Source organism: Gracilinanus agilis, chromosome 2 (assembly GCF_016433145.1).
Source record: "Gracilinanus agilis isolate LMUSP501 chromosome 2, AgileGrace, whole genome shotgun sequence".
Taxonomy (NCBI): Eukaryota; Metazoa; Chordata; class Mammalia; order Didelphimorphia; family Didelphidae; genus Gracilinanus; species Gracilinanus agilis.
Genome location: NC_058131.1, coordinates 323373957 through 323446045, shown reverse-complemented (window position 1 = coordinate 323446045; position 72089 = coordinate 323373957). Strand labels below are relative to the sequence as shown.

General features: G+C 36.3%; 2 protein-coding genes across 2 annotated transcripts in view; one reads left to right on the top strand and one right to left on the bottom strand.

The window, feature by feature from the left end:
- CNTRL (centriolin) overlaps nt 1-35265 on the top strand; it is a 94209-nt gene extending 58944 nt beyond the window's left edge. The window contains exons 21-44 of the mRNA XM_044664264.1: nt 749-865; nt 1879-2023; nt 2782-2930; nt 4139-4319; nt 6525-6826; nt 11198-11397; nt 14687-14879; nt 18765-18895; nt 19147-19260; nt 19449-19572; nt 20771-20935; nt 23409-23568; nt 23891-24006; nt 24107-24324; nt 25406-25563; nt 26281-26354; nt 27451-27639; nt 28462-28687; nt 30371-30576; nt 31358-31498; nt 32104-32376; nt 32808-32870; nt 33745-33969; nt 34830-35265. Coding sequence (XP_044520199.1) covers nt 749-865; nt 1879-2023; nt 2782-2930; nt 4139-4319; nt 6525-6826; nt 11198-11397; nt 14687-14879; nt 18765-18895; nt 19147-19260; nt 19449-19572; nt 20771-20935; nt 23409-23568; nt 23891-24006; nt 24107-24324; nt 25406-25563; nt 26281-26354; nt 27451-27639; nt 28462-28687; nt 30371-30576; nt 31358-31498; nt 32104-32376; nt 32808-32870; nt 33745-33969; nt 34830-34850 — 3891 coding nt within the window. The 3' untranslated portion in view covers nt 34851-35265. The remainder of the gene's footprint in view (nt 1-748; nt 866-1878; nt 2024-2781; nt 2931-4138; nt 4320-6524; nt 6827-11197; nt 11398-14686; nt 14880-18764; nt 18896-19146; nt 19261-19448; nt 19573-20770; nt 20936-23408; nt 23569-23890; nt 24007-24106; nt 24325-25405; nt 25564-26280; nt 26355-27450; nt 27640-28461; nt 28688-30370; nt 30577-31357; nt 31499-32103; nt 32377-32807; nt 32871-33744; nt 33970-34829) is intronic.
- A 1758-nt stretch (nt 35266-37023) lies between these two features.
- RAB14 (RAB14, member RAS oncogene family) lies at nt 37024-63891 on the bottom strand. Its single transcript, XM_044664265.1, has 8 exons — nt 63623-63891; nt 51653-51711; nt 50363-50416; nt 47836-48013; nt 42833-42899; nt 41336-41423; nt 40959-40989; nt 37024-39778 (listed from the first exon to the last, which is right to left on the bottom strand). The coding sequence occupies exons 2-8, from the start codon at nt 51702-51704 to the stop codon at nt 39601-39603; spliced, it is 648 nt and encodes a 215-aa protein (XP_044520200.1). The 5' UTR covers nt 51705-51711; nt 63623-63891; the 3' UTR covers nt 37024-39600.
- Between the last annotated feature and the right edge of the window lie 8198 nt (nt 63892-72089).

Genomic DNA, 72089 nt, shown 5'->3' with positions numbered 1-72089 from the left:
AAAAGAGAAGACATGTTTCAAGTAAAAAAAAATTTTTTTAACCTCCTTCAATGTATAAGGCAAAGTCCAAGATACCAGAGTACAGAGGTGGAAAGTGGCAGAGCCCCTGCTCCTAAAAGAAGTATACAGTCCACTGAGAAATGGACTCATGTGGTGTAGATAGATAATTCAAGACGGAAGGTGAGGTGACAATGGAGAGGTCACTTTCTACTGGGGGAGCCAGGCAGCGTTACCTGAGCAAGACCTTAAAACAAGGCTGCTATATGCTAACAGCCAATGGTGGGACATGATACCTAAGGGGATGAGATTATTTCATTCTTTGAAGGTCTCCCTTGTTATGTGCTATATGATCTGGTATAGACCATACAGACGGTTAGCAGCTCAAAAGAGAAACACAAACCTATCCAGCTAAGACTTCATAAAAGAGTCAAGGCCTGAGAGAAGGCTTCAAAGCAAGTAATATTTGGAAACATCGAAAGGGCCTTTTGGTACTGGAAAGCACATGAATGCAGGTTCAGGGGAGGGTGAATGTGTGAAGACTAGGAGGACTGAAGAGGGAAAAGAAGAGTCTGGTTGTAGTCTGAACCTTCCTTCTCATTTTATTCAAAGATACTTTATTTTCCCAATCACATGTAATAACAATTTTCAACATACATTTCCTGAAATTATAAGGTCCAAATTGTCTTCCCCTCTCTCTCTTCCCTTCCTCCTCTCAGAGATGATAAGTAATTTGTCCTTCTCACTTTAGAGGCTCCAGGAAGCTGAGCACTTCAGCAGGCAGGCAGCCCAAGCAGCCCGGGACCTCACCCGAGCGGAGGCAGAGATCGAGCTACTGCAGAACCTCCTGAGGCAGAAAGAGAAGCAAGTAAGTGCATTTCGTTTGTTTGTTCCTTCATTTATTCAGTACTTGCTCTGTGCAGTATTTATTGTGTCTACAATATGCAAGGCACTATCCAGGCACTGGGAAATGGACAGAGATCAGTCAAACAGGATTCCTGCCCTCAAAGACTCAATCTAGAACAGTGGTTCCCAAACTTTTTTGGCCTACCACCCCCTTTCCAGAAAAAATATTACTTAGCCCCCTGGAAATTAATTTTTTTTTAAATTTTAATAGCAATTAATAGGAAAGATAAATGCACCTGTGGCTATCACCACCTCCCTGGATCACTGCAGCACCCACCGGGGGTGGTAGCACCCACTTTGGGAATCACTGGTCTAGAAGATTGAGGACATAAACATCAATATGTGCCAAATAAAACATAATAATATTATGAGAGGTACAAAGTTTTATTTTAATTTTAAGGAAGGAGAGATCCTCCTATTTGGGGTGGAACATTTAAGTGGGGCCTTGAAGAAAAGATAAGAGTTCATCAAATAGAGATGGAGAGAGAAACAGCTTCCAAAGTGAGGGAAAAAATACAAATAAAAGATACCAAGTCCAGAAAGTGTGTATCCTGCAGTCTTTTCTTATTAGAATTATATTAATATGGCCTCTGATATCCTGGAACCAAATTACTGTGATAGACACCTCAAGGGGTTTTGTTGTACAACTTAATATGAAGTAGTATGAGATATGGACTAAAATTTCTGGGTAAAAATGATAACATATTTCTATGGGGTTTTAAGGTTTACAGAGTGCTTTTTGGAGAACACAGGATTGTCCTTTACTTTGTAGTCAGAGAAGCAAGGCTTAGGAGGTGAAGTGACTTGCCACTAGTTATACAGGTAGGAGATGATGAACCTAAGAGTCATAGAAAGGTCCAGCATCCCCTTTATCATATTATGCTATATATATATAGTGAAATTTTCTGGAATATGGTAAGTAAAGTACTTTGAAGAGAAACTTAATTGAAATCCTTGATATTTTTGTCTCAACAGTTTCAAATTGAAATGGAGAAAGTAGATACAGGTGCCTTTGGATCAAAATCCCAAATGCTAGAAATTGAGCAATTGAATGAGATATTGAAAAGACAAAGGACAGAAATTGAAAGGCTGTGGAGTTTACTTGATCAGACTGGGTCTGGTAAGGTATTTTAGTATGATTTCTTCCCCCATTTATATATCAGTGACTTCTTTTTGTTATTCTGTTTCATGTAGATCTTCCTTTTCTAAAGTTAAATTGTTTTACCTTCTTCAGAAAGTTCTTTCATTAGCTATTATACATAAATTTAGTTGATATTTTCCTCAGATATGCAGCTTCTACAAAAGTCCTTTTCTGATTCTTCCTCCTACCATGAAGGTGACCCTGAGTTTCTTGAAGCTTTTACTACATATTAGAAGCTCTGACAGGTCCTATCAGGTTGGGAAGGTTTCTTATATGGACCTGGTGATTTATTGTATGTCTGTCATTCAATTGCTGCCCTGGTGAAGATAAGAGGCTTATCACCAAAGGGTAAGCCACCAAAGAAAAGATTAATTTATTCAGATATAGTAACATATAGTTAACTAAGGTATGGAGGGATATGGTCTGTTTTGGTGTATAGGGAATACTTATACCTAATGAAGCCATAGATCCTTCAAAGTATAGCCATAAAGATATTAAATAGTATTCAGTCCTGAGAAATTTCAGGATAATAATAATAATAAAATAATAACATATAGGTCTTGATATAAGTATGTCCCCAGCTGACTTCTATAAAACCTGAATGTCACCAGTTATAAAAATTTCAGTCTGAAAGCTTTAAAATATTGCTAAGCTTCATTGAGTAGTACTTTGCAGATATTTTGAAGAAATCTTTATGGTTTTACCCCTACTTATGAAAATGTCATTGTTTTTTTTAGACAGCAAAGGAGAAATAGAAAGTCTGGTGGATGAAATCACAGAGCTCCGACGTACCCTATCCCACCAGAATGATTACATTAGCAGCATAGCAGATCCTTTCAAGAGAAGAGGATATTGGTACTTTATGCCATCATCGTCATCATCAAAAGTATGAGATCTCTTAGGCAGCGGGGCATAGTGACAGGGCAAACCATTACTTTTCTCTGGGAAAGTATCACAGAGTATATGTCCTCTTTCTAAATAGTGGTAAATCAGAGAATACCCTCAGAAAGACTAGGGGTTTCTGTGCAAAAATGTAAAGATAAGATCTTGATATTTTAAATGTATATGGAAAAGAAATGGAAATTTCCCAAGAGAGTTTATTTTTATTACTGTTTGAAATTGTACAACCTAGTGCTTTTCTCACAAGCCTTTGGAGTATTACAGTTATTGTGTTCCTCCCCTTTCACAGATGTAGATTTCATACTTGTATGTCATTGGGGCCCAGAGAAATAAAATGACTTAGCCATATTAACAAAACTAGAGCTGTGTCATAAAGCTAGGATTTGGACCAGTTATTTGACTTCATAGCTAGTTTTTGTTTTAGTTTTTTGGGTTTGGATTTTGTTTTTGTTTGTTTTCTGTTGCACCATGCTGCTTCAAGAAATAGGTAATACTTTTTTTACGAAGTTTTTAAATATTATACCCATTTTATTTTCACAGAATAGCCCAACTAAAATTTGTCCATTGAATTTTTTAATGTATTGAAGCCATCTTAGTTCATGTTTTTGAGTGATGTTATAATTTTTTTAAGTACAGATTAGCTATGTGACCTTGGTTAAGTGATTTCCCTTCAATGAGCCTTGTTTTCCCCCCTTTATAAAACAGAAGACTGGATCTCTTCAGTTTAGAATATAAGCTTCTCTGAGGACAAGAACTACTTTTCATGTTGCCTTTTTTCCCCTTATAACTTGGTGTTAGCCTGCTTTTTGAATTGACTGGAATTCCATGATCTCTGAGATCTCTTCAAGTTGAAATATTCCATATTCTAATATTCTATGTTCTGATATCCTTCCCACCTCTCTAACATTTAATTTAAGGGCTTTTCAAGGTGTAACGATCTATCATTTAGGTCATTCAGATTAGGAGGTACTGAGATTAACTTCAGTATTCCTAAAGATCTTATATTTAATACTTAGATCCTGTTAGCCAAACTCCAGAATTGTATATTAATTTCTAATTTTTTCCCTATGGTGACCATTGGAATTATTTTAATGATTCAAAAGCAGCACTTTCTAGACAGCCTTCTAGAATTCATGAATTAGAAAAATGTGTGTGGGATTTACATAAATGTTATGCTATTCTTAATTGTTTTAGGTTTCCAGTCCCAGGTCTCAGAGTACAAAAGACTCTGGTATTGGCTTAAAATACACATCCTTCAACCCAGTCCGAAAAGAGTGTGGCCATGACAAGCAAATTGAGAAAAAAGATGTCACATCAGGATGTTGGATTTATTCTCCAGTCAGAAGTGGACTACATAAAATCTATTCAAACAAAGGTCAGTTGGATCACAGAAAGCAAATTCACTTTCTAATCTTTGGGGGAGAAATTTTTACATTCCTTTAGCAAAAATGAACAATCAAAGTAACAACTAGAGTGAATAAGGAAAGAAGGAAATAAGCATTTATTAAGTACCTTCTCTATGCCACACACTGAGCTAAGTGCTTTACAAATATTATCTCTTTTGATTTTCAGAACAACCCTGTGAAATAGGTAGTGTTTATTCCTATTTTTCAGTTGAGGAAACTAAATAAAATTAAATCATTAGAATATCTTATTTCAAAAACATAAACCAAAGTATCTAAGAGACAGTGGGATGCATTGTAAAGATCCTGGACAAGGAATTAATTAGGCTGCCTGACCACATCAAATTATTTTAGAAGGGTTTCTTTTGAAGATGGCTTCTATAGTACCTTCCGATTCTGAGATTCTGGGAATCTGGATTCAAGGCCTGGCTCTGACATTTCCTAGCTGTATGATGAAGCAAGTTAGTCATCCATTCTGAGCTTAAGTTTTCTTATTTGTGAAATTGGGATAATAATGTTCACTTTACTTCCCCTCCCAGGCTTTTTATAAGGAAGTACTTGGTAAGTATTAAAGTGCTGTAGAAATACGAATATTTCTACATTCATATTGAATTAAAACTGAGTACTCCATATGAAGGAAGGTATATAGCAACTTATATGTTACAGTGGAAGGATGCCAGGGAAAAGGAATATTCACCTGGCTGGTTGACATTCCCTTGTATTTGACCTTTTCCATCTCCAAGTACGTAGCTAGTAGAAAAATTGCTTCTGTGTGCACTATGAGTGTTGGATTTGGAGTCAGGAAGAAGTAAAAGTGCTTTATAAATATTCTCTTGCTTGAGTCTCACAACAACCCTATGAAATAAGCGCTACTATTTTTTATGAAGAAGAAAACTAAGGTTGAAAAAGATTGTGACCCATAGTCACATAGTTAGCAAGTGGCTGAGGCAGGGTTTTAACCCCTAGATCTTCCCAAACTCCAAGCTAACCACCGTATTCACTGGCTCTTACAGGATTGTTTTGAAGATTAGCTGAGTTAATTTATGAAAAATGCTTAACACATTAGCATGAAAGTACTCTATAAATGGAAGTTCTTTTTAATCTTGGTGCTGAAGGTATATACTTAATTGTATTAATAGATATATAACATGGAAAGGGCGCTAGGTGGCTCAGTGGATAGAGTTCCAGGCCAGTTGGTACTTTATGCCATCATCGTCATCATCAAAAGTATGAGATCTCTTGGGCAGCGGGGCATAGTGACAGGGCAAACCATTACTTTTCTCTGGGAAAGTATCACAGAGTATATGTCCTCTTTCTAAATAGTGGTAAATCAGAGGATACCCTCAGAACGACTAGGGGTTTCTGTGCAAAAATGTAAAGATAAGATCTTGATATTTTAAGTGTATATGGAAAAGAAATGGAAATTTCCCAAGAGAGAGTTTATTTTTATTACTGTTCCCTGAAGATGGGAAATCCTGGATTCAAATTTGACCTCAGACACTTCCTAGCTCTGTGACTGAGCAAATCACTTACCCCAGTTGTCTAACCCTTATTGCTCTTCTGCCTTGAAACTGATAAAGGTTAAAAAAAAAGAGCATTTAGAACAAGGAAGGTGATAGTTCTACTCTCCTGCTTGTCCATGGATGAAGTACAGCATTCATTCATGTGTTTAGCACTTTAGAAGCATCACTGACAAGTGAGAGCTTATCCAGAGAAGTATAACTATGATAGTGAGCAGAGTTGAAAACATCTCATGAGTGTTCCGGGAACTCTAGTTATTTACTTGAAGAACAGAAGACTTAAAAGAGATGTTATTGTAATTTTCAGTTATTGGAACGGAGAGCAATCATGAGAGAGAGGGATTAGATTTACTTTATTTTGCCCTAGAGCACAGGAACTAATAGTACCAATGGATGGAAGTTACAAGGAGTCAAATTTTAGTGCAATATGAGAACTCCCAAATGCTATACCAGTGATGATGACTACCTTGATAGGACTTCACGTAGAAGACTGTATCACTGGAACCTTTTGGAAATGTGGGAAAAGGATTTATATGTCAAATTGGGATTGTACTAAATTGACTTTTAAACCCTTCCAGCTCCAAGATTCTGTGACTTAACTTTTTAAACTGGAGAACACAACTTCATGGCTATTTCATTCCATTTCTTTTTGTAAAGGTGAAGGAAATAGGGAAGAAAATGAATTGGATGATGAAGTGAACATTCCATTTGTACCTCCTCCTGGATCCGTTATTTATACTGTGTGTCCGGATGGAACACCTGTCCCTCAGGGAACTGTGCTGTATGCTTCTCCTCCTCCTGTACCAATCAATGGCAGACCACTTGAACCTGGAACAGTTGTTTATGGGCCCCCCCCTCCTGGAACACACATTGTTTATGGCCCTCCTCCTCCTCACTTTTCTATCCCACTCATTCCAATAGGAGTCCTTCACTGCAATGTACCTGAACATCATAACTTGGTAAGTCAAAAGGATTGATAACAGTACCTACCAGCTTTTCTTAAACTATGTTCTATGAAACCTTGGAATTCTATGAAGCACGCCAAGGGCTTCCAAAAAGAAAAAAAGGCATTACTGAGGACTGGGGACTGGCACATACAGCAAATCCATCTGCTTTGCTGTACATATTGAAAATATATGTGTTCAGCTGATGTAGATTGAGAACTCTCAAAGACTGGCCTAGAAACAATTATTTGATGCTCCCCATAATATAGGATGCACAATTGGTTGTCATTCAGTTTTGGTAGAGAAAATGTAAAATAAATCCATTTCTGTTTATGTTTTTGGTTTCATATAAATATTTTATTAAATGATTTAACATACACTTAACTTACAGAACCAAATAGATAATTAACATACATTTGCAGCTATTAACACTTTTTAGTTCTTACAAGTAATATATCTATAACAACTGATTACTTTCCCATATCCTTTTTCCTTTTCATTGTTCATTCTTCTCTGTATTTGTCTACTTTTTTTTTAAATCCTTGCCTTCTGTCTTAGAAGCGATACAAGTATCAAATCCAAGGCAGGAAAGCAGTAAGGACTAGGAAATTGGGATTAAGTGACTTGCTCAGGGTCACACAGCTAGTGTCTAAGACCAGATTTAAACCCAGGGTCCTCCTGACTCTAGGTCTGGCACTATATCCACTGAGCACATAACTGCCTCTTCGATATACATTTTTTAAAAATGTAATCATAGAAGTGTGAATTCTTCTGACTTTGCTTTCTTCACTAAGTATTACTTCATTTAGTCTTCTCATATTTATATCCCTTATATTTATAATTTTAATAGCATTGTAGGATTCTATTATATTGATAATACAGTAGTTTATTCAGCTATTCACCTGTTGGTGGATGTTTGTTTTCAGTTCTTTGCAATTTCAAATAATTCTGTTACCTGTGTTTTGCAGAAATCTTTACTTTTTTTTAAGGTGTGACAGTTTTAGAATACATTTCTAATAATGGGATTATTGGTTTAAATTTGTATTTGAAATTCTTGTTATGCTAAGAGATTGACCTCTAAAGAGATTCTCCCAATATTCAGTTCCACCTATTTCTCCAAACCATTTAATTTTTTTCTACATTTAGTCATTTTTGCCAATTTGATGGGTGTTTAGTGGTACTTCAAAATTGTTTTAATTTGCATTCCTCTGATTAGTGAGGGAGACATTTTTTCAAGTAACTATTTGAAATATCTATATTTCCTCCCTGATAAGTTATTTCTTGTTTTTTGTAGCAATTTCCTAACCTTCAGAATTGCTGCCTATTGAGGTGAAAACCTCTTTTCCCTATTAATCTACTTCCTCTTTTTTCTTCATTCAGTTAAGCCTTACTCTTCCCTAGTCATTGTTCTCTTCTCTCTTTCTCATTCTCTTCTATTGCACTCACTTAGTCATTTATAAACTTTTCTTTGTCCTAAATCTGTTCTTCTCACAGTCTTTGTAGGAAACACTTCATCTTTGGGCCCCCTTTCCAGGGACTTTTGCTCCTTTTTTGTTCCTCCCATATGCCAGGCCTGAGAGAAAAACCAACATGTTCTTTGCTCCCATTGCTAATTTTAGACTCCAATTTATGTTTACTTTTAGTTATTCTGATATGTAGAATGTGTTGTATGACTGCATTTTTAAAAGTTAGATCCACGTTTAGACCAAAATAGTCTGCATAACAGGTGCCAAGAGAATCGTTGAAATTTTTCATCAGAAATGACGATGAATTAAAGCAGTTCCCTCAAACACTTGTTTAGGAAGGTAAAGGGAAAAACTAAATGTCGTGAAACATCTTGGGGTGAGAACTCTTAAATACAACATTGTCTTTAATACTTAGAGCAAAAAAAAAAATACATCCTTCTTCTAAAACAAATTATAATATTCTTAGAGGGGTCAGAATAAAATTGATCCAAAGCTCTCTTTTTTTAAGCAACACAATTACTTAAGCAGCCTAATTTTTAAAAGATTCAGAGTAGAGTAGGAAAAAAACACTGGATTAGTAAGTAATCAAAACACATGAATGATTATCCTGGCACTACCATTTTAAGACATATGTGTTTGACCTTAGGCAAGTCACTTCTCTGTGAACCTCAGCTTTCCTTCCCTCTCTCATATGAGGGACCTGAAGGAAATAACTTTTAAAATCCCCTCTAAATATTGGTATTCTCAAGGGTTATTTATATTAGTTTTTTATCAAAAGTAAATGGTTCAGCAATAGCATAATTGAAAATCCCTTACTCATTTCTTGCTAAGGCCAAAGACATAAAGGACATATATGCTCAATATTTTTCTGGTTCCCCATAATTAAATTTAGCTATTATAAGGATCACAGTGTTTAGAGGAGAAAGAGACTTTAGAGACCATTTTATTTAATTCCCCTCATTTTACTCAGGGAGTAACTAACATACAAGGAAGTTATGCCCAAAGTATGACCTAGTAAAGCTGGGGTTCAAACCCAGATCCTCATTCCAAATCTAGTACTCTTTCTCCTACACTTTGCCTAACTTTTGAATGGATTGTATTCTGAAAGCTTGCTTATAAGTTAGTTGTTTGAAATTCAAAAAGTGTTTCCCTGGAAACAAAATTATACGTGGTGGCCATGTTTTCACACAAGCTTATTGTTATGAGTTTAACCCATGATTTCCCTTTGGTAATTCTAGGCACCACTTTTAACGTTGTTTTTATGGAGTCATGGGTTCCAAGTTCTACCTTAGAACTTGGGATGGCAGAAACACCCTCCCCTTCTAGTTTATTGCTGTGCTACTATCTGAAAGGACCCCTCCCCCACCATCACAGTATAGCCCCTGACCATACGCAGCAACAAAGGAGTACAGTGTCATTTTTCTACCCCGTGATGGAGAGGTAGAGGCACTGTCTGAAGGAAGTCTCTGGCTAAGGAGTCATGAGGAGAAAGGGAAGAGTCACTTGCCAGTCCAGAGGAAGACAGGAACTCCCCACCAAGGCACATCAAGGAGAGAGCCTCCCACAACATTGCAGCAGACAGAGAACCTCTTTCCCCCGTGGCCGCCATTCCAGGGTAAGGGAAATTATAAATCTGATAATATCCCAGGGTTTGCTTATTTACATAAAAATATTGACCTTGGTGACAAAATATGAGACTCAATCCTCATTACTATTATCCTGTAGTTTTTCAATGCCCTTTTTTTCCCCTTTTGATAAATAAGCAAGTAACTAAAAGTCCAAATGTCATCATTAACAAAACATACAATTAAGCAATCATAACACCACAGATTTCAAATTCTTTGTTTGCTTTGAAATATGTAAATTAACCTTAGCAAAATAACAACAAAAAATTTTATATCCACAGCCCTTTCTGATCATTTTCTTTTATGTACTTTTTTCCAAATTTTATTGTTTTTATACTTAGTTTGTATGTCCTGATTTTTCTTTCTATGCTTTGCATCATTTCATATAACTTCTACAGTTTCCACTTTTTTCTCACACAATTTCACTTAGAATCCTATAATTTTTTTGTTCTACATATATCTTATGCTTTTGCCAGTGGTTTTTTTTTCTCTCATTCTATGATTTATTTCATCAATCCCTCTGCAAATGCAGATCAGAGGCTACACTGCAACTTAGAATCATAGAGAGTAGCCTGGATTACTGAGAAATTAACTGACTTATCCAGAGTCCATGCCACTGAAAAGTCCAGGCAATACTTAGTACCCAGGTGGCACAGTGGATTGAGAGCCAGGCCTAGAGATAGGAAGTCCTAGGTGCAAATCTGGTCTCAGACACTTTCTAGTTGTGTGACCCTAGGCAAGTCACATAACCCCCATTGCTTACCCCTTACCACTCTTCTGCCTTGGAACATGGTATTGATTCCAAGATGGAAGGTAAGAGTTTAAAAATATATATATATATAACCCAGGTGTTTCTCATTCTAAGGCTGGCCCTATAACCATTATACCACAATACCTTTCTTGACCTGATATTTTGGTGAAAAAGGAAAAAATTCAAATAATCTACCATTTTTTTTTGTTTATACTAAAAGAAACCATAGACGGTTTGAGCAATTTTTTTAATGACTTCATTTAATTAAATGGTTGCTTGAGTTATCCTGAGGATAACAAATTGGTCACCTCCAAATATAGATAAGCAGACTATATGCTAAAATAAGATCTCTTGAAAGGAAACAAACAAACAAAAAAACCCCACAAGCTTATGTTAACAAAGACACTGATTATGGGCTGAACACAGGTTTTCTGTAAGCTAGACATGGATAAGTTAGGCTGATGTTCAAACTTATGCATTGGATTATAGGCACTAAGTGAAGGGAAATTCTCTTTTTCTAATTGTTGCTTTTTTCTTCATTTAGGAGAATGAGGTTTCTAGGCTGGAAGACATTGTACACCATGTCAAAACTAAAAGACAGGAAGACAAGGCAGCAAGGCAGCAGACTAAGAGAGAAATGGAAGAACTTCACCAAAATATTGAAGACCTTTTGAATGAGAGAAAAGACTTACAGGAAGAAATGGCAGAAATACATAGGAATCTCCAAAAATACAGCAAACAAAAGTAAGAACATGCATTTAGAGAGACAACATGACTTGGAAGGGCACTGGTTTTCCCAGACCACCCAGGTTGAATCCAGGCTTTGCTTTTTTTTTTTTTTTTTAATAACACTTAACACCTGTGACAGTGAGCATACTCTTTCCCTTTTTTTGAGGCTTAGATTTCTCATCTATAAAATGGAGGGAGGGGGCAGCTGGGTAGCTCAGTGGATTGAGAGTCAGGCCTAGAGACGGGAGGTCCTAGGTTCAAATCTGGCCTCAGACACTTCCCAGCTGTGTGACCCTGGGCAAGTCACTTGACCCCCATTGCCTACCCTTACCACTCTTCCACCTATGAGCCAATACACAGAAGTTAAGGGTTTTAAAAAATAAAATAAAAAATAAAATGGAGGGGAAAAAAATTAATTCCTGCTCCACCTACTTCATAGAATGATTATAAGGTTTAAAAGAAATGACCTGTATCATATTTGTGCTGCAAGGGTCCATGATTTCATCAATGTGGGTACTTCCTTCCTTATAAATCAGTCCCTCTGTACCTCAGTAGATGACTTTTCATTAGTTTCTGTGGCTAAAAAAATTCATTACCTTCAACTAACCTTCTGGAATTAATCTTCCCACATAGCCAGACTAGTCCTCAGACAATATTTCCAGACTCATACTCAAAAAACTCTTTCTGCATGGTAGAACCTCCCACCAGAAATTCTACTCCACCTTAGAGTAGCCATGTCACAATATGGCATCATAAAGGATGTTTATTGAGTTTATAAGACTTTAGCAGGAATTTATATAAAGTGTTATATTACATTTTGACTATTAGTACTGTATGAGTAGAAATTAGTTTAAAATACCAGGCCTAGAGTCGGGAGAACTGACCTCAAATACTTCCTAACTTTTGACCCTGGGCAAGTCACTTTACCCCATTTGCCCTAGCCCCTGCTGCTCTTCTGTCTTAAAAGTGATACTAAGACAGAAGAGTTGAAAAAAAGACAGACAGACAGACAGACAGAAAGAAGGAAAGAAATCAGTGCAGCTAGTTAAAGGGAAATGCATTTTGTAATGTTATCTTAAATTCAGATTATTATAATTTAGCTCATTAAAACTCTATCCTTTTAGTCAATAATCTCTCATTGGGATAGAAATTTTATTTGGTAATTACCTAGAAGTCATGAGGTCATAGGAAGCAATCATTAATTGCTGCAGAGGAGAACTTTGAGATCCCCAATTTTAGACCAGATGAAACTGAGGTCCATAGAGGAGAAGTGATGTATATGTTTCAGTTTCAGTGAACATCTAGTAAATAGTAGACCTGAAATTTGAATCAGGTCCTTGGACTCAAAATGCAGTGTTGTCATTGTTTCCTCAGTTCCCAAGTCCCATCAGTTCTATGAGACAGCCATCTTTTTAAAGAATTTGAAACTTCCCTGGTTTCCAAAATAAGAAGTAACTCAGATAGGACTCAATTTACCACTGTGTCCAAGGTTCATAGCTAATACTTAAAAAAAAAATTGATTACTCTTGTTTTACTATCAAGCATTCCTGTATGTGTCCCTTTCATCTCCACCACTTTGACAAGTAAGCTTTCCATTGTGACAAAAAATAAATAGTTGGGTAAAACCAACTGACACCTTGACTGTATCTGACAGTATGCAGCATACCATATTCATAATCCCCCATCTTTTCATTGGAAAAAATGGAGGCTTATTTACTCTTTTATTTGAGGAGCAAAATTGAATATCTTACTCATTCAGCATTGTTTCTTTTTAAATTGCTCTTGTGATTATATTGCATTTTCTTATTTCTGCTCACTTCAAATCTGTATTGGTTTATATATATTTTCCCATTCTCTAAATTCTTTATATTCATCCTTTCTTACAGTGTGATAACATGCCATTATATTCATGTGCCACAATTTGTTGAGTCCTTCTCTAGTTGATGGAACAAACCCATTTTGTTTCTAGTTCTTTGTTAAAGAATACAATAAGTAATGCTATGAAAATTTTAGCTTTTATGGGATCTTTCTGTCTGTGACCTTCTTGGGGGATATTTGTCTAGCAGCAGAATCTCTGGATCAAAAGATATGAACAGTTAATGACTTCTCTTAGGTAACTTCAAATAGTTTTCCAGTGCCACTTCATAGCCTGACCAAGAATATATTAGTGTATCTATCATCCTACATTCTCTTCAATATTTGTCATTTCAATTTTTTCCCATCTTTGTCATTGTATAAGAGACAAAATCTGAATTGTTTTAATTTTCAATTTCTTTTATTCATGAATTGGAGCATTCTTGAGAACTGTTCACATACTTCGACCATCTTTAAATCTTAGTCTTTGCATTAATCACCTTATATCTGGGATGTTAGACATCAAAAATATTTTAGCAAATTTTTATTTGATAGTTCACTTATCAACTGCATTCATATCCCATTTGAACAAAAAGTTCTCAAATTCATGTAATCCAAATTATTTGAATTTTTGTGATCATCTCTACTCTCTATTTCATTAAGAATTTTTCTGTTAAAGAGCATTCCTTTCACTTTACTCAAAAAAAATTTTTTTTATGATGCTGGCATATAGGTCACGTGTCCTAACTTATTGTGGCATATGGTGTAAAATGCTGGTCTAATTCTATTTTTATCAAACTGTTTTCATTTTCCTAGCAATTCTTGTTAAATAAGGAGTCTTTCCCTAAGTAGTTTTTGTTCTTAGGTGTATCGAACATTGAGCCATTAAATTTAGTTTCTGATTTCTGTTTTTCTTATCTGTTCTAATGAACTAATTTCATTTTTTAAACCAGTACCACTTTATGGTTCTGCTTTATAAAGTAATTTGCTACCTGGAAGTATTCCTTCTTCATTCCTACTTTTAATTAAATTTTATTTTTGAAAACCCTTACCTTCTAGCTTAGAATCAATACTGTGTTTTGGTTCTCAGGTAGAAGAGTGGTAAGGGCTAGGCAATGAAGGTTAAGTGAATTGCCCAGAGTCACACAGATAGGAAATATATGAGGCCAGATTTGAACCCAGGACTTTCCATCTCCAGTCTTGAACTTTATCCACTGAACCACCTACCTGCCCCCTTCACTCCAACTTTTAAAAAATTTTTTTTCCTTAAGAAGATAGATTTTTGTACTTTCAAATAAATTTTGCTTTGTCTGCCTTTAAAGTAACAATTGTTATAATACTGTCTGAACTTTAATTTAACTATGATTGTCTTCTCTATTGTATTAGTACAGCTCAACCATGAACAGTGACTATTCTCCAATTATTTAAGTCTTTACTTATTTCTTTTGAGGGATTTTATGGAAGGACGTGGTGACAATGTCATTACTGAACTAGGAAGAGATGCATCATGCAAACACCACATCCAGATTATAGATGAAATTACGTGCATTGAGTCAACTCTTCTGAAACGTCGGGCAGAGCTTAGAGAAGCAGATCGACTCCTAGCTGAGGCTGAAACAGAACTTACCAACACAAAAGAGAAAGTATGTCCTTGCCTTGCTTCTAGTGCTTGAATAGTTTAAGCCAAACTCTTGGCATTTTGAAGATTCCAAAGGCTGATTTATTTGCTTCATTTATTTTACTGCACTTCAGCTATGTTACATATGATTAGTAATGGAACTGAAGACATTTTGGCCCTTCCCTTCCTGAATGTTTTATGTTCATTATCATCATCATTATCATTATCATTTTTATTGTAAGGCATATATTTATATGTAAGCAGTTTGTCAGATGTCAAAAACTTAACTTTCTAAAAATTTTTAAACCACTTATAAGACTGAATCCCTGTAGTAGAAAAGCAAAGGTACGGTCTCTGTTCTCGAGGAGCTCACATTCTTAAGAGGCAGACAATGTGAAAATAATTGCCTATCATACAAGATATATGGGGTCTTATGGAAGGTAATCTTGATTAGGTTGATAGGAGGAACTTGAAATGAGTTTTGAAGGAAGCTAAAGTTAAGTAGAGTTAAAAGTGATGAGAAAAAACATTCTAGGCAGAGCAGATGTGCAGGGGTGGGAGATGGTATCATGAGTGAAAAACAGAAGAGGTTTATTAGCTAGTAAACACAGTCTTATTTGATTCTTCTTCAGAGAAGGGCTTAGCTTTTCTTGTATATACTTTCAAGATGATTGAGTTCAGTTGTAATATTACTACAAATAGCCCTATAGGTTTTCTGTTTCTTTAAAAACTCTTACTCTCTGTCTTAGAACTGATACTTAGTATTGATTCCAAGGCAGAAAACTGGTAAGGGGGGGGCTAGGCAATTGGAGTTAAGTGACTTGCTCAGGATCACACAGCTAGGCAGTGTCTGTGGTCAAATTTGAATCCAGGGCCCTCCCATCTGTAAGCTTGGCTTTCTGAGTCATTTAAAATTGCCCCTAATAGCCCTACATTTAAAGGTAATGATTTCAAAAGAAGGTAATGTAATTAACATCTTTAAAGAATCTCACTTCACTTACTGTCAACATCTGTCTTTCACATGTTGGCCCACTCTTTGCACAAGAATAGTGTGATAGTAGAAAAAACAGTGGATTTCAAGTCAAAAGAATCCTACTTTGACATTAACTAGCTGCAGTTGTGAACAAAACAATTAACATCTCCAGACTTTAGTTTCCTTATTCTGTAAAAAGAGGGAATTAGTGGTCGTGATATTCACCTCCCAGAATCAGCACAAGGATCGAGTGAGATAAAGGATATAAGCAGTAAAGAGCTAGAAAAAATTGGGCTGCTTTTTACTATTATAAGAAGTATTTTTATTAAATGTCTTTTAAAATAAATGCCTTTTTAAATCATTTTTACAAGATTATTTGGGGGGTGGGGGGCCCAAGTAGGTAGCACAATGGATAAAGAACCAGACCTGGAGTCAGGAGGACTTAGGTTCGCATGTGGCCTCAGATACTTCCTAGCTGTGTGACCCTGGGCAAGTTACTTAATTCCCATTGCCTAGCTCTCACTGCTCTTCTGCCTTGGAACCAATACTTAGTATCAATAAGATAGAAGGTAAATGTTTAAAAAAGGATTATGGATCTAAAATTAGAAGGGATCTTAAAAGATTATCTAGTCTATCCCTTCTATTTTACAGATGAGGAAACTGAGACCCCTGGAGTTTCTGTGACTTGCCTGTGGTAACAGATTCTGATATATGTGGAATTTTAACTTAGGTCTTCCTGTCTTTTACTGAGTAGTAATTAAGTTTTCCTTGAAGCAAGAGATTTTAGAGGGAAGCAGTGTGGTGATATGGGAACTTTGCTTGATCTGGAATCAAAAAGCCTTGGTTTAAATCCCTATCCACTAGTTACTACCTGGATGATCATGGTCAAGTCATTTTATTCCTTGGGCCCTCGGTTCCTTATTTTTCAAATGAGGTAGTTGAATAAGGTGACCTAAGGTCCTCTTCAGCTCTAATTCTGAATCTTAAGTCCCAACTCCACTACTTACATGGGCAAATCATCCACAACCCGGAGCCTCCATTTTTTTCTTCTAAAATAGGAATAAGGACTCTTGCACCATTTTCCTCTCTAGATTAATTGTTTTTTTTAAAACATCACCTTCCATCTTGGAGTCAATACTGTATATTGGTTCCAAGGCAGAAGAGTGGTAAGGGCTAGGCAATGGGGATTAAGTGACTTGCCCAGGGTCACACAGCTGGGAAGTGTTTGAGGCCAGATTTGAACCCAGGACCTCCCTATCTCTAGGCCTGGCTCTCAATCCACTGAGCTACCCAGCTGCCCCCTCTAGATTAATTGTTGAAAGGTTCAATAAGATAATAAATGAGAAAATATTTTGAAATTAAAAAGACTGTTTTAGAAACAAATTATATAAAATACCTACTATGTATACAGAGCTGAAACAAATACAAAACTGAGTAAGACCTTGCCCCTGCCATCCTCTATCATGGAGATTACCAACTGATAGGAGAGGCCTAATATAGGCACATAATCAACACCAGCACCCCACCCCACCCTTTGGCAAGAAAAAATCTCATTGTTCATTTTGTTAACTATATCTCATACTGATATATCATTCTATAGTTTACAACACACTTTGTAATAAATCTTGTGAGAAAAGTTACATTGATTTACTTTTTTTTTAACCCTTATCTTCAGTCTTAGAATTGATGCAACTGTTGATTCCAGGGCAGAAGAAGGGTAAGGATTAGGCAATCAGGGTAAATTGAATTGCTCAGGGTCACACAGCTAGGAAGTGTCTGAGATCAAATTTCAACCCAGTTCCTATCCACTGAGCCATCTTGCTGCCCCTTTGATTTACTTTGAAAGATCCTTTATTTGTTTTATTCACTCCCTGAAATGTAGTCTGTCTTGGTGGATAGAGGTGGTCTGAGAGTCAGGAATAACTGGTCCAAGCCCTCCTCTCATATCATTGGCTCTGTAGTCTGGCATTACTTTTAGCTTCTCAGTGCCCCTGGGCAACTCCCTAATTTCAGATCTCAGCATAGTCCAGGGACCCCTAAGGATCCAAAATTATTTTCATAATTATACTAAGATATACTAAGATGTTTTTGTTTCTAACATGGTAAATATTGATAGATAATAATCCATATTGGAGGTCCATGATAATTTTTAGGTAGGTGAAAAGGTCCTGAGACCAAAAAGTTTGAAAACTGTTCTCAGCATTGCAAATTGCAAACCAAGAGCCAGTCTTCATTGGTAGTAGGAGTTTTCCTCACTGGGAGAGCCAGTGAAATCATATGTCAAGCCAAAATAAAAAGCGCCTCATGACTCTTCCACATTTTTAGTGTCTGTTTTCATGAATGACTAAAACAATTCGTGTGTAACGACCTGCTGATGAGTCAGCTTTTGCCAGTTTGGTAGTAGGATCTGCCTGGATGTGTGTTCCTTTAGCCTTGGCTATAGGTACTCTGGCTCATTTCAGGAGAGCTTTATTATTAAGTAAGTAGTAAACTCACCTCATTATTTTTACCATTTTACAGGTGAAGTGACTTCCTCATAGACTCACAGCTAATAAATGTCAGAAAAGGGACAGCTGGGTGACTCAGTGGATAGCGAGCCAGGCCTGGAGTCAGGAGGTCCTGGATTCCAGTGTGGCCTGAGATACTTTTTAGTTGTGTGATCCTGAGCAAGTCACTTGACCCCAATTGCCTAGCCCTTGCTGCTCTTCTGCCTTGGAACCAATACTTAGTGTCAGTTCTAAGACAGAAGAGTAAGAGTTTTTTAAAAAATGACAGAGAAAGACTCAAAATCTCTTGCCTTCCATGCTGTTTCTGCTCTTTCAGTTTGCCCCTGGTTATTTACGTAGCATCCATGATCCAGTAAAGAGTGCCCAAAGAGTTGGGTAATCATTTCTGTGCCACTTAACTGGGTTGTTTTAATGACAGTTTCTTTTCTAGACCAAAGATACTATTCAGAGGTACAGGGAAGTCAAGACACACTTGTCATGGGCAGAGCTGGATGCAAAAGAGCTAGAACGCAGAGCCCAGGAAACAGCTATCAATCTAATGAAAGCAGATAAGCAGCTAAGGTATTTTTGAATTACTAAAGCCAATATTTATGGGGTCAAATGAATGAAAACAATTTGGTTCCAGGCAATATCATGCTGTTGGATGATCAGATAATACTATGATATGCTTTCAAAAAAGAGACAAAATTCAGTTTAACAAATACTTATTGACACTTGAATACATTTTAAGTGCTTATTATTTACTAGGCCCTGAAGATATATAAAAACAATGTAGTCTTACCTCCAAGTTAACAGATATTAATGTATTCTAGATCACTTAAGGTTGATGGAAAGGACTTCAAGCAGAACGTGCCAGAACAGCAAGAAATCTTGAAAGACCCTGATTTCTACTCTTTAAGTCATAAAGTAGAAAAATTGATTGAAGGGTGAGTAAACCAGCATTCCCAACATTAAGTATCTTCCATATTCACATGGAGGATAGGAAGTGATCTATTTTACCTATAGTTTATAGTCCCTGGGACAGAGTAGAAAATAGAACCAGGATATTAGGACGATGAATCACTTAGCTATTTCAGAATACCGGGCAAGCTTTAATGGTCATTGAATTTTATAGACTTCAAAAACTGCAGATGGACCCAGAAGTTCCTCAAGGTTGTAACAAAGATCATCATCAGGGCATCGGTGGGCCTGAAAATCTTCATACTAAAAGAGCTGAGCTAGAAAAGGTGAAGAGTCAGGTATGGCATTGATTTTAAACTTTACTTTAGAAATAGTATCTTTACTGTTCTGAAACCTATAAGCACAGGACTTGAAGGCAGACCACCCAGTCAAGCTTTGTTTGTGCCAAGTCACTCTACCTTTCTGAGCCACGATTTTCCTCATCCATAAAATAAGAAAAATAATGAAAAATAATACTTGTGCATAATAATATTTCACAGGTCTGTTGGGAAAGGGTTTTGTGAATAGCACTGTGGAAATGGCAGTTATTAATTATGTTATTAGACATCTCTGCTACATGTATTTGCTTTTTTGTTTAAAACCCATTACCTTCCATCTTAGAATCAAAACAAGTTCTAAAATGGAAGAACAGTAAAGGGCTAGGCAGTGGGGGTTAAGTGACTTGCCCAGGGTCACAGAGCTAGAAAGTGTTTGAGGCCAGATTTGAACCTAAGATCTCCCATCTCTAGGCCTGACTCTTCATTCTCTGAACCACCTAGTTGCCCCCCCCCTCACTAATCTGAAATATATTTGTGCTTAGCCAATGTAACAGCATTACACAACAAAAGTTAGGAGCTGAATAATGATGGATATGTTTTTCCTTTTTAATATATGACAGACTTCAGAACACTCATCTTTTGAAAGGCCCATCTCTAAAGGGAATACAGGTCAGATGATAATATATGTCAGGCCACATTTTAATAGAGGTAAAGTTGCAACAACTATAAAGAGCAATCAAAGCAGTAGATGTAGGAGGGGGAAGGGCAGGACATACTTAGTGTAGTCAAAAATGCTACAGCTATTTGGACACCTTAGACGAGAGATCATTCCAAATGGATCCTTTAATTCAAAGAATATCAGGGATTTTGTCTGAGGTTGCAAAGTTCATCTGGGCATCACTGAGCCTTACCTGGCTCCCAATCCATTGTTCCTTCCACTCTGCCAGACTAACTTCCCCCATTTCCCTTGGTGATTTTGAAGAATTTAATGTGTTTCTTGTATGTCTCTGAGCTATGGGTTTCTTCCTTCTAACCAAGCTACATAGATTATTACCCAGACACAAGGTACCTGGTTCTTGGGGCAGCAGTGAGATCCATTAAGGGCTTAGTGTCTACCTCAGTTCTCTGTACCTAAGTGTGATGGTCCTGCCAAAAGAAGTTAAATTTGCCAACCTCTATTTTGGATGTTAAATGCCTTTACTCCTTTCTTCCCTTGTAGATAGCAGCCCAGCAGCAGGAGATGTTGGTCTTGGATGTACATTTAACTCGTAAGAAGGAAGAGCTACATATGCTGCAAGTAAATGTGAGCAAGGCAAAAACTGATCTCCAAGAAGCCTTCAACTTGAGAGAAACAGAAATGACAGAGAAACGGAATCAACTTAGGGTAAGTTTTTAGAAGCATCTTTTTGCGGTTTTCTTCTATGAATCACAGTGCCATGCAATTAATTTATTTTAGGTATTTTCATATTTGTCTCTCTTTAAATTGCATGGTATAGAATCCTAGAGTTTCAACTCATTCAAAATGTGTTCAGCCAGACTATTCTATTACCTCCATCCTCGAGACCTCTATTTCCTCATCTGCAAGATCCATCTTTAACATTTTGTGCCATGTTTTGACTGGCCCTTTTTAGCTTGTTCAAGCCACACACGATGAATAAATGGCCCATGTCATTACAAAACTCTGTCCTTTTCTTGATTTCCATAATAATAAGTTGATATTAAATTATACCACTAAAGCCTATTCTTCTCACTATCCCCCCCCCCCCCCCCCTCCATTCCAAACCTGCCCATGGGAGCTGAATTCTTCCCCCTCCTATATCTCAGAATCCTTTGTTAGGAACGCTCCTTTGCATTTACAATTCCAGTTTGTTCTTTATTAACTTGATATTTGTCATCCTTTCTTCCCACTATTTCTTTCCCCTATACACATACAATATTAGATAATAAACTCCCTATACATATACAATATTAGATAATAAACTCCATGAAAGTAAGGACTGTGTCTTATTCATCTTTTTTCCTTTTTAAATATTAAATTAAAATTTAAATTCTAAATACTTAAATTTTACTTTCTTATTAAAATACAGTTTACAGCATCTTTTTTTTAATATCATCAGAATTTCTTCCAGTATCTTCACCCCTCCCAGATAGACATCATACATAACAGATATTAAAAAAAAAAGAAGTCTTAAAAAATTACTTAAACCAATCAATACATCAAAAAAAAAAGTGAAAAATACATTCCATTTCCCACAGCTGTCTATCTCCTATTACTGCAAAGGAATAGGATGGCGATATCTTCTCATCTTTCTTCTTTATGACCATGTTTATTCTTTTGCACATGTACTTTTTAAGAATAAGTTTTTATTGACATTTTCTGTTTTTTATAGCACCATAATTATCCCAAGTATCACTTTCCTTCCTACTCCCTGAGAGCCATCCCATATGATAAATAAAATTTTTTAGAGAGGAAAAAATATCTGCACAACTGTTCAGTCTTTTGAAAAAGTCCAAAAACACGTGCAATGCGTAACACATGTGGACCTCCCACCTCCCCGAGAAAAAGGGGTAGGTTGGTAAGGGCTTTTCATATTTCTTCATTTGAGTCCTACATGATCTTTATAATTTTTTTTGTTACATTTCTTTTTTCTTGTGTAGTTCTTTCTATTTACATTGTTATAATTACTGTATTTGTTGTTTTCTTGGCTCAGTTGTTATATCATCTAGATCTTTTCTATGCTTCTCTATATGTTGTATCCCATAACATTTCTTACAGCATAGATTCCATTATATTCATGGTCCATAGTTTGTTTTGTCATTCCCCAATTGATGGGCATCTTCTTTGTTTCCAATTCTTTGCTATCAAAAAAAGTATTCCTATAAACATTTTGGAGTATCGAGAGACTTTCTTCTTATTGATGGCCTCCTTCAGATATGAACCTAATAATGAAGTCTCTGGTTCAGAGAGTGTGGACATTTTAATCACTTTATTTGCATTATTCCAAATTGCTTTTCAAAATGGTTGTAACATTTCATAGCTCCACCAACAATATAGTATCAATTTTAAGAAAGTATGGGTTTAAAAAAATAATAATAATACATCATATTCCAAAATAGATAGAGTAGCTCTTTTTTATGATGGCAAAGAACTTGAGAGGCTGTTCATGGATTGAGCAATGGCTGAACAAGTTGTGGTATATGATTGTGATGGAATGCTACTGTGCCCTAAGAAATGATGAGCAGGTTACTTTTTTTTAAACTTGGAAAGACCTACACAAAATAATGAAGAGCAAGATGAGTAATGAGTAAAACCAAGAGAACATTATATAAAGCTACAAAATTAATATTTAAGAATAACTTGTGAATATCCACCTTCAGGAAAGAACTGATAAACAGAAAGATGATATAATTTATATATACTTTTTTTTGTCAAGTATGCCTTCTATGGGGTGGGGAAGAGAGAGGGAGGAGGTGAGATATCTGGGTATTTTAATGTAACCATCAAACAAATTAATTTTTTTAAAGGGAAAAAAAAGAATACATCTCTTGCCCATAATAGTGAGGGGAATATGATTTGTTTTTAAATATTTTATTGTCTGCTCTTTAGTGGTTGTGTATCCACCTCCTTATCCATCTTTGTACACACAAGCAATCTATGATGTAATCTTATCCTTAAAAAATCTGAAAGTATCAAGGAAGAAGGAATAATCTTTGCCCTCAAGAAGTTTACAATATGAGAAAAATGATAAAATTGTAGTGTGCATTTATGAATAGGCCTTACCTTAATGGAACTTCTCATCATAAATCATCTTGTTTTTCTTCTCTCCTCAACTACTTTTGCTACAATGTTTGTGCAGGAAATAAAGTCGCTCTTGGAAGAACTGAATTTTCAGAAAGCAGAATTGAATGTCCAGATAAGCGAAAAGAAAACACAACTCTCACTCACTACACAGGAAATAGGAAAAGAGGAGGAGATCCTTCATGAACTTGTAGGACAAATATCTAGGCATAAAACAGGTACATTTAAATTGCTGTGATCATGGGCAATGTAGTAGAAAGAACAATGGACAGGGAAGCTGAAGAAGTAGGTATAATTGGCTTTCCATTTGTTAGTTTTGTATCCTTGGGTGTTGGCACTTTGCCTCTTTGGACTCATTAACAAAAATCCAATTCTAACATTTTGTGATCAATGTCCTAAATATCTGTGTTCTAATCTTCCATATTCCAGTTCTATCATTCTTTGTTCTAAGGCCCCTTCCAGCTAAACATTCTCTAATTTTGTGATTGTGGTCTAACATTCTCTAATCCATATTGTTCTTTGCCTTGTTTCTGGATATAGAGATGAAAAATTTCATGGACAAGTTGCAGCATGAAAACAACGAGTTGCAATTCCTTAAAATGCAACGTAACCAAAAAGTGACTGAACTAGAGAAGACACATATGGAGTTGGTACAGGTAAAAAACAAGAAACAAAAACTCTGGTTGAGCTGCCCTCTGAAAACTTCAGCCCTTTGGCTCCTTTGAGTCATCTAATGTTCTGTATCCTCTTCTTTAGGAGAAGTTGGAATTGGAGAAAGTGCAGCGCACTGCCCAGCGCCAGAGAGAGGAAGTTGAGTGGCAGAGACAGCTTCTGGAAAAGGAGAAACAAGAAATCAGTCAGCTGACATCAGAAGTAACCACCTTGCAAGCCAATGTGGAAGCTTTGAATGAGGAAAAGGAAGATCTTGAAGAGAGCTGTGAAAGTTTGGAGAAAAAGTTGGAGCAAGCCAAAAGGTGAGAGAAGGAATGATGAGAAAATCCTGAAGAACATTTCTAGAGTGCTAGGTAATATCCCCAAGTGGGGTAATTTTTTCAATAGACCTCTCCTGACACTGCCATATGGCTACCCTCGGGATGATTTGGTATCTATGTAACTTTATAAGGTTTCTGTTTAGTGAACCTTTTTCAAGGCTGTCTGATAAAATGGTAATAATAGTGGTAACAGCAATAACAATGATATTAATAACAACAGTAGAAGTAATAGCTGCTCTTTATATAGCATTTTAAAGTATAGAAAGTCCTTTACAAATCTTATCTCACACCTCAGGGAAGGCAGGTACAATTGTTATCTTCATTTTACAGAAGAGGAAATTGAAAATCTGTCAACTGAGATTGATAGAAGTTGAGTAATTTACTCTGGGACACACAGCTAGTAAGTGTCTGAGACCATATTTGAACTCAGCTCTTTCCAACTCCAGGTCCAGCACTCTCTCTGCTGTGCCTATCAGACTCAGAGTCAGGAGATAATTTGTTCGATTCTCAACTGTTTACTTAATACTGAAGCAAGTCACTGCACCAGTCTCAGTTGTAGTCTCCTTATGTGTTAAAAGTGATAGTATTTCTTATGATACCATCCTGATAGACTCAGGAATTAAATGAGATTAACCCAGAAATTAACCCAGAAATACTCCAGGAACGTTGTTTCGGTGGTAATTGTTGTTATTCTCTAACCTAAAGAAAGTGTACAATAGAATCACCCTTGGAAAGAAACATTCATAGAATGTTGACTATCAGAACTGGAAGAAAAGAACTTAAGAGATCATCTAATCCAACTCTCCTCATTTCATCGATTAGGAAAACTCAAGTTCCATAGAAGTGAAGGGACTTATAGATTTGTGGCAGAGGAACACTGAGATGTGCCTGTTAGCATCGTGCCCTTCTCACTCTACAGATGCTACTGGAAGGATAGAGGCTCCTCCTCAGCCTCCACAATTGCACATTGATAAAATAATGTTATGTGCAAAATATAGGGAGGTCTTTGTCTTGTTTAATGTTATGTTGTGGCTATTTTTGAGTTTCTCTCTCTCGTTGGTAGAATGTTAGCAGCTACGGAAGATAGCAGCAGACTAGCCACATCTAACTTAGAAAAGATGGAGCTGGATGTCAGGAAACTGCAGCAGGAAGTGGACCAGCTAAACAGAGACAAGCTCTCCTTGCACAAAGATATTGCCAACATGCAGCAACACTTACAAGGTAATCAAGATATGATGAGGGGCTATCTTCAGAGTATTTCAGGCTTGTGTTTTCTAAGAGTCCCAAAAAGGATGTGGTAATCACCAAGAGCTGGTACAGCTTCATCAAAAATGTCATGCCAGATTAATCTCATTTCTCTTTTGGCCTAGTAGATCAGGGACATATTGTACATATACTTGAATTTTATCAAAGCATTTAACAGATTTTCTTGTATTTTTCAAATATACAAAGTGGAGAAATGTTGACTTAACAATAGTATAGTTGGATGAATTCAGAACTTTCTTTTTCCTTTTTTTTTTTTGGGACATGGCTAATGCAGGAATTTGTTTATATAACTCTTCATATTTGTATAGGTTTTGTTTTTCTTGCCTTCTCAATAGGTGGGAGAAGGAATAGAAGATAATTTGGAACTGAAGATAAAATAAAATTGAATTTTTTTAAACAAAAAAATAAAAATAAAATTTTAAAGGCATTTATTTAAATAAATAGGCTTAGGTAAGTGACAATAAATGGACCACTTATTCTAACTAGATTCCGTAGATTCACAATTTAGCACGGAGTAGGTTCTTAATAAATGTTTATTGGTTAATTGAGTGAATCTAGGCAAGGCGAATAATAAAAGGGCTACTAGACCGGGTGTTTTTTCTAGGTATAGCTATCCTAAATAGCCTCACTAAGTATTTCCCATTTCACAAAGTGATAAATTCTTTGTTTCAGAAAAAAGAGAAGAATTAGAGTCCCTAAAAGATGAACTCACTCATGTTCAGGATGAGTTGAAGATGACAGAAGAGGTAAAATTATTAAGAGCATAATAATAGAGTATAAAGGAGCCTTGGCTCCTTTTTTTTATTCTATCAAATCTGAACCATTGAGATAAATGAGTTAATCATTTGCATTTTGCTACTCCTCACCCCTCTTATAATGTACAGAAAATAGACAATAATAACAATTTAACACATAGATTTTATGCTTTACAAAGTACTTTTTACCCACATTTTTTACATGAGTTCCGCCACAAACTATCATCAATGAAGTAGGCAAAGCATAAGGGAGCTGAAGATGGAGAATGGAAGTGACTTGCCTAATCTAATTTGTGGTGGAGCCAGGATTCATGTATCCAAGGCTCTGGATAAGGCATCGAATACATGATGGGGAGTAGCATGAGACAAGACTAGAAAGATACACTGACTATCCCCTACTAGAATGTAAGCTCCTTAGGGCAGAGACTCCTTGGCAGTTTCATTTCTGCCATAGTACCTAACAAAGGGCTCTAGACATGGCAGACACCCAATAAATGTACAATTGAATTAAAATGTCTCCCTTTATAATGTAGTGCACATCACAACATTTTTTACATATGAATTTACATTTATTAATAAGCAGCATATAGATGCTAAAGTCTGAATATTTCATAACGAGAATTAGAATCTCTAAATATGAAGTCGAAGAATGACAGTCATTTCTGTATTATACCTTACCTGCAATTCGTAACCATTTAAAATTACGCAGATAAAGATAAAAGTTGCTAAGATTTATAATTATAGTATTTTTGAAGTACTTTGCTGTTTCCAGAACACTTTTCCTACAGCTCTATGAAAGTAGGTACTCCAAATATTACTTCTGGTTTGAAGTATAAGAAACCGAGGTTCAGCTGTTCAGTAATTTGCTGAAGGTCACACAGCTAGCAAGTTTTGGAGGTGAAAATCGGAACCTTTATCTGCTGGCTTCCAAGTCTACTTGCTGTCTCCATTACATCACACGGCTGGTCTTTTGGGAAAAACAAAACAAAACATTTAGTCTAAATTGAATAGGCAACTTCATAATGAAGGTATTCTGCTTTGGGCAGTTGTATACATAATTAGTTCTAAACTTTTTCTTCACATATAGGATCTGGAAGTGACTTCACAACATCAGACTGACTTGCTGAGTGAGCAAGGCAACCTGAAAGGTAACATCAGTGAACAGATGAAGAAGCTCCACGAATGCCAAGAGCAAGGAGAAAAGAAGCAGTTGCAACTACAAATACTTCAGAGTGAGATTGAAGAACGGAAACAAAGGCTTGCCCAAGAAGAAGGGGTAAATGAGAATTGACAGAGTATAACTATATCACACAAGGACCCAAAGAATCTGTGATTTGATCAGTATAGGGAATTTTCCTTTGCCTATATACTCTGATCAACCAAAGCAGATCCTAACTTAAGCTATGGCTTAGTAAATAAGTCCTAGGACTTGCCAGAGGCACATAGAGGTTAAATGACTCATCCAGAGACATATAGCTAATTGTCAGAGGTCAAAATTTGAGCCAAGTCTTCTTGGCCCACTATTCCAAGTACTATGTCACACTGTCTCTTAGATGTCCTTCACAACAATGTAAAAACTTACCTGAGCAAAAGCTGCTAATAGCTAACTTTACTCCATTACTTACCCCTTGTTTCTAAGAGAACACAAGCTAAAAACACAGATTTTGATGTCATGAAACCTTAGTATCGTTGAATATCAGGAGGTCTTTAATGACATATTCCTGGAATGTATCACTGGCCCTATATTGCTTAACATTTTTATTAGTGACTGGGATGATGGCATGGGTGATATGCTCATCAAACCTGTGAATGAAGGAGAGCTTGGAGTGAGAGCTAACTAATACTTTCACTGAGTGACAAACTCCAAATTCAGAAAGATCTCAGTAGACTGGTAGTGTGGGCTAATAAATGGAGTAAGTCGAAACTTAATGGAGACAAAGTTCTACTCTTGGTTTGAAAAACGTCAAATAAATAGGTGGGTGGCACATGACATCTTGGGTTGAACTAGATGGCATCCATGCTTTCTACTAACTCTTTAAGTTCTATAAGCCTTTTATTTTACTACACCAGGCTTATTAATCTAACATTGTTTGTTTAGTATCTTCATCAAATCCAAACAGAAATAGAAAATGAAGAAGCAAAATTAGAAGCCTGTAAAGCAAAATTGAAAGACCAGCAACAGTTACTGGACTGGGAACTGGCGAGTCAAAAAAGCAAATTGGAACAAGTGATCTCAAAGGTGGCACTGGCAGAGGAGAGAGTCAAGACCCTGGAAGAAGAGGAAAAATGGAGTGCAACCTTGGAGAAGACACTAAACCAAACCAGTAAGTACTACCACATGACTCATACAGGCCTACAGAATGACCAACAAGAGTTATCAGTGTGAGTTTTGAACTATATAAAAGGCGACCAAGACCCTGTTCTAAGATTGACTCAGTGCTATGTTATTAGGTCATAAAATAGTTCCTTTTAAGAAAAAGAACCATGTTGAAGAGGAAGGTTAATCTTGGGACTTTCTGTTAATTTTTTTTTTAATTTTAAACCCTTAACTTCTGTGTATTGACTTATAGGTGGAAGATTGGTAAGGGTAGGCAATGGGGGTGACTTGCCCAGGGTCACACAGCTGGGAAGTGTCTGAGGCCGGATTTGAACCTAGGACCTCCCGTCTCTAGGCCTGGCTCTCAATCCACTGAGCTACCCAGCTGCCCCTGTTAATTTTGTTTTTGCAAATTTTGAGGTCTTGAAATCTTAAAGAGAATATTTAGTCTAACCTGCTCATTTTATAGATAAGGGAAATTAGGGACCAGTGTGACTTGCCCAGGGTCAGAAAAAGCAGCATATGGTAGAATCAAGGTTTGAACTAATGTCCTCTACTCCAAATTTGCTAAGTAAAAAAAAATCCTACATCTACATAATTTTCCCTTTGATGACCCTGGTTTCTTAAAGGCTTTGCCAATGGAGCTTAAACTATTGATGGATTCTGTGAGGTTGAAAAGGCTTTTTGAGTATGGACCATATATACCTCTCATGCAAGGACCATCTTGACTAGAGGTGGGGAAAAAGAATAGGGTTTTTTTTCAATCTTTCTCAGCTACTTTATTTTTTTTTTAAACTCTCACCTTCTGTCTTAGAATCTATACTCTATATTGGTTCCAAGGCAGAAGGGTGGTAAGGGCTAATGGGGGTTAAGTGACTTGCCCAGGGTCACACAGCTAAAAAGTGTCTGAGGCCAGATCTGAACCTAGACCTCCTGCCTGTGGGCCTGGCTCTCAATCCACTGAGCCACCCAGCTGCCCCTCAGTTACTTTAGTAAAACATGGTTTTATACTCACTAAGAACTAACTGACCTAGACTCAGTGAACAGTCTGAGATTTTCAATAAATATTCTAAGGAGGATCTTTTAGAAGGCTGTATATGACATAAATGCAAACAGAATCATCATGTCAGGTTTCCTCTGCTACTTGTAAGTTCCCTTAGTTCTTTGAGACAGAAATATCCTATGCTGCCTAAAATGTCTTCTAGAGATTTCTAGGATGACTCTTTATAGATTAGACATTTTAGACGGAAGATGGCAGGAAAGTAAACGAAGGCAGGTGAACCCATGCAAAGTCTTTGTAGGTCTTCAAAAAGCCCAAGTTAGGGCCTTGGCACACTTTAGATTCATAAAAGATTAGAGCTAGAAAGGACCTTCAAACAGAATAGTAACAACAGCTAACATTTTAGTGTACTGCTTCATGCTAGATGCTTTATCATTATCTCATTTGATACTTACTACAACCCTGAGATGTGGTAAGGGCTAATTATCCCCGCTTTACAGATGAGGAAACTGAGGCAAAGAGAGGTTTAAGTGTCTTGCCCAAGGCTAAGTATGTACCTAGCAAGTATAAGGGCTTCATGTTGCAGGGATTTGGGGAAACTTGGGTTACGTAATCCTTCCTACTCATACTAGATTCCCATGGCTGGCATTAGAGCTATTGGCTAAACCTGCTCAAAAATATTTATTCTAGGACTTCAGCTCTCAGAACGTGAAGAGCAATTACTAAAAAAATCAAGTGAACTCTTAACTCTGCAGCAAGAAATGGACCTCTCCAAGGCTGATATAAGCCGTCTTCAGAGCTGTTTCCGGTTTGAGAAGGAGAAAGCTGAAAAACAAATTATAGGTCTGAAAGAAGCCATCAGGACCCAACGGACCCAAATGGAAAAAGCCCTTCTCGTATGTATAACATTGCCTTGGTTTTCTGGCTTTGGATCCTAGAGCAGCACAGATCAGACTGGGGAATAGCCACATGTGGTATTCTCTCCTCTTTCCTATGGGGAGATGACCATATCAGGCTAGCAGAATAATGACTTGTAGTCACTGAGGCCCACATCAGACTCTAGCCACAGAGGAATCTCATGTGTTCTTGGGGTTAACATAAGGAATTTGCTGTCAAGAACTATGTCTTAGGAATTTAATAATCATAAGGACTTATGATTATTAAATCATAAGATTTAATGCTAGAAAAAGATCTTGGAGATTTTCCAGTCCAGTCCTTAGTTTTGGAGTCAGAAGACCTGGGTTAAAATCCTGCCTCTGGGGATGGCTAGGAGATAAGAGTGCCAGGCTTGGAGTCTGGAGAACTTGGGTTCAAATTTGGCCTTAGACACTTCCTCGCAGTGTGACCCTGGACAAGTCTCTTAGCCCTGATTACCTAGCCTATGCTGCTCTTCTAAGGAGTGAAACTAAGGATTTAAAAAATAAGGAATTGAAGTCAATATCATTTGGTGAAATGCAGTTGTTTTACTTCCTTGGGTTAAATGGAAAAGTAGGAAGGATGAACATGGTCACTAATCATTTTTTTTCCTTCTTGCCACCATGGTTGAAATTCAATTTCCTCCTTTTAGAGAATGAAAACAGGGCTTTTTCAGTAAGCTGATTTGATGAAAGTTCAGAGTAAGCAAGAGTGCTATAGAAATGCTTGTTATCTATCACAGTCACTGAACTCTTCTTACAGGATCAAAAACATGAGAACAGCTGTATGCAGAAGGAAATGACAGCAATCGAGCAAGTTGCACATGATAACCATGAGCAAGCCCGGCGCCTCATGAAGGAGCTCAATAAGATTCAGTTCGAGTATCTGGAAGTCCAGAAACAGGTGGGAGCTCTTCTGTCTGTCCAGCCCATTCTCCTTCTTTCTTTTAAGAGTCCTTCCCTGGTGACCCTTTTACGCTCTCCTTTGTGGTGTAGTCAACTCTGCGCTCCTCTCCCCTACACGATTGTAAGTTCCTGAGAAGCAGGCTGCTTTCCTGCTGGACTATTCACAAATCTTTTTTATCTCTGTAAGTCTCCCTTTCCTCATCTATCAAATAGGATGGTAATTTCATTACCTATGTCAGAGGTGATGCAGGATGTACTCTGTAAACCTTGAAGCACTATGGTGATTCATCTTCATTCCCTTTAGCACCTAGCACATTGCTACGTACTGAATGCCTAATTGAATATATGATGCATAAGATTTACAGTGTTTTCCTCATGATACCCCCAAGAGGTGGGTAATGTATGTATTTTCATCTTCATTTTACCAATAAGGAGCCTAAAACTCAGAAGTGGAGTGACTCGCTCAAGGTCATGAAACAAGTTCACTATTCTTTCCACTATACCACACACAGCTTAATGTAAACCATCTCAGAAGAGCTGACCGAACAAAGTTTAAACAGCTTCCTTACTTAAAACTATCCAACTCTTTTGATTACTGTTTAGCTAAAAAATCAAAAGGATTTGGAACAACGACATAAAGAAATCAGTGAGGCAATGAAGCTACTAAAATATGAAGTGAAAAGTGAACTCAAAACTAGCCTTAAGGATTTCAACCAGTCTCATGCAGAGTCATTTGAAGATCTAGAAACTGTTATTAAAAAAGCAGAAACTCTAGAAAGTGAATTGGAAAGTTTGAAAGAGAACTTCCCGTTTTCCACCAATGAGTGTCAATATTCCTTCGAAGAGAAGCTAAACTTATCCAAAGTTCACATCATGGTAAGCACTTACGACTCTTGCTCCAGATACTTCATCCCTTCTTTGCAGTTATTCCTCTTTGAAACTCCTCTCGGTATCCCCCAGAGCCTGCCCTTTCCCACCTCTGTGCTTCACATTGCTCCCTTTGCTTTAACCATCATTAGATTGCAAGCTCCATGTTAAGGCACAATCCTGCCATATCTTAACTGCCAAGGACCCAGCATAGTGCTCAGCGCACAGTTCTAAGGGGGAACCAGACCTTTGATTTCACCAGTAGAGAGAGCTCTACGTTGGGAAACAATGCAGATGAGCCTTGCTATATGACACAGAAAGGACTTCACAAGATAATTCTAGAAACAGGAATTCTAGACCCCATAGGGAGGAGGGGAGGTAATTTGTCAGTGGACAGATACAGGGAAGTTCGCTTATGGCTACTTTTTCCCTTGACAAAGGATGAGCACTGGCGCGGAGAAGCAATGAGAGAGAAACTACGTCATCGTGAAGACAGACTCAAGGTTGTATTTTTTATGTGAGCCGCTGATATTAAGGTGAAGTATTAGGAGTGTTTAAAACTGAGAGTTCATCCAGCCTCATTTTAGAGATGAGAAAACCAAGGTCCAAAGAGCTTAAGGTCCTCGCCCAAGATCTGAGCTGTGGTAAGAGAAGCCCCCAGCTCCTGCTGTAGGGAAGTATCTTGAGGCACTAAACATATCCAGTAAACCTGGCTTTGGTTCTGGAGTGCTGAGGTACCACATAACATTGGAAACAGCATTAAACCTGCCATGGGATCATCTGATTTAATGATATAGGATGACCTTGGAAAGGACCGGTTTGCAGATGAGGACACTGAAGCCCCAAAGATGAAGCGATGTGACCAGTTACACAGTGTGTAAGTGGCCAAGTGAATATTCTACTCCAGATCTAAAGATTATAGATTTAGAGTTAGAAGAGACCTAAGAAATCATCTAGTCCAAACCCCTTCCTCTCACAGGTAAGGAAACAGGTCTTCTCAGTCCAAATCCTGAGCTTTTTCAACATCAGTCGAGACGTGTGGATTCACATCTTGGATCTACTATGTGCTTGACTCTGGCATCTCCTTTCTCTGAGGCTTTTAAATCACTTGCCCTGCCTAACTTACAGGGTTGTTTTGAGGGGATTATTTTGGCAGCTCTAAAGTGCTATAAAAGTAAGAATTACTGTATCAGGATCAAAATTCTGGGATTCAGAGAGCGAAGGACCTTAGATCATTTGGTCCAAACCATTCATTTTACAGATGAAGAATCTTCCAGTGGCCACTGATTTTAAATGAGTACATTTCTGCTATATAGCATTAGAAGGTAATGTTTAGAATGCATTTGACTGCTCATGTGGACATTCTAACAATTGCAGCAAAACAATTTTCAGGCCCAGCTTCGCTCCTCCATGTCCAGGCAAACAGAGGCCTTAATGAAAGGCAAACAACAAACTGAAGGCACTTTACACAGTTTGAAGAGACAAGTGGATGCTTTAGATGAACTAGTTACCAGTAACACTGCAGATTCTACATTGTTGGCGCCAAGTCTGTCACAACTAGAAATTTCCCTACTTGAAGACTCTCATCTCGCTAAGAACCAGGTAAGAAGCATCACTTCTTTGGATCCACTGGTTCTAACTCTTCATGAATCTTAGGTAGTGGCTGTGGTAAATATTTCAAAAGGTCCCCCAGATATATAATCGATGAGAGATGTTCTTGTTATATCCACTACTTTGCTCAAAATGGTAGTTTTTCCCTGTGCAAACTTCAGAAGGCATACATCCTACTCAAAACTAGTGTCTTTGAACAGGTGCCATGTGAAAAAAACACAATTCTTTTCCTTCCTCCCAGAAGGCAGAACTAATAGCATTTAGGGGTGGAGTTGCAGAAGGGCATATTCAGCTCTCACTGTGGGTGAGGGGTGAGAGGCATCTTTAAAGCTCTCCAAAAGTAAAAGGAATAAGCATTTATTTAGCTCCAGCTATGTGCTTGGCAAAAGCAAACGCTTTTACAAGTATTATCTCAATAAAGAAAAAATTGAGGCACCTCAGGACACTAAAGGTCTTCAAGTGGAAATCTTGGGGATTTTGTCCAAGGGAATGCCTGCTTCTGGCCCAATCTGGAGTGATGTCCTTATAGTTTTTTTCTAAATCTGAAGTTGAGTCAAGATTAGGAGGATGCCACAAATTCCATTGCTACAATCAAATTCTTGGGAGTAGTTTGAAACTCAAACTTTGTTACACTTCACAATGATTCTAACATTTGCAACAGTTTAAGTACTTTTGAAATAGTGGGACGATTCCTGTAACTTTGTTTCTCCATGTCCAAGTGTCTTATAAATGTGAGCTATCACAACAAAATCCTGGCCAATTTTACTAGTTTATTAGTTAAATTTTACTTAAACCATATTTTTCTGTCATTATTATTCAGTTCATCCTTATGCTATTTTATGTGCCCACAGGGAAGGGCCTTGTCACAATGACTTGGCCCCAAGAGACTACTGGGAACACTTTTTGCCTTCCATACCTGAGGAAATGTCTACTACCTCACTAATTTAGCAAGGCAGAGCCCCTCATATCTGACCTTGCTAGAAACCAACTCAGATCCAGGACCCTTCTTCCTAACGATGGCATGTTTTATGTTACAGATACAAAGATTTTTGTAAGACATTTGTACATATGGAAATATCAATGCATAAACTAGAAACAGAGTGTGAAGCTAATGCCACAGGTTTTTATAAACACATCACTCCTTTGAAATACACATTGCAAGGTGTAAATTGAAAGGTCTGTACTGATGTAGCAGAACACCTTGCTGAATTTAAATTCCTCTACATTTGTTAATCTTATCAAGTTTGTGTTTTGCGTGAAATATATTTTCATATAAAAAAGATTAAACAAAGTTGTCTTAAGTGCAATTTTTGTATGGGAAACTCAAACCACTTCTTATATTCAATGAAAGACAGGACCTTAGGTTTAAACTTCAAGACTGTTAAGGGAATATCATCTAATCCAACTCTTTTTTTAGAAGGGGAAACTGACTCAGAGGTTCAGAGGTAAGGCAGACTGCCCAAGATCACTCAGAAAGCGAGTAGCATTGTTATTTCCACTTCTATCTTACTTTCTCAGCCTGGACAGTAAGGAAGCACCTGCTTTTTAAGCCCACTGGAGAATAAGAGGCAACTGACATGACTTTTTACAAATGCACGTGTTTTTAATACTAGCATACTGCCCCATTTCTTGACTTTGGGTATTTTGTGGTATCACAAGCATTAGTGAAAACTTAAGACTAAAATACAACACATGGATAAGTGTTCCAATGTCTGAGAGCCCCTCATGAGGAATCCCAATTCCCCGCACCTGTGTTCATCTCTTTAGCTTCATCCCACCACAAAAAGCAGCTCAGCTTTCTGCTTGCATTTTTCTGATACCACATTTAGCTAGAATTCAGTCACTGAAAAAAATAGATATTCCTTCTGAATTCTTGGTTGCCTCCCAGATGATTTAAGTCTCTTTACTGGTATGGGGGGGAAACATAGTTTTAAGTGCAGCTCCAGATTTGACCCAATAAGCTAGCCCCACTCCCTTGTTTTAAAGATAAAAATACTGACTTGCCCCATGAATACCACCGTCTTTTAGGCCAATACTCTGACTCCTTCCTTTTTCCAAGGCCAGTGCTCCATTACCAGTAATTGGTTGAATTACGGTCAAGCAAAATTAGAAATGAAAAACGCAACATATTGAAGGCTTTTACTCTCCTGTTGGAAGCTGATTATGTTTTAGCTATATAACACCAATCTCTCTAAATATATACTACAGTTACTAAAACCACAAGGTATCACAGTTGCACTATACTAGAGATATGAGCTCATTTGAAAAAGGAAGTTTATAAAATCATACTCTTTTAACATCCATTTGACATTTGTTTTTCAAAAGATCTTAGGTTTGGGATTGCTAGGTGGCTTAATGGAGAGCCAGGCCTAGTGAAGGGAAATCCTGGGTTCAAATTTGACCTCAGATACTTCCTAGCTACGTCGTGACCCTGGACAAGTCACTTCACCCCCATTGACTAGCCCTTATTGATCTTCTGTCTTGGATCTCCAGTATTGATTAAAGACAGGAAAAAAAAAAACCCTAAGGAGCCCCCCTGGAAGTAATCTATTCTAATCCTCATATGTAAAATGAGGAAAACAAAGCCTCCTTGGCCAACTGGAAGCAGTTAAGTGACTTGCTCAAGATCTTTCAGGTAGCACTAAAGCAGAACCAAAGTCTTCAGATTCCAAATCCAAGATTCTTCTGTACCCATTATGTAAAATTCTAGTTCCATGGAAAACATGATTACTTCAGACTACTAATAGACAAGTACTATCTCCACATATGAACAAAAAAAAAATCAAGTTTACTGTATTGAACATGTAATTTATTGTACAATGAAAGTACCTGAACATTGTACCGAAATGTAATTTAACAGAATAGGCAATGAGCACCAGATATAAATTGGAAGCTTCCTCAGTGGTGCTGTAAACAAACTTAAAGCATGGTGTAAAGCAGTGTGCTGAAGTGTGACCTATGTCGTGATTTGCAATTTCTTTCCAACCAAACTCTAAATTTAGTGCCTAGAAATTAGTCAAACAAGACAATTCTACATACTCCCAATTTTGAGCACCTACCTTTAAGAGGGTCTACACATGCAATTAAAAACAGAATCTGGTCCCAAAAGTTTCGGGGTTTGTTGGGTTTTTTTTTTTTGGAGAATATCAGCACTATATGTAAAGTTACATGGAAGAACATTTTCATTGCCATTTCCTCTGTAAGTAATAAAATCTGAACTCCAGAGCTGAAGGACTTGGAAGCAATCTGGTTAAGAATGGCAAATAATGCCATTTCATTATGTTATGAATAGTCTGGCAATCAACAATTTCTGTCAAGCAAAAGCTTGATTGTAGAATGTCTAAATCTTGTAGATCACAAAATAAAGCAACTAATTATAATTTAATCTAGATACAGGTACTTTATTTACAAATATTTAGATTAATAGCATTTTGTTACATCAAATGAAGAGTACAGCAGTCTGAACAAATCCTTCTGTCACAGAAACAATTAAGACCCACTGCAACTAACTTTGGGAGTCTGGGTATCGCACCTAAACAAGCTGTAATCTTTAGATCGTGATTTCTACTTTATATCCCAGTGGGGGGCTTTAGTGTATGTGTGTATGTTTGTGTGCGCACGTACACACACACACACATATACACAAACACACACATATATATTTATATATACCAGTAGGTCATGGTCCCTGGGTGAACCCCTTGTGTGCAACTGTTTCAGCAAAATGGAGCGACTGTATACACCAATCTACATCAGGAATCTTATGTTGTTTTGTTTTGTTTTGTTTTTTTAAAAAAAGACAAAAACAAACAAACAAACAAAAAGGACAGTGCATAAAATTATCCAAATCCTATCATCTGCACATTCCAGTTTTGGCTTTTAACAATGACTATACAATATTCTAGTACCACCATGTTTTTACAACTCTGACAAATAGAGAATTTCACCTTAGTGTCTGCAACAGGGATTTAAAATGTGTACTTGAAACACTGCAGTTTTACTAAATGCATTATTTCTAACAGGCCAAAATTTACCCAGCAGTCTCCAAAAAGTAACTGCATCCCAACTTTCTTTACATAAAACAAATTTTAAATTAGTCCACAGAAGGGAAACACTTGATAGTAGAGAATATCTCTAGAGAAATCCTGACCTATATTTGAAGTAACTAACTTATCTCCTTGAAATACATAGTATTCTCTGAATGGCCAAACTAGCTAGTGTAAAGTTTATCCTGTCAGCACATGCACTGAGAAACACCATTAGAAATACTTTCCCTTTTACAAAACTACTTATGCCAACATGGCATAAAATGGCCCCCAAAGCTTTAAATAAGAGGGATCATATTACTGAAATGATTTCACTGTAGTGTTAAAAATGCACAGTTTAAAATCCCCTAAAAGCAGACCTGCCATTCTGGCTATCCAGTTCAGAAACTGACCACTCCAAAAAGATAAAGGTATAAAAGCTTAAAATGTGCAATAATAAACCCAGCCTTTTTTTTTTCTATACAGTAAGGCAGGAAACGCAGCCCAATAATGCAAAAATGTTTACAAAAGAGAAAAGCAGGTTAGCACATTGTTGATTGCACAAGAACAGGGTTAAGAACAGCAGATATACCGTAGTGCAGAGATGGAACAAAGGCAGCAATCGTTAAGTTCTGATAGTGTTAATCCTTTCCAATCGGGAGCTCTTCCCAGCACAATATCCCCTGCCAGCAAATGAATGCTCCAAAAACTGCCAGGGATAAGGAATCTAAGCCAATATCACTTAGTGAAATGCAGTTGTGTCTATTTCCTTGTGTTAAACGGGAAAGTAGGGGGGATGAACATGGTCACATATAAGTCATACTGTACAAACTGGTATTTTATTATATACTGTTCTAATGCCAGTAATCAATTTATTTTCTTCATTAAAATCATATACACAGAATGTATTTGTTAGTTCAGTTCCTTCAAATTTTATACATATTTATGTTCCATTAACAAAGATAAAGATAAAATGGGGTTGGAAGGAAGAGCTAAAGCTATTGAGCACAAGAAAAAAGATAAATGGATATTTTCCCTGTGCTAGGCTAAGACAGAAGTAAATGTACATACCCCTGCAAGAAAAAAATGGAACACCCACCCAACAGGGAAATTTCTCCAACAAAAAGATGCAGTTACAGAACCCCTTTCCTACTGTCAGAAGTCATTTCACAGCAAATAAACTTATCTGTTATAATGGACATACTTGGAACAGTTAGAAGTGGGGAGAAAGGCTTAAGAGACCATTAAATTAAACCGTCCAAGATAAACAAAGCCCTGCAAAAAAGTGTAAAAATCAGGAGTCCAGCATCAGTGCTCAGTTTAAATCATGTATTGGTGACATATCTATCACAAGGACAATCAAGGGGAAAAAAAACTTCTAGCTTTACCATGCAGGAGAGGTTTATTACTCTACTTGCCTTTGAGGACCTGATTACATCTAAAGTTGTTTAGCAGTTTAGTATTGTGTTAACCTGTTTTCTCAGCAGAGTTTTTAAATCAAACCCAGTAAGATGTACAGAAGACAAGGAGGCAGTAAAAAGTGCTGCTTCCAACAGACAGAGGTGAAGTCAGAAATGGAACTATGGCATCGAGGTCACTAGCAGCCACAGCCTTCTCTCTGAGGTTGGGGTTCACTAGTTAGCCGTCCACCCTGCGGAGCTGAAGGTTTGTGTTGTACCCCAGATTCTGCGGCATTCAGATCCAGGCTTCCATCTTGGATATTCTGATAGATTTTCTTGGCAGCCTCCAGGAATGCATCCTCTACGTTCTCTCCCCTAAGAAGCAATTAACAAAATCAATGGAGGATCGTGTCCTTTACTCCCACCCCTCACCAAAACAAACTGACACACAAAAACAACCCATGTCTAACTTCGCCCTCTTTGAAGACTCTTCTACCTTACCTCAGACAGCGCTTTCTTAGCCCACAACTCAGTAGAAGGGAAAAACACACAAAAAGCATCTTTAAGCAAAAACCAAAGACAGACTAGTTCTTAGAGTAAGAAAAGACCTTAAAGATCATCAACCTCATTTAAAGCTCAAGAAATCTAAAGCTAAGGGAGCCAAAGACAAGAAACAGCTATTAAAGAAACAATAACTGGAATAGAATTTAAATATTCTTATCTTTATAAAACAAGAATTAAGTAGGGATTATATCAGTTAATATGTTCCATTCAACAATTTTTAGCTGTTGGCTACTTCCGTGAAAGGTCACACAGTAGGAAATCCAGCTATACAAGGAAGCAGAAGAAACTTCAGGATACTGTCTCCATTGTCTTCACCCATTATCAATAAGACAGGAACTGTGCTGTTTTTGCAGACAGGGATTTATGCTAATCCTCACCCAACCAGTGGCACATGTTAGGTAGATTCCTGGCTGAGGTAAAAGGCACAAAGCACAGGCTGTGGCCAGGACTGTAAAATTTTTACAGACTTATATGGTGATCAAAACTAACAGCAATCTTTCCTTCCTAAAGTGATGAGAACCAAATAGCATAGAAGAACAATTAGAAAATGAATTGTGCTATGAATTTTAAAGACTAAATATTTCTAAGTCGTGTTTTATACCTTCAATCCAATGTATATGAAAATGCTAAGTGAATATGGATTGCTGGTATCAAATGGAAACAAAGTATGTTATAAAATTCACATCAAAAATCAAGTCAGGGGCAGCTGGATGACTCATTGGATTAAGAACCAGGTTGAGAGACTGGAAGGTTCTAGGTTCAAATCTGGCCTCAGACACTTTCTGGCTGTGTGACCCTGGGCAAATCACTTAACAACCCCCCCACCCCCCCACCCCCAATTGCCTAGCCCTTACCACTCTTCTGCCTTAGAACCAATACAGAGTATTGATTCTGAGGAAGGAGGTAAGGATTGTTTTTTTAAGTCCATTTTTTGAGCTGTAAGTATACATCTTTAAATAAACTTGGCTGAAACACTGAAAATGATACTTACGTTTTTGCACTTGCTTCAAGGAACAATAAGCCTAAAAAATAAAATGAAATTATTAGGGCATTTTAAAATTCTAAAAATAGCTCACATAGGTATTACTCAATTTTCAAGCTAAACTCATCCAATAATTAGTTATTTCCTTACATGTCAACTAAAGGAATTAATATAAATGTATGAAACCAGTAATACCTGTATTGTACATTAGACTATTTTTGTAGGTCCAGTTTATTTGTATTTACTTCATTCCTGACTTCCTGCAGTTTTAGGAACTTCATTAAACGTCAAACAATTTTCAAATCAAATCTGGTATTTTTTCGGACATTTCTCAGTTGTAACTGAGTCGTGCTACCTTAAAAAGAAGAATCTTAAAGGGAACCCACCATTTTCCTCTGCAAATTGTTTGGCTTCTTCATAAGTAACATCTCTCTGTGCTTCCAAATCTGCTTTATTTCCTATGAGAATTATTACCTGGTTAGAGACAAAAAATAAACATACCTTAAAATACAAGTAACTAACAATGCCAACCATGCAAATTATCTGAGACCAATAATATTGGTTATTATAGATTCTGAGTCTGACTTGAAAAGGAACTCTGTTAAAGCTGTACAATGAATGACACCACCTTTCCTAGATCTCTATAGTCCCAATCTAGAGTACATATCTATCTAAAATTCCTTACACTACCTTATGCCCCCATGAATCCTTCATGATCTCTGAATGGCAGACATCTTCCCTTATGAAAGGCTTCTCTCTTTGACCTGTCCCTACAAAAAAAAAAGGACTAAGAAGCAAACACTTGGGAGAATGTTAACGGACTGAGGATACTCTGGAGATGTGAATACCATTTCCTCTGTCTGCAACTGAGGTGGAGAACTGAGTCTAAAATAAACACTCCTTTGGAGAAACTGACAATCGAAACTGAGGAGCAGGAATCTACCAACAACAGGGAATAATAGTGCAAGTCTGCTATAGGGTCATGGAGGAGGAAAGAAGATCCAGACCATTAAGAGCTGGAAAAACCTGGAATCTTGAAGAGATCACCATCTAAGCCAACCCATTCATATTATGATGAATAAAGTGAGGCCCTGAGAGGTTAAATGACTTGCCTAAGGTCACACAGCTAGTAAGTAGCAGAGCCAGGATTCAAATTCAGGTCTTCTGACTCCAAGTTCACTGCATTTTCCACTATACCACATTTAAGGGAAATTGAGAAGAGAAACACAAAAGTTGCCAGGGACAGAGGTATCAGTAAGACTCCTGCCACCCGCACATACCACCCAGTTTCCCAGACAGCCAACTTCCATATTACACTATGGGCCCAGATTTGAGAAGAATAATCAAACATAATTAATCCTTAATAGAAAGGACTGTATAACTGTATTGCATACATATATATCTATTCAGAGTACACTTTAAGCTTCAAAGAGTTAAGAACTTCTGTAGACCAATGGACAAAATTTAAGAACCAAAATAAAAATCACTATTCTACACAAAATACTTTTATAACCCAAGATCCTTTCATAAAATGACTTAAGTGAAAAATTAACAGGAAAAATGATATTTTTAATTCAAGCATTTGTTTTAAACAGATTTAATTGTCTCAATGTGAAGCTCTGAAGTTTGTCATAATGGGCCAGTCTAACTCAAACCTTTCATTTTTACCATGAATACCATCATCAATAGCAAGAACATGTAAAAGCTGAGAAACAAAGGATGAAATACATTTTTCTTTAATGACCTAGCGACAAATTACATGACAATTTTTATTCCTTTTATCGGAAAACAAATTCAGTCATACCACTGAAAAGTTTTGCTTTTGTACATTCACTTAACTTGAATCTGAAATATATTTTACAATAAAATGTCATTCAACTTACAGTATTTGGATTGGTGAGATTCCTTGCATCTGTCAACCAGCTGCTTAGATGGTTATATGTGCTTCTTCTGCAAAAATTAAAGTTGAAAATTTTAATTGCTAACATACAGTTGCCATATAAATAGAGGACAATTCTATAGTTATCATCCAATCAACTATCTATTTAGTTAACTATCTAAAACCACAGCACTACAAAAACACCCAACATTACTACTGTAATCAAGCATCTCTTGAGAAGTAGTTCATTTCAAAGACAAATTTTTCAGTCAAAAGAAAGTGCCATATTTTTTAAAATTAGAAAAATACCCAACAAATTTGTTAATTATTTTTAAGGAATGATTTTATTGCTGCTTTAGCACAATGAGCAAAAGCAATAAATCTTTTTAGATCTGATAGAACAGTAATGTCAAACCTAAAGAGACATTTAATAACTTCCCCCAGGAGATTTTCAATCACAAAATTAATATTCAAAGTTAAATATAAAATATGCCTAGCTAATGTCAGATGAAGGGGAAACAACAATAGTTGTCTTTAAACTGAATTGTTAGAACCCTAAAACAACTATATTATTTTATGCTGATGGCAGAATGTTGACTAAATTTCTAATGTTTTGAGTTCAGAATTTTATTTTAAATTGTATTTTTTCCAATTGCGTGTAAAAACAATATTCTTTTTTTAAAATTTGAGTTCTAAATTCTTTTCTCTCCTTTTCTTTCCCCTTCCCTCCTTGAGAAGGCAAGCAATTTGATTCAGATTTTACATGTTCATTCATGCAAAACATTATTTGTATATTAGTCAAAGAGAAAATGTAGACCAGAAAAAAAAAGACATATGCTCTGATCTGCATTCAGATTCCATCAGTTCTTTGTCTGGAGGTGGATAGCATTCTTTGTCCTAAGTCCCTCAGAATTGTCCTGGATCATTGTATTGCTGATAATAGCTATGTTTGTACAATATTGCTGTTAGTGTATATTGTTCTCTTCATTCTTCAACAGTTCTTATGTATTCCCAGGTTTTTGTGAAGGCATCCTGCTCAACATTTCTTATGGCACAATTAGTATTCCATCACAATCATATACAACTTGTTCCCCATTCCCTGATTTGATAGATATCCTTCTCAATTTCCAATTCTTTGCCACCAAGCTGCTACAAATATTTTTGTACAAATAGCTTCTTTTCCTTTTCTTTGATCTCTTTGGAATACAGACCTAGTAGTTTTACAGCCAGTTCCAAATTACTCTCCAGAATGGTTGGATCAGTTCACATTAAGTTCAGAGTCTATGATAAAAGATTTCCTAGTGTTGGCAAGCCCAATCTTTGTCACTTAGAAAAGAAAAACAAGTGTTTTTGCTGGAAGGAGCTCTTTTTTAATCAATGAAAAAGGATCCACACATTATAAAATTGGCTGATCAAAAAGGTGATGGATTTGGTGTTAATCTCAACAGCTTTTTGAGCAGGGGATGAAGAGCACTGGACTGAGACTTAAGAAATAAGAGTCTACTCCTAGTTCTTCCATTAATTTACCTGTGTGACCTTGGGGCAAGTTGTTCTACCTCTCTTTCTCAGTTTCCTCATCTATAAAACTATGAAAGATAAACTTTTAGATAAACTTAGATAATCTTCAAAAGCCTCTTCTAGCTCTAACATTCTATGATTCTACTCATATTCTAAATGTCAATTAGTTTAACTTGCCAACATTGAGGAAATTTTCTCAAGAATTTTGAACTCAAATATCAAGTATTCTTTTTGTTTACCAGGTAACTAAATTACCTGGAGTATATCCAATCACTGTCCTGTGTTTCTCCTTCAAGGCTTTTTGGGGGGTTGTGAAAAAAAGCCCATTGGTCTGTCAATAAATACTAAGTACCTACTGTATATTGGGCAATGTGCTAAGTGCTGGAGATACAAAGAAAAGTAAAAGACAGTCCCTGCTCCTGAAGAACTCCTAATCTAATGGGGAAGATAACACAAATAGATCCAAATAACTTGCAAAACACAAGATAGGGGGGAAAAATCCCAACCTATAAGTAACAGATATTTTTCCAAAGTTTAGAAGAAATCCATTTCATAAACCAGTAGAATTTTAAAATCAGAGAGGACTCTATAGATCTAATCTCCTAATTTTACATAAGAGAAAACTGAGGCCCAGAGAGTTAAAAATTATTTGAGACCACATGGCCATTTAATGACAAAACCAGTATTAGACTTTGGGGGTCCTGACATCCCCATCCCAAACCTCTCTCCACCAAAACAATCTAGTTTTAACTAGAGCGTTTTTAAACTTTACAAACATATTCTACTTTATAATAGTTAATACTCTGAAATAAAATATACAATTTATTTTGAGCTCTTGCAATCAAAAATTGTTCCGAATAACTTATCCTTTTAGGATGATATAAATGGGACTCACTGCTCTGACCACACTTCCCAGGGAACCCTCTAGGAAATCCAATTGATATGAAAAAAAAAATCAAAATAATATACATCTTCTTAGGGCTTTGTATTTTCCAAAATATAACTGTTAAATGCTCTGGCAAACTAAAAAAAGCCACAGATAGATTGTGGTTGTTACTGCACAGCTTTCCATTATATGAGAAATGTATTTCTGAAAAGCTGATTATAAGTCTAATTTTATAACCATTTACTTAAAAGTACTCTAGAGGTTTTTTTTAGATGGTTACTTCTGGCAAACAAGAAATTCTCTCTGAAATTCATCTTCTTACACCTCACCTATAAAACTGCTATTTGTATGGACTTTACTGTGTCTTCTCTGCTTAGGTGGCTCCCTTTTGGCTATAGGATAAAATGTAAAATTCTACGTTTTCCATTCAAAGCTCTTTACAATCTTAACCTTTCTAGATTAATTTCACATAACTTCCCGATATGAATTAAATTCTCTATTTCAACCAAACTGATCTATTTGCTGTAGTCTATCCTTGACTTCTACAACTGTATACTTCCTCTAATCTGGAATGCTAAACTGCTAGAAAGTCCTACAAGAGACTTTTCCTAATCTCTCAGTTTTTAATGCTTTTCTTACTAATACCACCACTATTACCCCCACTACTACCAAGAACCTACCCCCACCCCAGAAGAAAAATTTAAACTTCTTGATAAAAAGAAGATATTTCATTTTTATCTTTATATTCACAGGGCCTGGGCCATAGCAAGGGTGGAATAAATGTTTATTGCACTGAAACCAATTTGCAATAATGAAAGCAACTCCCTAATGTATCCTGTTTTGCAAGTCTGAACTTTCTTAAAGTGATGCTCAACTTGCAATCGCAAATATTCAGGAAAGCTAGGCTTTGTCCTACAAGGCCTTTCTTCAATATTAAGAGCTTTTAATGGGAAAATTTGTTATTATGGTCACTTGAATATAAAATATGTTGTTAATGGAAGAAAAAATATAAAGTCAAAATAAGTCTAACTATAAAAGACAACCTGAAAGCCAATTTTAGAAAGGCCAATTTTTCCACTGAACTTAACTAAAAAAATTAAGTAGCTCTCTATGTGTGTATTCACTACACTAATATTAAAAAATGATCATCTTTCCTCAAGAAGCTTATAGCCTTTAAAGCCTGATCCTTTGCATCAATCTGAGAGTCAAAAACAACCTATTCCAAGGACTGAAATGTGAAACACAAGAAGAAATGAGTTATTCAGTTCAAAAAATTCAAATTGACAAGAATCTTAGTGCCTAGGCAAAATAGTCGACACTGAAATACAACAATGAACTAGGCATGGTTCCTGCCCTTAAGAAATTTATAACATATAAGGGGGATTAAATATACACAAATATATTGCAAAATAGGAAAAGTATGATAGAAACAGACAAAAGATTATATTTTGGTGGGTTGGAGGAAGGAAAGAGAAAGATATGGGAGTAAATATCATCAGGGCAGATTTCATGGAAAAGAGGTAATATTTGAGCAGAGCCCTAAAGGAGGTATAATATTTAAAGATGAAAAGATGAGGTTAAAAGGACAGGCAAAGCAAACTTATGTCCTGGTCAAGAAACAGCAAATGGTCCTAACCTACTTGCAGTACATGGCTAAATGTAAGGAGATAAGACAGGGGCAGATTAGGGAAGGCCTGCCAATTTTGGACTTTGCTCTGCAATGGGACAGGGATGGATGAATTCAAATTTTCGTCATCTCCTGAGTATGTAGCTTCACTACTGATATATCAATTTTGGAGTTTTATTATTTGATAAAGTATTTGTGAATTCTCAGAGAAAATCATAGTTATATAAGTAATAAAATACCCTCCATAGGCAAATGTAAGAGCTTTTTAATTATCTGCATCACTACAACCTTATATTTCTAAAAGTATATACTTTCAGTTCTAATTTTAACACTAGACAAATGGAATAAAGATTTTTAAAAGCTGAAAAGTGATGAAGTAATTCTGCAGTACTTTCTTGTCTGATTGTCAAGAGAAAAATGCATGCAAAGACTATTTCTGAACTATTACCCAAATTTTATTATTTTTATTTTAATTACATATTATATATAAACCACAAAATAAATTATTTTTTTTTTTGTTGTTGTGCGCACTCAGATTTCTGTGTTTTCAAATCCTAAGAACATATATTTAAATATATTTATATTGGGGCCTTAAAAGGGTGATCCAAACTTCTTATATTTTTATATATCCTTGTTTCCAATCTATACTTTTGGGGAAGGAGAGGGCAGCATTTTGTATGGCTCAAAGAACAAGTTGCATTGTTGTTTTCCCCTCCCGAATCTGGATTGTATTTAAAACAAGAATGTGGCTTATAAATCAGTATTACTTTTCAACTCTTAATTTTTCTTTCAAAAAGATCTCATTTTTCGGGATGTAGTCTAAATTTAAAGCAATACAGCAATACATATTCAAGTTTTGCATTATTTAAATTAAAGGAACAACCAAGAAACCCAAATATCTCACAAAAAGTAGCAAACCAGAAAGACAGATATACCCAAAGTAATTTTACTAAGAAGATGAGATGTCACTTCTTACCTAGTAATATCATAGACCATAAGTGCTCCCGCTGCTCCTCTGTAGTAGCTTCGTGTAACAGCCCTAAATCGCTCCTGTCCTGCTGTGTCCCAAATCTGCAGTTTGATTTTTTGGCCACTAACTTCAATTATTCTTGTACCAAATTCAACACCAATTGTGTGAGGACAATCAGCCATAACTGTCACCAAAGGAGGGGAAAAATATATATGAACTTCTGGTATTCCTACTAAAAATCAAGTCACACAATCATAGAATATTAGAGCTAGAAGAAAACTTTTAGAGACAAACTAGTTAAACTCCCTTATTTTACAGATGAGAAAATTGAGGCCCTGAGAGACAAAATTCTGTCTTAAGTGAAAAATAATTACGAGATCCCCAATTGCAATACTAGTATCTTTTTTTAACCACCTCACAGGTTTTTTTAAAAAGCAGTGCAAGGGGCAGCTGGGTAGCTCAGTGGAGTGAAAGTCAGGCCTAGAGACAGGAGGTCCTAGGTTCAAACCCGGCCTCAGCCACTTCCCAGCTGTGTGACCCTGGGCAAGTCACTTGATCCCCCCCTTGCCCACCCTTACCAATCTTCCACCTATGAGACAATACACCGAAGTACAAGGGTTAAAAAATTAAAATAAAATTAAAATTAAATTAAAAAAAAGCAGTGCAAATATAATTTTCTCTACTTTACAAATGAGCCTAAGGGATTTGCAATTGGTCACATTGCAGTTAAGTTTTTTTTTTTTAAACCCTTGTACTTCAGTGTATTGTCTCATAGGTAGAAGATTGGTAAGGGTGGGCAATGGGGGTCAAGTGACTTGCCCAGGGTCACACAGCTGGGAAGTGGCTGAGGCCGGGTTTGAACCTAGGACCTCCTGTCTCTAGGCCTGGCTCTCACTCCACTGAGCTACCCAGCTGCCCCCTGCAGTTAAGTTTTGAAAGTGACTTGCCTCCAAAAGCCTTTGGACTCCAATTCCAATAATGTTAACATATATAGCACTTTAAAATTTATAAAATGTTTCATATGCATTATCGCATCTAAACCTCACAACCCCATAAGGCAGATAAAAAGTATCATTCTGCAGAAAAAGAAATTAAAGTTCAGAGAGAGGCTGACTTTCCCCTGATTAACAGATTGTAATTGTTGGGCAAGATTTCAATCGAGGTGTTCTGACTCCAAATTCAACATTCCATATCTTACACCACATTGCCCCTGCAATACTGATACATCTGAACTAATCCAGGGTGGAAAATCCAATGTACAACTGAATGCCAGTTCATTACCTTAATAAGTTCTACTCTAGCTGTACTGACCAAGAGGTCCAAGATCCTAAAAGAAACTAGATGGGGCCAAGGTATCAAGCAAAAACAAGAATTTTGATTTTAAAAATCAAGTATTTTATAGCACACCAAGTGAATTGGCCGAACTATTTAGATTCAGTGCTATCAGATGCAATATGTGTGGGAAGGCTTAATGAAAGCTCTGGAGCACAAAGATTTCTTAAAAACTAACTCCAAGGTTGAATTACAAATAAAGTTGTAATCTAATAAACTAACTCCTCTTGAAAAGAAAGATGTAGAATTGGGATCCTATGAGTCACTGGTCGATTTTTTTTATTTTGAAAAGCTATCATGAGTGTTTCAGAGAAAAACACAAGGTATTTAATTAATGTGCATTAAGAACCTTTAACTGTCTAGCTGATTAGCATAGATTTACTAGTCCTTTCTTCCATAAGCAGGATATTAAATTGCTAAACCAATATTCTTGAGCATATGCAAAAAAAAAGCACGAGGAGGCACCACCTAAAACATTACAACTCCACATAAATGGATAAATAGAAATATCAAAGAACCCTCTTCAAAATTTAGAAATGCATTCTCATAAAAAAACAATTTGTCCCCTTCCCTAAACTGTTAAAAAAAAAACTAAATAGCCAAGCTTTAAGCTGTTAAAACTTAATCATAACTGCTATGTTCATCTAGAAAATATTTAACTTCCTCAAATTAATGTTTTGAATCTCTATTACTATTTAATTAGTAATTAATACATGCAGATTTTTTGAAGAATTTTGGAATTGGAAAGGACATTATAGGTCATCTACTCCAGTCTCTCATCCAGTGAAACAATTACAATATCTACTTTGTGGAAATCACAACTTCTATAAGCTCAGAAGAATTAATATATTCTGTTTGAAAATTAGGTGTTAGCTTTTAGATTTCTTTTTAAAAGCTTTAAATTAATCAGATTTCCAATTAGAGAATCACAAAGAAAATAACTTAGAAGATACAAAAACCTAATACTATGAAAATGTTAGTGAATTTTCAGTTCTTTCTGCTTACTCCTATTTTCTATACAAAACTAGAAAAGCAACATTACTTCACAAAGACAGTTTTCAAATGCAATGGGAAACAGTTAAAATAGTGAGTTGCAACTATATGTGATACAGTAGAAAAGACAATGTACTTTTTTTTAGTGCATTGTTTTTAAAAGGTAAAAACACTATTAAATGGTTCTACTCTAAAAATTTACACTTACATTTTTTTTCTGTAAATTGATGTAGCAAGCAGGACTTTCCTACTCCCATGTCCCCTGTTGAAAAAGAGTGTATTAGTACTTTTGGGGAGTAAAATTCTTTCAACTACACTCCTATTATTCATAATCACAGACTAGGCCTTAATAATCCACATTATTTAGTTTTCTCACACTATTATTTGATATGGCAGTGACATTTAGAATAGTGATATTCTTCAATTCAAGAATATACAACAACTAGTACTACTATAGGTCATATTCTATAATGATGAAAAAGGATCGTTCCAATTCTTAGCTGCATGGAAATGTGGTATCAGAAACTGCTTTAAACAACTAAACAATCAACTGAACATTGGAAGTAGTTTTGCTCTAGACTTTATTTTAAAGATTTTTGTTTTTAAAGTTTCCTTTTTTAACCTATTTTAACTTCAGAGTATTTTGCAATCTTTTCAATCTTTGCTCAGATGATGTGATAAAGTAGTAGGTAACAAAAAAAAAAAAAACCTGCTGATTTCTCATTTTATGTACCTTGTTTCATTTATTCCCTCTCATGTTTATCCTATCCAAAGTGGATGGTCATCTGGAAATATTCCACATTAATAACGAAGCATAACAAAACATGGCATTTTTTTACTATGACTATATACACTTCGTAAATAAGATACAATAGGACTGTATTTTAAAACATGATTTATAACTGTATAAGCAACTCAAGACACTGATACACTATCATAAAATCATGGATTTTAGAGCTGAAAAGTCATCTAATGCAACACCTTCATCTTACAGATGAGGAAATAGAAACCCTCATTTAAGAAGGATTAATACTACTGCAAAAGCAGGCAACAAGAGAGTCATTCTTATTTTTTGGTCTGTTAAGAAAGTTAACATTACCTTTTAATAATGCAATCTAATTCTATACTAATTTGGGAGAAATCCAGTGAAACACTACTTCTAAGTTAATTCTAGAATCAATTGCATTATCACTATCATCATTATTATACTTTTTGGCTAAGAATTAGGGCTTTCAGATACTTCCATCTTTAACAAAAAATGCTTATAATAAAATAAAATAAAGCCACATAAGCAGTATTATATTTTTTAAAGAATCTAGGACAAAGTCAGAGATACATAGTTAACCAAAAAAACAAAAAACCCTTGTAAAATAAAGTTAGCTTTATAATATAGTTTTAAAATTCCTTATGAAATATACTCTTGGCAAAATTCAGTGTGCAAACTTTTCAATATATTAAAATTCTTAGTCTCAAAATAAAATGATTATGTGCAACTTACCAATAATAATGTACTTAAAGATGTAGGAGTAGTTGTATGGTGCAGTTGCCATTGTGGCACTAAAAATAAAAAAAAGATTGTGTTACTTGAGCAGTTTAAATTAATCTTCCTAAATATGAAATATCCTCTAAAAATACCTAAGACACTGAAGTGCAATCACATAACATTTCCACTTATGAAATTATGGTAATGTTGATTTCTAGATTTCTTGAATTAGTCAAAAACCAAAAATGCAAAACCACCCTAGACCAATTGGTTTTGTAGGAAATTTTACTTTAAAATTTTGAGTATACCCAGAGAAACCCTATCATTTACCCAAGAATATCGATTTAAAATTCTGAGCATCACGCACAAAAGTATAATAGGAAATCACACTTGTTTCACAAACAACTTTGGAAACAAGAAATTTTCCCTAATCGACCCTTTGGAAACACTTCTTCCCCCCCATGCAGATAGTTAACATTGAAAGGATCCATGGACAGAACAATGTTCTGATTGACATTGTAAAATGAAATCTAGCATTTTGGAAACATCTTTTTCAGAGAGTAAAAAATGATACTATTTAAACCAACATTAATTCCTTAAATTATTTCTGTGGTTGTAAAATCTAAAATTGTCCATCTTTTCTCTTGATGAGTCCCAGGGCCCTCTTTTTATCTTTATTTTTAAACCTTTATGTCAGTCTTAGAATCAATACTAAGACAGAAGAATGGTAAGGGCCAGGCTACTGGGGTTAAGTGACTTGCCTAGGGTCACACAACTAGGACATGCCTGAGGCCAGATCCTCCAGATTACTCCCCTGATTAGGATTATAAATAGCACTATTCACAGTGCTATCTCTCCCAGAACACACTGGATCCCAGACTTCATGAAAAGTAGATAGCAAAGTCAGGAAGTTACTCATACCAGTATTCTTGCCTATCCTCTCAGTCTTTATCATGTCAAATGTGATTCATTTTGTGACAATGTTTCATATTTTCTTTGAACACGTAGAATAGCTACCTTTCATAATCCAAATATATTTTCCCTTTTTATATAAGTTTTTTTTTTTTTTACTTTTTAAACCCTTAACTTCTGTGTATTGACTTATAGGTGGAAGAGTGGTAAGGGTAGGCAATGGGGGGTCAAGTGACTTGCCCAGGGTCACACAGCTGGGAAGTGTCTGAGGCCGGATTTGAACCTAGGACCTCCCGTCTGTAGGCCTGGCTGTCAATCCACTGAGCTACCCAGCTGTCCCCTACATAAGTTTTTAATATAACTTCCAAAGGAAATTATCAAGCATTTAATACCAGGTTTTGTTATTTGTCTTTTTGCTGAGTGTCTCTAACCAGAAATGTATTACAAAAAATTAAACATTTATTGAAATCTTATAGAAGATTCTGCCTAAAGCCCTGTTTTGGGATGAAGTGGCATTAAAAATAGAATAATTTTTTAAACTGCTTTTGTGATTTTCACATTAAATGCTATCTAATTTCAGTAGTGCCTTCTTTAATACAAGGCAATTATTAAGTCTTCCAAGACATCTAACTATCACACATCTACACTGATCATTCTGAGTCTTCTGAATCATCGCATCCACTTTAATCCAGTTAACAGAATACACTCATTTATTGAAAAAAATTTTCTTCACAATGCTCTCTCCTAGTTCTCCTTACTGATTTCACTTCTCAATCTCTTCTAATTCATCATCTGTATTATGACCACCAATTGAGGGTATACCCCAAAGGCTCTATTCAAGGCCCTCTTCTCTCTCCCCTGGCAAGTTTATTTACCCCAAGGGGCTTAACTATCATATATATACATATATGTATGCATATCCAGGTCCAGTCTCTCCCCAGAACTTCAGTCTTATACTACCAATTACCTTTTTTTTTTTTTTTTTTTAAACCCTTGTACTTCGGTGTATTGTCTCATAGGTGGAAGATTGGTAAGGGTGGGCAAGGGGGGTCAAGTGACTTGCCCAGGGTCACACAGCTGGGAAGNCCCCACCCATGGCCAATGCACTTTTCCACTTGTTTTGTCATGTGTCCTTGATCAAGACCTACCAATTACCTTTTAATAATTTCAAACTAAAGACATCTCAAACCTAACATGTTCAGAGCTCATTATCTTTGTCCTCAAAGCCATCTTGCTCCCTTTTTCTGTCAAATTCTGCCAAGTTTTGCTGTTTTCTACCACTACAGCATGCCTCATATCAGTCCCTTTTCTCTTTACTCACATAGCAATCTACTCACTTTAATCTAGGTGTTGATCACCTTCCCTAGATTATGGCAACAGCTCCTAATGGGCCTCCCAATTGCAAGTCTCTCCACTCTTAATTCATCTTCCAGTTACCAAAATGATTTTAAACCACAGGTTTTACTCCTGTACTTAATCAATTCCAGAGACTCCCTATTGCCTCAATAAAATATCAGTCTGGGGCTTTTAAAGTTCTTCATGCCTTAAACCCAACTCATCTTTCTAGATCAAATGAATATCATGCCTCTTCCCTCATATTCTGTGATTCATCCTTATTGGCCTTCCTCCCTCACACTTGACACAACTACCACTTCTGTTTCTTTTGCCCTGGCCATTCCGCATTACTAGAATGTACAATCTCCTCACCTCCTCCTCTCAAAATAATACCTTTTCCTTCAGGATGCAGCTCAAGTATTACCTTCTAATGAAAGTCTTTTCCCCATTTGTAAGTTCCCTCTCTTAAGATACAATCTTGTATCTAAGGACTCTATATTTATCCTTTTTATACTTATTCTATGTATACTTTTTTTTTTAAACCCTTACCTTCCCTCTTAGAATCGATACTATCAAGTTCCAAGGCAGAAGAGCAGTAAGGGTTAGATAACTGGAATTAAGTGACTTGCCTGGGGTCTACAAACTATTATATATACTTGTTTTCTCATTAAATCTTAGCTCCTTGAGAGCAGGGATTGTTTCTTATATTCTTGACACATGGTAGGTGATTAATAAATGTTTTGTTGAATTATAACTGAGGCCTTTGATTAATGCTGAATCTAAAGGTAATAGAACTGAATGGCAAAGTATTTGTGGAATTTTAGAAGCCTCTAAAAGTTAACTTGGCCCTGACACCAATTTCTGTGACATGGATCATTCACTCTCAACCTCACAAAAACGAGTGTCTGAACATGTTCATCTAAATTTTTTGGTCAATATCTGTGATTTCATCAGTCTAGAAACTCTAGGTGAGGGATCTCTCTCTACCAACGGTAGATGAGCAACTGTTCTACAACTTAAAGAACTATCTTAGAAAATTCAAGTCCTGGTGGCAGATAAGTGAGTCAGTGAATAGAGAGCAAGGTCTGGAGTCAAGAGAACCTGGGTTCAAATGTGACCTCAGACATTTCCTAGTTGTATAACCCTTGGCAAGTCACTTAACCTCAACTGCCTAGCCCTCTACTATTCTTCTGCCTTGGAACTGATACTTAATATATATTCAAAGACAGGTGGTATGGGTTTTTTAAAAAATTAGTAAAGAATTATCTGAAGCACTAAGAGGTAACACATAGTTGATGGTGAAATATAATTTGAACCTACCTCACACTCCTAACAGGCACTTGTATCACAATGCCCCTCAGGCAATAGCATTAGAATATTTATACCATACAATCTTTAGCTCTTTCATGGATTTAAAAAAAAATAGGAAAAAGTAAAGCAGCATACACATCAAGAATCCCTTAATATAGGTACCTTCTCCACTTATAAGACACAACTCTGTGACCTCTTTCAACATGGGTCAACAAATTCATCACCCTGTGAACAACCTTACTCCATTTGCTACACTGATGCTCTGATTCCGGGACATACTCAAAATTTTGGGTTTGATAAAATTCCCTGTTTCAGGCTCTCATAAGCACTCACTTGGATGTTTGTAATGGCTTCCCTGCCTCAAAATTCTCCCTGCTCCAATCAGTCCTTCATGAAAGAGTTGCCAAAGTATTTTGTGCATCCATCATGATCACCACTATCGCTCATCTCCAAATTGTAGTTGATCTCTATTACTATTAGAATCAACTATGGACTCTTCTCTTTGATAAAATTCTTCATAACCCAGCCCCTTCTGACCTTTCTAGACTTCTTACAAATTACCTCCAGTGCTACAATGCTCTATCTCCAATGCCTGAAATGTTCTCTCTCTCACCTTTGTTCTTGAAATAATTGGTTTCTTCCCAGATGTTAGAGGCCTCCATTCCCCAGTTATTTTGTATTAATTATATTAGAAGTAATCCTCCTGGAAGACAGAACTGTTTCTCTTTTATCTTTGCATCCCCACCACTTAGCACAGAGCCTGACAGATCATAAATGCTTATTAATTGTTAAGTAGAACCTGCCAAAGCTTGTAGAGTCGGTTCTGATATAGCAGAAAACTGCATTCAGCTGAGGAAGGCTCATCGGTACTCACATTCAGTGCACATTTAACATTTATAAAGTGCTTTACATATATATTACTTAAAATGCTAAGGAGTTTAGATAATACTAACAAGATCTTTTACTTATATAACACTTTAAGATTATAAAATACTTTATATACAGGGTCTTCTTTGATTCTTACAACCAACTACCTACCATTCAGATGCAGATAGTATATAGGTAGTATTCATTTTTTCAGATTAAAAAACAAAAGTGAGCAAGATTAAATAACTTGTCCACAATCACAAACTATTATTTATGGGAAGTAGGGTCTCTCCAGATTTTTAGTCCAGTTTAGTACAGTAGTACACCATGTTGTCTCTCCCAAATGGAGATTAATAAAATAGACTGAACTGTCTCTGTTGGTTAAGTTTTTAATTTAAAGTTATCTGATACATCTGTATATCACAAGGCATAGGACTTCAATGGAGGATGACCTACCATATCTACATATTAAGTGATTTTTTAAGAAACCAAATTAAAAGAAAATCAAATTTCTGAAACTATTATCAAACAACTAGGAGACATAAGTGGATGATTTCTGTCTTGGGAGTAGGATGTAAGTTTGAATCCTGCCTCAGATACCTACTAGCCATGCGATCTGGACTCAAGTCACTAACTTTTCTCAGTCTCAGTTTCTTCACCTATAAAATGGAGATAATAGCTACTACCTCACAAGGTTGCTATGGGAATCAAAAGAGAACACATAAAGCATTTTCTGAAATTTAAAGCATTTTGGAAACAGCAATTATTTTTACTGTTATTAAATGTCAGTACTCATTCTCAATTCTTTTCTCCTTTCAGTTTAATGTTTTTATTCCTTTTGCTCTGTAAAAAAAAGCCCAAGAAGCTTGTCATTTAAAATGTTTTTTATACCATCACTGTCTAGCAATTTCTCTTTCCTTTATTATCTGGCCACCAGCTTTCCTTCACTCTTCCTGCTAAAGTTTCAATAATGCCCCTTGATTCATCTTTAGTAAATTAGGGTTATGTTTACTATACAAATTTATATTTTAAAAAGGTCATTGAAAATCAATCACAACTGCATAGTCCAATTCTAATTTTATTAACTTATCAATTTTTCTAATTTTCTCCTGGAAAAGAACTTAGTTCTTCCTTCCCTTTCTTCTTCAAATTAAATGAAACAGAAATATGGTCTAATTAATTACTAAGTCTGCAATGATCTGACTATTTAATTATTATTCAAAATATTAATATGGACTACTTAAAAAGAAGTCAAAAAAGTTACACTTTCAACTGGAATACTTATTTGCCTCTACCTCACCCCACCAATCTTCTGGATTCCTTAAAAAGTATATGTATACCAAAATCCAAAAGCATATATAAGGGGAATACTGCATTCAGTCTTAATTACTGAAGACAAGATCTGTTTCTGGTTTTGTTCTATTTTGCATTGAGGCTTTCCATTCATACTTAGTTTAGTTTCATTGTAATGATTACTCCAGACCTTGTATTTGATATATAAGGTCTGGAGTTATATATATATATATATATATATATATATATATATATATATAGAGAGAGAGAGAGAGAGAGAGAGAGAGAGAGAGAGAGAGAGAGAGAGAGTGCGAGAGAGGTTGATCTATAGTTGTCCCTCTGTTTAAGAAAGACTATCTGTTAAAAAAAAAAAAAAGACTAAGTTTGTGCTTAATCTTTAAGGAAAGACTTTTTTCACCTTATTATTTGAAAGCAATACAGGTACTGTGAAGAGTACATCTTATCTAGCTGTGAACTTTCTCTAAACAAAAAGTCTGAATTTTTAAAAAGCAGCTTCAAGGTTTTTGTCCAATATATATTCCCAAGGTGTTTCAGATAAAGACTGCAAAAAATGGGGAGGGGGTTAAACTAGATCAGGGATTCTTAATCTTTTTTGTTATGCTGTGGACCCCTTCGACAGTGTGCTGAAGCCTATGGACTTCTTGTCAGAATAATGTTGTTTCCATTCATAACTGAAGGAAGCATTGTGGCATATGGTTGTAACAGATTATTGAGCCATAAAAAAATGACAAACAGAATGAGTTCAGAAAAACCTGGAAAGACTAAAATGAACTGATGCAAAGTGAAGTGAACAGAACCTGGAGAACAATATATACAATAACAGAAACATTATAAGATGATCAGCTGTGAAGGATTAAACTATTATCAGCAAAATAAGGTTTCAAGATAACCCCAAGGGAACCATGATAAAAAATGCTATCCATAGAGAAGAAGGAACTATTGAAATCAGACTGCAGATAAAAGCACACCAGCTTCCATTTTATTTCCTTTGTGAAATCTTTTATTGTATGTGTATGTCTTCTGTCACTTCATGGAAATACATATTGCATGAAAGCACCAGTATAACCTATATCAGACTGCTTACCCTTGGGGTTGGGGCCTGCCAGCAATCTGAATTTCAATATGGCAGAAAAAAATAGTCAAAAATTATTTCTACATGTAATTTTTTTAAGTTTGAAAAAATCATTTGTTGAATAATGAAAATAAAGATATAAAAAGATATAAATTTTTCCCATCCAACTCCAGAGATACCCTAAAAACTATCTATGAAACCATGGTCAAAAGCCTTTGGACTAGACGATCTCTAAGGTCCCTTCCAAATCTGATTCCTATGAATCAATATGAATATCACAGTAGAATAACAGAATATTCAGGAAAAGTACAACACCTAACAAACAAGCTAGATTACAACTAAGTAGAAATATACCATGCATCTTCAAAGCATAGGCTATTACAGAGTTGGACATTTGTTTTACTTCCAGGCAATAGCTCCAAAATTTAAGAGCCAGGTGAATTATTCAGCCTTCAAAGAAAGAAACAACTGAGGAAAAGAGAAGCAAGAATGAGAGCATGAAGCCACAGGGTGGGTATTGGTTCCAATTACTCATATTTATAAGTTAACAAAGATTTCAAAGAAACAAGAAGTGACCCAAGAGAGAACTAACCACACATAGCCAAAGCACTAAATCTCAATACATATATTGAGCCATGAGAAGAACTGACAATAAGAAAACCCTTTCCTAATCTCTATCCCTCTTTTTTAAGTATTACCTGATAAGCCTAGGAATCCCAAGGGGGTCACCAATGGGATGCCTCTACTAACCTACACCATTCTATAAGATACTGTGAACTTTAAATTATTACTAGTAAAACAAGACTACCCAAAAGTAAGGGAGGAAAAAAAAAGAAGTGCCTTTCTGGAATTCTAATAAAAATGCAGTCAACATAGTATTCACAATAAAATTACTATCACCCTTGCAATCAAGGATTACTAGTAGTTTTTACTAACTTAAAATTTTTTACTACTCTCACACCCCAATGTAAAACTACCACTGTAATTTGTTTTTAAATTTTTAATTTGAAAATTGCATTTAAAAATATTGATTATCTGGAAACTATTCTTGATAAGACATAACTAAAAGAGAAGTAGGTTTTTTAAAGTAATTTCAATGTAGGGAAAGAAATATCTACTTTAGGTCAAGAATGCTTAGGTTTAGCTGAATAATCTACAAACTTTATGAGAAGTATGGGATGCAATATAGTCTAAGATAATTATAGTGCCAAGAATTATATTTACTGATGAATACAGAAAGACATGTAAACTATGAAAAATGAAATAAACAGAACACTATGCCCAATGACTCCAAATATATAAATGAAAGAGCATCAAAAACTGAAATGGCTGGGTGATACACTGAGAAATGTAGGTGAGGCAAAAAAAGTTATAAAGAAAAGGATTTTTTTTAAATTAGACATATATTTGTACATATCTTTTAATTCCATTAACTTTGACTAATTTTATTAGCACACCTTTTAAAATTCTTCACAGCCTAACTTTCTGGTATCAAGACATCATTTGCTTTCAAAAATTATAATAGCTTTCTATGTGAATAAATATCCATATTAGCAAGAATATTAATTTAGAAATACTAAGTACTTAATGGTTGTGCAAGAAATAAAATAAGACAGTTTCAGTTCACTGGATCTGCAGATCTTCCTCTTTTGGATCAGACACATACACACTTTAAAAGTATCAAAATGTTGAAATACAAATAATCCAATTGAAAAGATCTCCAAATCCAGACTATAAGACATACTACAAATAAAGCATTAAAAATAGAATTCCAACTATTTTAAGATACATTTGGCTTATAATTCTAATGAGCTAATATGCTACTTTCTACACTTTTCAAAATCATGCAGACTTGTGGTTATCTAAAGCTAATTAAGCAATAGTCTAAACTGAATTTATTGATTTAAAAATGATCTTACTGTCTGATTTTGCTTACTTATTAAGCTTACACTGTTCCATTTAGGATAAATTAAATGTTCTGTAATTATACATAAGTAAAATGAACATAACTAAAATATTTTCTCCCAACAAAATATTCTACCAAAACACCACCTAAGCCAAGATGGAATTCTGTTCTTGATACTCAAGAATTGGGCTTTTTAAAGTATATAAAGGTCCATTAAAGCAGAATGCCATTTGATCTATCAGGTGGAGAGGAATAATTGACTAGCCAATCTGAGTAGTCAACTTCCTTCCCTCATGAAGGTCATTCAATAGCAAAGCCATATTTGTAAATAGTTCCTTACTAAGATCCACAGATAAAAAAACCTCTGCATACCTGACAAAACACACTTTTACAAAAAACTACAACCCAACTGATATTTTCATTCACTTAAAAAAAAACAAAACAGATAAACTGCATCATAAACAGAATACCAAGTTTAACCACTTATTTCTGCCCTCCCTCCACTTATTTTTGCCCTCTCAAAGTTAACCATAATATTCTGTAGTGATAAGGAAAAAAATCTTTTAATAAAGAGATCCTTCTTACCAAGACAAAAGTTAATGGACCAGAAACACTAATAGTCAAATGAATTTGAATACCTGATATTAGAAATATTCATTTCTATTTATGACTTGAGTTCAATTGTTTCAAAATTGTACCTAGCATTTAATTCTTAAAAATAAGAGAAACTTTAAAAAGTGTAAATCAAGTACCAAGTCCTTGTTGACTCAAATTTGACATAGTCTGATAGTTGGCCTCAAAACAAATCAGCTTTACCTATCATTTGCAGTGTCTCACTACGGTTTTAGTTCAATAAATAGAAAAAGCAATGGCAGAAATAAAATAATCTAATATGGTTTCAACCTAAATGAGTCAAACATTAAGAATAAAAACTAGTTTAAAATATGAACTGTTTCAAAAAGTGAGAATTACTATTTAAAGATATGTGTGCATATTATTTTGAATTATATATATACTGACTCAGCTTTTAGAATGAATCCCAAATTTCATAATTCTATTCATAGAAGTACCTCTTTATGTCAGCCCTATCCCCTCCTCATTTTGCCAGTTTTAAAAAAAGAAAACTTTGGAACCCTTAAAATGTATGTAAACAGAAACCAAACTAGTGAATAAGCATGCTTCCTGTTTGTCCAGTATATGTTTGGAAGCATATCTAATGAATGTACATTCAATATTTCCTTTAATTTATAAAAATTTCCTGGCAAAATTGAGGTCAACTCAAAATCACACTCCTTTTTAAGAAGAATTACAAGTTACATTATTAATCTTATTGCTTCTCTAAAGCCTAACTATTCCCCAAAAATAGTACAAGAAAAGGCAACTAATGTAGAACCTCATTTTAACATACTTTGTTATATGTTATACTCTGTTCATTCAACAAGTAATAATTTACTTAGTTCTTTATAAAGATGAAGGCCAATCGAAACAGCATACCAATTCTGATTTTGTTAATTCAGGAACGTAATAATTCTCATATAGAAAAATCAGCTCCCTTCCCTCATTCTTCAAATTAATTGAAATAGAAAACAGCTGTCTTAATGATTCTCCAACATTCTGATAGTTTATATTACTGATTCTGAATACTATGTAAACTATTTCAAAATAAGGTTACACACTTCTATTATAAAACAATCTCTCATCTGAGCAACTTTTCAACAACTCTATTATCATTTCCATTTTACAGAAGAAAAAACCAAGTTTAAAAAAGTTTAAAGTGTTTTGCCATGTTCAAATAGGCAGTTAAATAGGAGAGGAGAGATATGAACCCAGTTCTTCCTGACTTCAGTTCAGCACTCTACTAATGAGTATCTGACATCATGCTGACTATTAGTTCCTGTAGCTGGAAGACATTAGGATAATAGGTGGTCTTGATCCTCATGGAAAGTTCAACCTGGCTGTGCAAACGCAACTAACAACAAAAAACAATTTGCATATATTGGTATTAAATTGTGTGGTGTAAATTCTGTAGTGCTACATGAGTTCAGATAAGTAGTTGAAAAAAAGCTTCAATAAAAATGTTCAAGCTGCCCTAAAATAATCAATATATTTGAATAGGAAGTAGATTTTGATAACCTAAGGGTCAAGTCATGTCCCCCAAAACTTGATGTGAACATGATTATTACCCTTGGCTTATAAAAAGTGCTCCCAAACACACCAGCATTTTAAGGGGGTTCCAGAGTATTCATATTTCCAAATAGCCATGTGTAGTATAATATAACCTTTCAATGAATCGCTGAAACAGGTTTTTGTTTTTTTTTTTTTTTAAATTACCAGATGCCATCTTGAGTAGAATGTATCTGTACTCCGTTCTACTGCAATTCGTGGGAGAATACACCAAAAATACAGTATCCCATACATACACATCCACCGTTCGAATCTTGAGAAGTAGCATTCTACCTAAATCGACAAGGGCATACACAGCAACCAAGTTGCCTGGGGAAAGGGAATTGGGAGCCTCTGAAATGCAGTCTTTTGTGTTTAGGGCAAGATAGTATCCTTCAGGAGAGAAAATGCCTCGTTCGTGACCCAGGGGCAGAAAAGTAAGCTAGAGCACTAGTGAGGCTATAAAACTGATTCTCCGACGCAAGGCAGAGAGAAAGGGAACACAACCAGGAAACGCGATTTCTCCCGTTTCTTAAAATTCACCAGGAGATGCCATTTCTTTTCTCAGGATGGGTGTGTGGTGAAAGAGGTGGGGAAGGTTATAAAGGGAACACACCCTTTCCCTTCCTTGCATCTCCAGGTCCACAGAGAGTAAAAACAATGATGGGGACCGGGGAGTGGGGGTAGGGGCAGGAATAAGAGGGAAAGGGAAGAAAAGGGGGAGACGGCGAGGGGGGGAAGGGGAAATGGGGGTTGGAAAGCACCTTCCGCCTTCCCTTTTGCGCATCCCCCACTGCCAACCCAGCCACACTCCCACACCTAGACATGTCCAGGGGATGAGGTGAAAGGACGGCAGAGGGCCAAGCAGCATTTCCCATCCCTGCTTGGCCTCCCTTCCCCGGCTGTCAGGAGCCGCCCCTCCCCCTCGACCCCCCTCCGGAGCGCTGCCCGCCCCCGCGGACAGAGAGGCACCGGCTCGGGAGCAGGCCTGTGGAGACTGCGCTACGGAAGAGGGCCTCTCTCCTTCCCTCCCCACCCGACACGCGCGCTCCAGCTGGGAGGGTGACGGGGGCGCCCTGGAGGGGGCCGGCCCGGGGTCAAGTACCTGGGGGGTGGCTGGTGGCTGGGCAGCTTTCCGAACGGGGCGTGAAGCGTCAAGAGGGGAAGAGGAGGCCCCTGGGCACCAAGAAGGAGAAGCGACAGTCACGGGCCTGGGCCCCAGGCGGCGGAAGAAACGGACTCGGATAGGCAGAGGAGACCGGGGGAGGGAGAGGAGGCGCGGGGCGGCGGCAGCTTCGGCAGAGGCTTCTGCGGCTTCCCTCAGGAAAGGATCCTCCTCGGACTCGTCCAAGATGGCGGCTCACCCTACACAGGGTTTCCTGTCACCCTCGCAATGGGCCGGACCACAAAAGAAGGGGGGGATGCGCGCGCAACCTGCCGGGCCGCAAGTGAGGGGGCAACAGAGGTGGAACCGTGACGACAGCACCTTCGCCACGCCCCCTTCCTTCTTCCCCACCCTTCGCCCCGCCCCTTTTCTCCCAGAAGAGTTGGAGTGAGAGCTGGCCTGACGTTCCTTCGTGCGCGCGCACCTGGCGGGCTCGTTCACCGCGTTCTCCAGCGCTGGGGGTCGCGCGCAGGCGCGCACTCTCGCCACCCAGGAAGTTTCTTGCGCATGAGCAACCACACTACTACTACCACAACTAAGGGCGGTTATGGCCGTTGCTCTCTGGTGGGTCTTGTGGTGTGGATTGCGCTGCCTCATACGTATAATTAGATAAAGCTCCGCCAGACACTTCCTAGCTGGGTGACCCTGGGCAAGTCACTTAACCTCAGTTGCCTGGCCTTTACCGCTTTTCTTAAGCGTATACTTAGTAGCAATTCTAAGAGTAATTCTAAGGTAAGGATTTTTTTAAAAAAAGATTTTTTTTTTAAGAGCTTCACACAGGAGTGGCTCCGACGTTGCCTTTGTGAGTTGGAAGAAAGTTGTGGAGAAATTCTCTTTCAGCGGAGAAAAATTTGAGACCTGAAGTCCGAGGACCTGTCTTCAAAATATATACTTTGCTCTGGCTCTTGCTACCGGGTGACCTCCGCAAGTCCTTTAACCTCGAGGTTTCCTCCACTTTAAATTGCGGGAGCGATGGATTAAAACAATTTTTTTACATTGCGCTCTTAAATTTGCGATCCTAAGACAGCCCCAAAGCTGGTCAAATTCTAGTTGTTCCCAGACTTCTAGGAAGGTGCGGGGATGAGAAGAAATCACTGCCTCTTTCTCCAGGTTCTCCTTTGGGAGCTGTGCCAAAGCCATACATGCACACTTCAAAGCACACAATCCAAACAAATATTTATTAAAAACCAACAAGGTGGTTTAGATGCTTTCCATCAAAGTGCCTGCTCTGCAGAAGCTTACAAAAAGGAAACATGACAAGATACTCCAATTTGGTAGACTGCTTGACAGAATTGTCCCATTTTTTCGGTATCTTTGTCTTGATTTTTGTTGTTAGGATGTGCCTCACTTTATCCACATCATTGCAATTTTCTGTATCGCCCCTAGTCCACACTCTTCTTCTGGGATGATAGGGTTATAAACTCAAAGATTTAGAGGAAGGAAACTTGGTAATCATCAGTCTAAATGCTCATTTTTTCAGATAAAATAATTTCTATTTATAGAGATTTTTAAAGCTTGCAAAACACTTTAAATACACCATCTCATTTGTGGCAAAACAACACTCTGAGGAAAGGGCTTTTACAGATGAAGAAACTGGATCAGAAAGAACTGACTTGCCCTGAGTTATGCAGTTTTGTTTTGTTTTTTAACCCTTACCTTCTGACTTAGAATCATTACTGGATATTGGTTCCAAAGTAGAAGAGTGATAAACATGCTAGGCAATAGGGATTAAGTGACTTGCCCAGGGTCACACAGCTAGAAAGTATCAGGTCAAATTTGAACCCACATCCTCCTGGCTCTAGGACTGGCTCCTCAAACCACTGACACACCTAGTTTCTTAATGTCTACTGCAGGAGCTGAACCTTAGTCCTAGTTCCAAGCTAAGTGGTTTTTAAAATATTTTTTTTCATTTGCTACACATCCTACTACTTTTGATACCTATAACAAATCTTACTGGAGTGCTACATACTTCAACCCTGAGGCTGACACCAAGTATGACTGGAGGAAGTATGCATATCACAAGTTCAGTAAACATCTTTTCCTTAACTTTATAGTACAATGTGTATTTGACCTCCCTTCTCCCTCCCCCAACCCCCACAAATTTCTTTGAGAAGCACATATTCAGCTCAGTGATGTGGAGATAGCTATGCATTTGCAGTTTAAAGGTTAGTTCTGTTTCAGATTTTAATCAGTGTAATGAAGTTAACCATTATGAGCCATAAAATAACTTTTCTTCATCTTGACCTTTAAAGTAATTTAAGATAAATTTCAAAAAATAATTTAAGGGTCTATTGATTTGTTTCTTTTAAAATTTTCATTAGTTTCAAAAAAATGGGAGGAGAGAGGTAAAAGAGGAAGCAATGGTTTGAATAAAGCTTATTGTCAAAACTCCATACACAAACTTTATAATGATTGCACTTGGAACTACCCAGTTGCTATCTATACTCCTCTGGCCCTAGAGAAAAGCAGATTTTCTTTACTGTTTTGCAAATTATGCAATGGCATCACATCCCTTCAAGCTTGCCTAGATTCTTATGCCGAAGTCCATAAATTCAACCAACACGTTCATTAAATCCCCATAATGTTTTCCTAGAAATAAAGTTAGGGGGAAATTCCTAAAAGATTATTGAGGAAATTAAAATTTTTTCAGTAAGAAAACCCTAAAATATAACAATAGCTACTGGATTACAATTGAATTGTTCAGGATTAAATGCACTTGGCTAGTAAATGTCAACTAAATAAAGTTCAAGAAGTTAATATTATAAATTAATAGATTATAAATCACTGAACTGGATAATTCTAGATATTTACCATGTGGGTCTGACCTAAATCACATTAAGACCAAAGTAGTCAGGGAACATAGATTAAAGTTCTGACTCTGCCGTTTACAAGCTTTGTGTGCTTAAGTAAATTCCCTTACCATTATTGAGACTCAGTTTCTTCTTTGTTAAAATAAAAGGGTTAGATGAGATGGTCTCAAAGAGTCTATCAAGACATATGTATTTTATAGTCAGAAATTTAGTTTAAAAAGTTTTTTGTAATCGGGATTCAAAAGAAAAAATGTTCACAAAAAGCAAACAATTTGCAAAATTTAAATTGCAGAGAATGATTCTTTGGTGAAAATTATGAAAATATAATGTTATTCTCTATATGTGCACATATAGTACTATAATATGTACCCTTAAAAGCTCTTCTTTGGGGAAGTATCTATACATATATCAAAATCATATAAGATTTCCTTGAAAGATGTCACTGAGACAACTGATGATCTGACAATTTATATCAAATAAGGAATAGAAAAGGAAGATATGTTTTCCAAAGTTGTTTGTTACCATCATGGAAGATGTCCAGTGAAAAAGAGTCCAGACTGAATGAAGGAATGAATGTATACTTACTAAGTAATGTGAATGTAAATAGGAAAGAGAAAGAGAGAGAGAGAGAGAGAGTATCAAAGAGAATAAGTTCTTAATAAATGTTTTATAAGTGTTCACTTGGTAATGGGAAAAATAACATACATAGAATAACAATGACCAGGAAGGAAGGTTAGTTTAAATAGGAAAGTCACATAGTCGTCAATAAGAATCATAGGATAATTGATATTTCCTTTCTAGGAATGGTATTGTTGACTTGATTGCTATTTATAGCTATGATGGGGCTTGGTTGGGATAGACACCTTGAACTCTAAGCTATCAGAAACATGGGGCCTCAAAGCACAAAGGATGCCTTAATAATTCCTTAATGAAGAAGTCTTATAGATACTCTTGTTGCAAATGTCATACTTCTGCTTGCATAAAGCTCTATGACAATGCATTATCTCCTAAACCACTCAAAAAGCAATCATGCAAAGGGTATAATAAATACTTGCATTAGCTACTTCATAGGATTGTTATGAGAAAACCACTTAACTTCTGTTAGACTACCAGGTGTCTAAGACCTAATATTAGGATCTCCAGGAAGAGTGAAAAAAGAGACTACAGTATCAGTGTAAAATAGTATAAAGTCAGAAGGGGAATCTGAGCAGACCATATAGGAAAATATTCCCTTCATCCAGGTAACCTAGGACAAAAGCAAAATTCTCAGGAGCCAAGGAAGGTAGGAGAACAAAAAATCATATCTCTTAAGATAACCTGAATTTCTGTCCCCAAAGATAAGCCTCAGAAATAACTTATTGGAGACCCATCAATCCTGGAAATGGTACAAGGTTAAAACTACCTCTAAAACTTTAATTCAAGCAATCAACAATAATTAAACCCTTACTACTTTCCAATTCACTAAGTTCTGAAAGTAATAGGTAGAGGCAGCTAGGTGGTTAAGTGGATAGAGCCAGGACTCAAGACAGAAGTCCTAGGTTCAAAATTGGTCTAGGATACTTCCTAGCTTTTTTATTCTGGGCAAGTCACTTAACCCTAATTGCCTAGTCCTTGCTGCTCTTCTTCCTTAAAACCAATATACAGTATTGATTATAAGATGGAAGATAACGATTTTTTAAAAAAGAGCCTACTAAAGGGGGCAGCTGGGTAGCTGAGTGGATTGAGAGCCAGGCCTAGAGACGGGAGGTCCTAGGTTCAAATCTGGCCTCAGACACTTCCCAGCTGTGTGACCCTGGGCAAGTCACTTGACCCCCATTGCCTACCCTTACCACTCTTCTGCCTTGGAGCCAATACACAGTATTGACTCCAAGACGGAAGGTAAGGGTTTAAAAAAAATAAAAATAAAAAGAGCCTACTACGACCAGGAGTGTGGGAATATGTCTATAATCTTTGCTGCTAGAGGAAGCTGAAGCTGGTGGATCACTGAGTTCAGGAATTCTGGGCTGCAATAGGTCTAAAAGCAGATCGGGTGATCTCACTATATCTGGCACCAATATGGTGAGCCCCAAGGAGGGCCTACAAACTGGCAAAGGAGGCGCAAAGTAGCCCAGGTAGGAAAAATGAAGCAGGCCACAACTTTCCTGCCATTTAGTATTTGACCTGGGCCTGTGAATAGCTTTGCAAGATAGGGAAACCCAGTCCAGTATTTTTTAAAAAGTCTACTCTGATGCAGGCATTGTGCTACCTTAGGTATACAATACAAAGATGAAAACAAAACAGTCCCTACCTTAAAATGTTTTGCCAATAGTTCATATTTATCTAGCAGATTTTAGTTTGCAGTACTATATAGAAACAACCTTTGTCCCCATTTTACAGTTGAGAAAACTAAGTCTCAGTGCAGTTAAATGGTTTACTTAGGCTTCGTAATAGTTGAACATAGGCTTAAATCTACACATTTAGCCTCTAAAACTCCTTCCTAATCAATGTGTATGATCATTGACTACGTATGAGTAAGAACTGCCCCTCCTTACTTTTGATGGCTGGGACATAGGAATTAATCTTTATTGAGAGAAAGCCCAAAGGCTGAAGTCCTTTGAGACTTATTTCTGAGAAGAGATATTTTGTTAAAGGAAGAATCAGAAACAAGAGAATAGAAGTTCTACGTAGAAAAAAAAATAGTTACAATTATTCCCAGTTCAGGATAGAGAAAAACAAGAATGATCCTATGCCCATTGATTTTCTAATGTAAGTTACTTGGCTGTTTGGAGTTAATTAAATATTTCGCTATTTGATTTGTGCCCTCTCCCCAGTGATCCATAAGGGGGCACAAAAGCTATTAGCTTAATGCAAAACATCCCCACTGAAACCAACTAGGTGTTCCACAAATTTTATGCCCTACCCATATTTTTATTTGTTTAATGAGGTCATCAAATCCATTCCCCTCTTTTTGTAGTTGAGGAAAATGGGATTTAGGGAACTTACACATAGCTAGTGTTAGAATGAAGAGCTCAAAATCATGTCTTACTGATTCCAAGTCCTATATTCTACCTACTATACCACACTGCCTCACTAATCTGAGTTCTTCTATGTGTCTCTATCCATTTGATGTGTAATTTCGGGGGGGGGAGGGGTTTACTTAGTTTTTGCCTTTGTATTCTCAGTGCCTAACATAGTGCCTACCATATAGAAATCACTTAATAAAAGTTTATTGATTGGTTGGTGTTCTTTACCTTAGTGTGTTAGTGAAATTATACTTTTAAGCTTATCTGTTGTTTATAAGTGTGTTCCCAAGTATTAAGACACCTGGAAAATTAGAGTTTTACATTAGATGATCTCTCTGTCTCTAATATTCTGTTTTAAGTTGTCTCCAACATTGAAATTATGAGTCTTGAGTTTCTGTGCTATCACCAATAATGCTTTCATTGACCAGAATACTGTCCAAAAGCCTAGGAAATAGAAAGGAAGGTGTGATTGAGAGTGTGGGTACTCTTGAATTAAGTCGGCCACCTGTAGAAGCTGTAACCCTTTCCCATCTATTCTCTATGGCAAAATTGAAAGTCAAAATTAACTAAAATTATCAATGAGAATAATAATGGCTGCTTTATAATAGCTAAAAATAAAAAGTGGAAGCAACCTATTGTTAGATCACTAGAGAATGATAGAATAAAGTATGATTTGTTAACATATTTTAATATTATAGTTCCATGAAAATAATGAGAAGAATACAAAGAACTATGAAAGAAGAGGAAATATGAAGGTGAGGCAAACAGGTTTGTAGAATAGAAATATATACACATTGAGTAAAACTAAATAAAAATTAAAAAATTAAACAAAGGCAGAAGAAGTAGTACTTGGAGAAACCAAATGCATTTTAGGCTTATTTGTTTAGTTCTTTGTTAAATGCTAAAGGCTTTCTTTAAGATTTTAATCCTTATTTTGTATGCCTATTGGAGATTATCAACACATGTTACTGGTGTCATTTTAATCTTTCTCAGTGCCTCAGGCAACTGAATACTTCTGGATCTGTTTTGTTTGAACAAATTTTCTAGGGGAGAAATTGTTTGCTTAAATTGTTGGTTACTAAATTTTAAAAATATTTTTTAAAAAGCAGGAATATATGTGTGTGTTTATAAAAATATATGTCATTAGCACATGAGAAAATTTGGCTTAGATCCTGATTGAGGTCTCTGGTTTTAACTTTGCTTGAAGCATAGAACTGTAGTCATATACCTTTAGTGTATTCACAGAATGATTAAAAAGGATATTTAAGGCTGAAAAATGCCCTCTAAAACTTTGTAATAAAACCAGAGCTTCAATGAATGGCTCAGACTAGCTTTGGATTTTTGTTATTGTTGCTGTTTTTTAATATAACTAAAGCTTAATTCCTTCATCTGCCAGAACTTTTTGAATGAAAATATCTCTAATGATATTGTAACATTGAAAGGGGAAACTTCCATACATAAGGAGGTTGTGCTGCACCTGTAACATTTAGTGGATATAAATATACATTTCCCCTTAATGGGATGATGCATGATTTCCAAGTGCCTCCATTGTGTTTGGGACTACTTCTAAACAGCTCTGCTCTTCCTTCCCTCATACATACCTCAGCCTCATGGGAATGTGCTTCTCTTCCAAATTTCTGGAGTTCCAAATTTCTCTCCAAATCTCTGAATATGCCAGTGTTAATCACACCAGACAAGGATTTAGTAGCCACCAAATTTTCATTTATAAAGTGAGTGAATGAAATGGTAACGACAAAAGGACAATGATCAATGAAGGAGACAAATGATTTGGAGAGAAAGAAGCTGATGACTTATACTGTCTACCGCTGGGGCAGAATCAGCTTCTCCTGAGTTCAACCATTTCTCAAAATGAAAAGAATTTGACTACCAGACTAATAAGCATAACAACAACAACAACAATAATAACATTTATATAACACTTTAAAGTTTGTATAGAGTTATCTCATTTGATCCTCAACAACAAACCTATGAGGTAATTTTTTAAAATTATCCCCACTTTATGAGAAGCAGGATAAACACACACACATATATATATGTCTTCTTTTACAACATGATTAATATGGAAATATGTTTTACACATTATCACACTTATTACCATCTCAGGGAGGAAAGAGAAAGGGATGGAGAAAATTTGGAATTCAAAATTTTAGAAAACTAATGTTAAAAATTGTCTTTACATGCAATTGGAAAAAATTAAATGTATTTTAAAATACCCTTACTAAAGGGTATTTTTAAAATTTTTTATTTTGAATATTTTCCCATAGTTACATGTTTCATGTTCTTTCCTTCTCCCCTGAATCTCCCAACCCCCCTTAGCTGATGCACAATTCCACTGGGTTTTATACACATTGATTAAGACCTAATTCCATATTGTTTATAGTTGGACTAGAGTTATCATTTAGTGTCTACATCCCCAATAATATCCCCATCAGCCCATGTGTTCAAGCAGTTGTTTTTCTTTTGTGTTTCTCCTCCCACAGTACTTCCTCTGAATGTGGCTAGTTTTCTTTCTCATAAGTCCCTCAGGCTTGGTCTGGATTCTTGCATTATTGCTAGTAGAGAAGTCTATTATGT

Coding starts and splice junctions, on each gene's coding strand:
- RAB14 (XM_044664265.1), bottom strand. CDS start 51,704: ATGGCAACTGCACCATACAACTACTCCTACATCTTTAAGTACATTATT. Junction 40,990..41,335: donor ACAATTTGCAGAGGAAAATG/GTGGGTTCCCTT, acceptor TTTATTTTTTAG/GCTTATTGTTCCTTGAAGCA. Junction 39,779..40,958: donor CTTGAAGCAAGTGCAAAAAC/GTAAGTATCATT, acceptor ATTGCTTCTTAG/GGGAGAGAACGTAGAGGATG.